Source organism: Pinus tabuliformis, chromosome 2_2 (genome assembly GCF_031772625.1).
Source record: "Pinus tabuliformis cultivar Carrire ecotype Pingquan chromosome 2_2, CPIR1, whole genome shotgun sequence".
NCBI lineage: Eukaryota > Viridiplantae > Streptophyta > Pinopsida > Pinales > Pinaceae > Pinus > Pinus tabuliformis.
The window spans coordinates 86228379-86300467 of record NC_142300.1 but is presented as its reverse complement, the minus strand read 5'-3'; the positions used below and the strand labels follow the sequence as shown (position 1 = coordinate 86300467).

The 72089-nt window shown below is 36.6% G+C and overlaps 1 protein-coding gene across 2 annotated transcripts; it reads right to left on the bottom strand.

Moving 5' to 3' along the window:
* Positions 1 to 12671: 12671 nt before the first annotated feature.
* Positions 12672 to 40502, bottom strand: LOC149191553 (protein TPX2-like). 2 transcript variants are annotated; one of them, XR_016254279.1, is made up of 24 exons: positions 39890 to 40502; positions 37426 to 37590; positions 36738 to 36924; positions 36531 to 36639; positions 32336 to 32467; positions 31339 to 31470; positions 31097 to 31153; positions 30903 to 31000; positions 30714 to 30792; positions 30495 to 30557; positions 30306 to 30389; positions 30045 to 30142; positions 24813 to 24891; positions 24637 to 24702; positions 24462 to 24527; positions 24212 to 24289; positions 23962 to 24081; positions 23534 to 23700; positions 22732 to 22840; positions 22587 to 22646; positions 13886 to 13980; positions 13699 to 13793; positions 13358 to 13418; positions 12672 to 13265 (listed from the first exon to the last, which is right to left on the bottom strand). XR_016254279.1 is itself a non-coding variant. In XM_089404330.1 (23 exons), exons 1-22 carry the CDS (start codon positions 40074 to 40076, stop codon positions 13712 to 13714), a joined length of 2313 nt encoding a protein of 770 aa, XP_089260456.1. In that variant the 5' UTR covers positions 40077 to 40501; the 3' UTR covers positions 12672 to 13265; positions 13699 to 13711. The 2 variants fall into 2 exon arrangements, 1 of the variants encoding a protein (XP_089260456.1); XM_089404330.1 differs by lacking the exon at positions 13358 to 13418 and having other exon boundaries at positions 39890 to 40501.
* Between the last annotated feature and the right edge of the window lie 31587 nt (positions 40503 to 72089).

The window sequence follows — 72089 nt, the reverse complement described above, 5'->3', positions numbered from 1 at the left end:
TAGGCTCCAACCCTAGCAATAAGTAGGCTCCAACCTGCTCTAGGCTCCAACCTGATTGAGGCTTCAACCTCCTTCCTATGCTTCTTTGTAGACCTCTATTTCATCACATTTTCAAACTAGATCCACCATCATCACTATAATCATTTAATCATAAGTAAAACCAAAATATGAAATCAATACATACAGTCACTGCCACTATTTCTACCACTACAACAATCATTGTCTTTGTTATACAACATGAAACCATGGTTATACAACATATAACCATCAACTCAATTGTCACAAAATTCATATCAATCTTTTCTATTGGTTGCCAAATTGTCGTCCCAAACTATGCTCCAACCAGAACTACAATCTAAACACTCAGACCCTTCCTCAAAACCTATTATCTTCATGTATCAAAAGACCTACAATTTGTTCATAGGACTTCCAAATATCCACAAGAGCTTATGGCCATCAAATAAGAGTCAAAGTAGCATCAAACCCCTCTATTTGCATCATCTTTAAGCCTTGATCGCTCAGCTTCTTCTGAATTTCAATTTGGATCAATAATGACTCCAAAAAACCATTAAAAAAAAAACATAATAAACCATATATAAAATTAAATGTTCAACAAAAGGCTTATTTCTGCATGTTTTTCAATGAGGCCACTAGATTTAGGTGGTGTTCATTAGAATCTGCTAGTCGTTCAACATAATTCATGAATATAATTAAAAAAATATTATTACCAACTTGTTCCGTTGTAGGTCGAACTCATGACTACCAATACACGAGATTGACAACTTACCAAATGTGCTCCAAAATTTCATTATCATATAATCAAGACATAAACCTTACCTCAACTTTATATATAAAAACCCAAGACAATAACTATAATATTCCTCCACTATATATTACAACTCCACCATCACCAAATATAGCCAACCTACAAACCAGAACACGCTTGAACTACTACAGAGGTCCAGAGACCATTATTCCAGAACAAAAATTGCATTGTTTCATCAATGAAACAAGTGCTCGATGAAACAATGTAATTTTTGTTCTGGAATAACAGTCTCTGGTATGTAGTAGTTCATATATATATATATGATCCAACCATAGGACCATGGAATGAGGCAATAATGTGGGGGTCAATTCATTATAAAACCAGAGTTGATGCTTCTAGACCCAAATGATCGTTCAATGCCAACATTTGTCCCATGTGATCTGGACCCAAGATTCCTTGGTGTTTTGTTTATCGACATCACCATGATGTCACACTTTCCATGTGGCACACTCTGAGTGGGACATGTGTCACTCAACTTCGGCCCCATTGGATAGTTAAAAATATTATTTCTTCTTGTCATGTGGAAACCTCTAGAGGCACCACATTAGTCTGATGATTTCATTATAATCCATGTCAACTCCCAATGAAATTGTGCCATGTGTCCTCATCAGATTGGGTGGTTAACCTTTGTGCATCTTTACCTTCATCCAGACATTGACCTATTGTGAACATTGTTGATCTATTTGAAACATGTGTGGCTTTAACTAGTTTAACCAATGCACAACTTTGTGTGCTCGTAGCCATTGATATTCTTATCCAATGTGGATCTACTCCCAACTTGCACAATGTTTAACAAATTAATATTTTGGTTTTAAGCCCTATAGTTTTGCCTTGTAATTTTTCCCCAACTAATATTGATATTCAACAAGCCATAACTTCTCATTCGAGAAGAATTTTTCTTAGTAGAATATATCGTTAGAAAGGTATCGAAAAGCACTACGTAACCATGTTATTTGTTAGATATTTTTAGCATCTTAACTTCATCAAAAATTCAAATAGCTTCAAGCTCCTATATCCTCATGTAATGAGACCTTGTGAAAGGTTACGCTATCATACTATTACATAGTCCAAGCTATAATGTGTTATTAGGAATGTTATTAAATATTTACCATATATGATATCCTAAAACATTGAATGTGTAGGAAAAAGAGGATTTATTGTGCAGAACATGTTGGAGACCAGCAGGAGAAGATTTAGGAGACCAGCATCATCCCATCAACCACTTGGTTCGATGATGAGTAGTTACTACCCCTCAATGACTATGAGTACACCGAGAGACCAGATCCACATTTTAGGAGTTTTGGAGGGAAGTTTCCCTCCCTTTAAGGAGGTTTCCTCTCACTCACTTTTTTATAAATAAGAGATCCTAGTATCTCAGTAGGATTCGAATTCCAGAGGCAAGATAGTGATTATTAGTGGAGGAAACGTTTACTTGTTATTTCCATTGTCATGTTACATGTTTGAATTGTTTTGAGAATAATGAAAAGAATCATTTTGTTGAGCTTGATTGAAGGGAGTTGAGTTTCCTTGGGTTATGGCCCAACCCAACTACTCAAGCCCCTTTGTACTTACATTTATTTATGCCTTCCTTTTTCATGCACTTAATATAATTGTGTTTCTTTCTGTAAATCTAGTTTATAAGAAAATCATTGTCTCTGCAGGTTGGTGAGTGAGCTCACTTGGGAAACTCGGTTATGTAACCTATGTGGAAAAACACCAAAATTTGTTTCACTTTTATGCAATATTTAGATTCCATTCCAAATTCGACTCATCCTTTCACATGCATTTTTCTTTCTGCAATGAGTGTTTTAACAGTCATTTAATCACTTTGTTTTTGTTAGTTAAAAAAAATATTTTGTGTGCAGATGAAATATATTGGTTCATAAAGAGAATTAACATAATTTCCTAGTATGAACATCAACTCCTTCAACATTCTACCTTCCATTCCTACTCGTTTCTGCAAACTATTTGTGCACTAGAAAATACCTGATTGAGCAACAAGAAGATTGTTAGCTTTACTTTCCCCTTTGCACAAGTTAGTCTATTGAGTATATATGGGCTTGGTATGGTCTATTACACCCTTCCATAGCTCCCTACCACCCTCTCCCACCTTATTAGGGAGATACTGATGGTGTTCAAGGGTCTAAAGGTGGAAGAGATCATGTGCTTATTCAAAATCTGAGCAATCTTGTTAGTGGTACCCTGGATAAAAGAAAGTTGAACATTGGTAACCAATTCTCTAGGATCTTTCCTTAACTTTGGACCTTTGCTCGCATTTAATAAATCTCTGAGACTTTGGGGTTTATAATGACCATTATTCTCAAAAACGTTATGGAGATGGGATTTTTCATTTTCCAAGTGATCCTTATCAAAAACCCTAAAAGCACGGGTGGCCAATGTGTTGAGAACTCCCATATTTTGAGTCAGAAAATGATGGGAATTAGCACAAAAACATTGCTCCATGTGGGTTTTCTTTCGAAATACCCTATGAGAGAAGGAGTCATCATCTTTCATGGAGATAAGAACATCAAGGAAAGGAAGGCTACCATTAATTTTCGTCTCCATTGTGAACTTGATGGAGCTTGACAAATTGTTTAGATGTTGGAGGAATAAATCTAACTTCTCACGACCATGAGGCCAGATGATTCTAAGGTATTATCTACAAACCTATTCTAAAGCTTAGGCTTGAATTGAGCAGAAGCCAATGCTTTAGATTCAAAATCTTCCATGAAAAGGTTGGCTACGACAGGCCAGAGCAGAGTACCCTTGGCAACACTGCAGGTATGTTCATATAACTCACCTTCAAAGCTAAAAAAAGGTAGAGGTAAGGAATATCTCTACCAAATTGTTTGTATCTGGATCAATGATTCGATTGATCACTTCAGTGGCCTCATTGATAGGGATGTAGGTGTAAAGTAAAACAACATCGAAACTTACCAGAATATCATTTGGTTATAATTTTAAACCTTTTAACTCATTGACAAAAGAGGAGGAATCCTTAACAAAGGATTATGTAAGGCCAGCAAGTGGTTTTAGCTTCCAGGCTAAATATTTAATGAGATAAGATGGCCCACCAATGGTATTGACAATGGGTCTAAGGGGAGCCCCCTCTTTATGGATTTTTGGAAGCCCATAAATCTAGGAGTAAGAGGGATGCTCTTAATAAGCTTATGGCTTATGAAGCTCACGATGCTACTAGATTTTATATTTGAAGCCACAGCTGTCGAGACTTTTTTATAGGGTTCTTTTGTAGCTTTTTGCAGCTACCGCTATTACACAAATGGTCCAACATATTTCTTCAATAGTCATCCTTATCCATGATAATAATTGTTCCATCTTTATCCACTGTAAGAATAACAATGTCAGGGTTTATTTAGGGCCTTAAGGGCTTCAAATTTTGACTTACTGGTGTTACTCTTGGGTGGCTTAGATTTCCTAAGAACCACCACACTATCTTGTCTAATGACATCTTTCAAATTATCAGCTACATCCTTAAGGCCATACTCTATGCTACAAATAATATCTTTTACCAGGATTTTTCATAGGGCACGGGTGAAATTTAATCAATTTTCCAAAAGAAGAAAGACAAAAGAATCAAAAGAGGATTTTGAAAGATTAATTGCCCTCTTATTCTTAGAAGAGGGGGACACTAGACTATTATTATTATTATTAGAAATATTATTATTAATAGCATTATCATTAAGAAAGTTAATATTATAATTATCATTAAAATGGTTATGGGAAGGAAAAGAGTGGGGACCTGAGCACGTGGGTTAAAGGAGGATATTTTAATAATGGGGGCGGGGGAGGGGGGCAATGGAACAGGAGGAAGATGAGGGAGACAAGTATTGGGTCATGCCTGAACCAATACAAGGGCGCTTGCGAGGCAAGGGAGAAGCCTTCATTGAGGAGGAACTAGGAAAGGGGTTACAGTAAGCACAGGGGTTACAGTCAACGCGTGGGGGGTCCAACGAATGGCTTATGATGTCGGAAGCTAGGTCGAACAAGTACGTGATAGCATTGACCACCACAACAACGTGCAACTGGTTATCAGAAATTACATGAGAGTCAACTAAAGTGGCAGACTCACTAGAGTAAGAAGTCATCAAATATCCTAAGGGAGACGATGAATCAATAAAGGGGACTTCAACTACTAGATTTAGCTACAAGAGAGACATCATAAGAAGATTGATTTGGACCCATGTTATTCCACGAAGATATCCAAAATAAAAACTCCATTAGCAGAAGGTGAAGGACCAGTGTTGTTAGAAATCGAGCTCGAAGGATTAGTTAAGGAACAAGGAGGAGGGCCAATGCTCTCACGAATAGCTGGATTTTTTAACTGGGAGGTGATCCAAGATTTGAGGGAAGAGACATGTTCTCAACTAATCTATCATATTAAGCTATGTTGCATCATAATAGATCCATTTTCATCCATGAGTGAGAATAAAAGTGAAATATTTGTATCACATGGAGCCCGCGTGCAATTAATTGGACATGATATGAAGTCATTTTGAAGTATGTGGTTCAAGGTTCAAATCCCCCTGACTAGTAATATGGTTCATGTTAGGATGTGCATGGGTTCACCTAAAAGTATAGTGGTAACAGTCTTAATCGATAGTACCCAGAGAGATATAAACCTCATTTTGAGTGTCAAACTTGAGGAAAGGTTTGCACCTTCATAAATATGATTTCTCTAGATGTTTAGTGGATCCAAAGTTAGGATGAATTTACATTGGTTATTAATAATATTATTTACAAAAGTCTTAGATCTTATTTTTTATTTTATTAGAACCTTGATGATACATATTTTTAAATGTTTTATAATTTCTTTAATTTAATGTTTTAATGTTGTGTGTGTGTGTTAATTATACATGCACTCTAAGTAATAGATGAAATGGCCTTGTTCAAAGCACTTTTAATTTTCTCCAAAACCGGGTACAGACTTTTAAAAATCATAATTTAAGTTGTTTTGTGTGGAAATATGGAGTGCCTCGGGGGTTTTTACAGTATTGAATCAATTTATGCATTTACATTTTAAACAATAAAAAAATCACAATATTACTAAAAAATATTCCCAGATTTTTAGCGAAAAAACCTACGTCTTAATTATATGAATCGTTATTATTACTCCTTGCCAAGGAATAATTCTCGCAATTGAATTTCCTATTGACCATTGTTAGTTTAGCCTTGGATAATGTAAACTATCAAACATGAACCATGTCGAGTACCTGTTTTTTTGAGGTAGCAAAAAATCATCGGATTTTGAAAAGTGTTGATTCGGGATACACATTTTTCGGCATATTTTTGACACTTTTAATTTATGTATCAAGTATGAATATTTTTTAAAGTGTTAATGACTTTCATGTTGATTTTGAAAATTGTTGAGGCAAAATCAAATGCCTTTTTTAGACGACTTATTTTTTACGCTTTAAATTTTTCATTGTATTAAATGTGGATAATTTTTTTAAAATGTTGGTGATTTTCATGCGGATTTTGAAAAACACCAACATTTTTTTAAGCATATTTTTAGCACTTTAAATTTTCTTATGTCGTAAATATGCACAAAAAAAATTAAATGTTGATTATTTAATTATTTTTCAAGTTGTATTATTCCTCTTCTTATTTTTCGTCTTAAAATATTTTTTTAAAGGGTTTTCCAAACTTGTGTTTTTCATTTTCATTTACTATAAAAAAAATAAATTTTTTACAAAGTTTAAAAATAATAATAACACTAATATTTTGAGTTAGGAATTTTTATATATTCATATATCGTTAATTAATACTTCAATACACAAAAAACCATTTTTTCTAAAAATGACATTAAATAAAAGACTTTTATGAAAAAATTGAAAAAAAAAAAAAAATCATAAAAGCAAATTTTAGGAAATTTTTAAGAATTTTATATCCAAAGATGATGACATTTGAAATTTTTTTTCCCAAAAAGATTCACATTAAATTTTAGGTAAAAATAACTAAAAAAATGTTAAAAAAAATAGAACATACCATTTAAAAATAATAATAATAATAAAATTAAAAAACTTTTAAAATAAAAATAAAAATCATAAAAAAATAAAAATAAAGAACACAATTAAATTAAATTAAATTAAAATAAAAACAAAATACAATTTAATTTAATTTAATAAAACTAAAAACACAAAAAAAAAACATTAAAAGTGAATTTTAAAAAAACAAAAAAAAAAAACTTTAAATTGTCCACTTGGGGTAGCTCAATTGGCAATGGCCTAGAAATGAAGTCTCATTGAACCGAAAGTCTTGGGTTCAAATCTTGTGTTATCGTCTCGACCAGGGTGAGAAGTTGAACATGATGAAGATGTAGTCCTACCAAGCTTAAAAAAAAAAAAACATTTTGTGAAAAAGAATAAATAAATAAAATAAAATTGTTTGAGAAATGACCATTTTCACGACAATTTTTCTAGTTAATTTTAATCAAACTCTAATATAAATTTCTAAAAAATTGTTTAATCTACATAATTTGAGTGCCCCAAGGGGTTTTTCAAGGTGTTAAATCCATTTATGCATTCAAAAATGTATTTTTGAACAATAAAAAATCTTGAAATTGTATTGCGAGAATTTGGTGAATTTTGGTGAAAAATATTATTTTGTCTACAAGTTAGACTAAGCCTTATATATATATATATATAACATTTAAATAAAATTAAAATTATTTATTAAAAAATAATTACACGAGCGCCACACAAGGCCTCTCAAGCCCCTTGGGCAGTTCTAGTAAGTTCTTGAAATCAGCGAGGTCGCACCCTGACTAGCAACCCATGGGACCCCCTGAGCAAGCCTAACCGATTCTTGAAATTAGCCAAGCCCGCCCTGGCCTGCTACACCTCCAGCCCCATCTGTGTACTTTTTTTTTAAATGTTTTTTTTTTATATTTCATTTTTAATGTTTTTTTTTACTTTAAATTTTTTATTGAATTTTTATTTTCATTTTCTTAACTATTTTTATTATTTAAAAATAACAATAATATTTCATTGTTAATTTTTTAATGTTTTATCTTTTGAATGTTTAAAAAGGAATTTAATGTTTTTTTGGTTTAAATATCCAATTTATTTTTATTTATTTTATATTTAGGTGTTAAATTTTAAAATAAATTGTCTATTTGGGATAACTCAATTGACAATGGTTGTGGAAATGAAAACTCATTGAATCAGTAGTCTTGGGTTCAAATCTTGTGTTATCTCTCGATCGAGGTAAGAAATTGGATATGATGAAGATGTAGTACCAAGCTTACAAAAAAATAAAAATCATAAATTTTGTTTTTTTTTCTTTTAATATTTTCTTGTTTTTTAATTTATATTTTTATATTTCTTATTTTTTTAATGTGTTTTTTTTTGTTAAATTTTTATCTTTTAAGAGTTAATTTTGTTTTTTACATTTTTATACTTGAGTTATATGTATATATATACTTGTTATTATTTTTTCTAAATTCTTTGTTTTTTTTAGTTTTAATTTTTGTTTTGTCTTGTATTTTTTTTTGCAAAGTCTATGTTGATCCTCCACTAACAATCTAACCCTATTATATGTCAATTTGATAGTTGATTTTAAATTTTTTTGTTATAATGGATCAAGTCCACCCCCACATTGTGTCAATTTTATGATTGGTTTTTATGTTATCATTGTAATGGGTCAAGTTTGACCCCCACATTGTATCAACTTTATGATTGGTTTTTATGTTTTCATTGTAATGGGTCGAGTTTCCTACACTGCGTGTCAATTTGATGGTTTATTTTTAAAATGTTGTTACAAACATGTCAAATTGCCTTAAACCAAGATATTAAAATAGCTATATTTTTAGCATTTAAACGAAATCACTCTTTGATATAATGACTCTTTCATTCAAGTGTTCATTTTTAAAGTTTTTTTAGTCATATAATTATTTCATAATGTCATGGTTGAAATATGTTGAAAACTTAAAGTTTTCTATATTCATGGTCTTCGGTTTTAATTTCATGGTTGAAATATGTTGAAAACTTAAGGTTTTCTGTAGTCATGGTCTTCGGTTTTAATTCCATGGTTGAAAAATTATCAAAATTTTATGGTTTTTCTATGTCATGATATTTTATCTTAATGTTATGATTGAAAATAATTATAAATATTTTATCTATAACACAATGGCTGAAAATTGTTGGAATTTTAAGGTTTTTTAAAGACATGATATCTTATCTTTAATTTCATACCTGAAAATCGTTAAAATTTTAAGGTTTTTCAACGTTATGATATTTTATCCTTAACATCATTGCTAAAAAATATTAAATTACTAGAAATAAATAAATAAATAACGCCATTCCAACATCAACACTTTTTGTTTTCAAGGTGTTTTTAAAAAATATATCCAAGTAATTTGTAAATCACGCTTATCACGTCTCCAACAAAGCATTAAATGGCAATAAGATATATCCTTACATTGTCTAGCAATAAGGGTGATCATCCTACACATTTTATGGCTTCTTTGTGATCATCCAACATTGTTATGGTTGAAAATAATTATAAGTATTTTACCTTTAACACAATGGTTGAAAATTGTTGAAATTTTAAGACTTTTCAAAGACATGATATCTTGTTTTTAATTTCATGCTTGAAAATCGTTGGAATTTTAAGGTTTTTCAGATTTATGATATTTTATCCTTAATGTCATTGCTAAAAAATGTTAAATTACTAAAAATAAATAAATAAATAACTTCATTTCAATATCAACATTTTTCGTTTTCAATGTGTTTTTTCATGATATCTAAATAATTTGTAAATCATGCTTATCACGTCTCCATCAAAGCATTAATTGGCAATAAGATATATCCTTACATTGTTTAGTAATAAGATATATCATTTTATGGCTTCTTTGTGATCATCCAACATTATTATACCTTTGGTCCAATTTCTACCTTAATCTTTGCCTTAGATCCTATGAGCCACACCTTATTGTGTGTATCATGTCTCCATTCACAACCACGTGTAATAAATTGTGATGTGAAACTACTTGATATGTTCCTTGTGGGCATTTGTGTTTCGTGACCATTACAAACACAAATGATGATATTGAAAACATCTTATAATGCCTCACGATAGGTTATGAGGAGAGCAAAATACATGAGATTTTTCCATCATTTAAATAATCCATGGGAAAATGTGTGTTGTAGTATGATAAATTCAAAATCTTTTCTAATATTGAATATAAACCTAGGAGTTAAATTGAACGAGGATAAATTGGCAAATAGGGTAGACTATAGGTATATTTTGTTGATTTGTCTTGTCATGTCAGATTTACATTGACAACATGTACACCATCCTAAGATACAAAAAAGTTGTGGAACCCAATAATTGGTGAACTAGTACGGAAGATAATGAACATTAAAGCAAAGCTAAAAAGAATCAATTTAATTTTGTGAAGAATCATCAGTGGAAAGATTTGACAAATACCAAAGATATGATTAGCATAAGATCAGAATTGACTACCGTAGACTAGGAGATGTGTAACAATGATGTTGTACAATTGTAAGCAAAAGGCACAGATGCTAAGGACAAACATGTATGTAGGCATTGAGGAATAAGAATACATAAACCCCAAGAGGTCATCAGTTGAGAGATTTGATAAATACCAAAGATATGCTCAGCATAAGAAGATCAGCATTAACTACAGTGGGCTAGGAGATGTGTAACAATGATGCTATGAGAGAATGCTTCCGATAAATCACATTACAATTTTTGTTGTCGACGAGTTTCAAACCATTAAATCTGGTTCATCATCACGACTTGGATGAAAGTACTGATCCAACACAACTAATATATATATTGTAGAAATGCAAAATGGTCAGAAAAATGAACAATGAGGAAATAATAAAATGGTCAAAATAGACGTTAAGGAATTAAAATAAAATATTAAATATAGTAAAAATAAAATGTTATTTTTATTTTGACATAATTTTAAAATTATTATTTTGACCTAATACTTTAATATTAAAATCATAATTCCATAAAGAAACAAAAAAAGAAATTTCTAAATCTAATCATAAAAATATATATAACTAAGAATAAGTTCTTAATAAATTAATATAATATCAAAATTGATTTAATATTATTTCTTTGACTTGATAATAATAATTTGATATATTAGTACTATTTTCAAAAAATAATAAATAAACTATTATACTTTTGAACTAATCTTATTACCTAATCCAAAATAAATAAATATTATATTATATTATTACCTTGGTTTAGACTTATTATTTAATTATTATTATTTAAAAAATAATAATAATAATCAAGAAATCAAGGGAACAATAAAAAGGAAATAAAGAAAAGAAAACACTCAGGAATCAACCTAAAGGAAGGGAAAACGACACTAAGAAAGAAGGGAGGGCACAAACCTAGGGAAAAAGAGATGGGATCCAACAACTACTAATTTTCCACCCATCATCCTTATTCAACGTTATAGACCTATTTTCAATTTCGATAGCTTCCCTAAACTTACGGTGATGAAAGTGGTCGATCTTGGCAATAACGCGAGAATCTTCTAGACAAACATGGTGTTTAGTTTTGTCAGCATGTTCCGCCAAACCCGAGGAGTGAGCTCTACAATGTCTGATATTAGCCACATGTTCACAAATTCTTTGATTTATAGAGCGGTCAATTTCTCCAATGTAGGGGGTCCCATAGGAACATGGGATTAAATAAACACATTTCATGTCTTTTGGGTCCAACAGATCTGAGGGAGCTACGAAGAAGTGATCTTGTGCTTCCTTAAAATCCGAGCAATCTTGTTAGGGGTGCTTTGGATAAAGGGAAGCTGAACATTGGAACTAATTCTCTTTGATCTTTTTTTAATCTAGGGCCTTTTGCAAGCCTTCAAGAAAGCATTGATAACATGGAACCAACTATAACCATTATCCTGAAAAACTTTAAGGAGATGGGTTTTTCCCTCATCCAAGTGATCTTTATCAGAGACCCTCAGAGCACAATTGACCAAAGTTTTGAGGACACCAACCTTTTGACCCAGAAAATGATGGGGGTTAGCATGAAGGTATTGCTATGTGTGGGTTTTCTTCCGAAACACTCAGTGAGCGAAAGAGCCGTTTTTCTTGGAGATGAGGACGTAAAGGAACAAAAGGCTACCATTAATCTTTGTCTCCATGGTGACCTTAATGGAGTTGGAAAGATTATTAAGATGCTTAAGGAAAAAATATAACTTCTAACGACCATGAGGCCAATTGATGAATGTATCATCTACAAAACTCTTCGGGAGCTTAGGCTTGAACAAAGCAAAATCCAAGGCTTTGGATTCAAAATCTTCCATGAAAAAGTTGGCAACTAAGGGGAGAGCAGAGAATATGCAATTGAAACACAAGGCACAAATGCTAATACAAGGGGCAAGTGCAAGACATTTATGTCGGCACGGCACTGAGGACAAGCACATGGCTAAAGGCATCAAGTATAAGGCACAAATGCAAGGTACAAGTTCAGGGTAAAATGGCTTTTCTCAGCTCCACAATATCAACTAGAAATGCTGTTAACTCAATGACACTTTGCTATAATCTTTAGGTCTCTGGAAGGGGCTAGTAACTTAGTAGCAATCCTATTTACACCATCTTTTCTTCGTACTGGGATCCCGTTTGATATTGGCCTCCTGTTTTACAACAACAAAGAATCCATTTCATTAGCTGGACATACAATTTGTAAGAGCCTCCCATGTAAATATATCATTTTTATCTGTACAAAGGTATAAAAGAATCGAGGCAAGAACTCTTTCCTAGGAAAGAATCATGTAAAAATAGAATACTTAAATATGGCTTCACAAAGGGTTTAGACAATCATTATATAGAGAAAATAAACCTCAATCTTACATTGCTTTGAGTTACAGTTACAACCAACAAACATCTTGTTGATGTTCGGAATTGACGATATTTGGTGTGGTGCTGACTTGCACTGTTCTGGTGTTCACCACCCCAGATCCCAAATTCATAATGTTGAATAACAACGGAATCATTACCTTCACCACCATTGAACGGAATACCTCTTATGGTTTCCCCTGCATTTGATTGGGACCTTCAATACTACTCTGGAAAAAACCTTACTTACGGCACCCCATAATAACCAAGCCATGAGCTAATTGGAATGGACCATCATAACCATATCTATTAACAGACAGATTTTTCGTCTTATACAAGTCGTAACAATGTTGTATACCTGTTATAATAACATGCTCTTCAATCTAGACAAAGAATACACCATGCTTTTCAATCTACATAAGATTTAATTCATATGCCATTCACCAAAATTATGGGACTGAAGAAGGCTTCCCCTACATAGAATTTCACATTTGCCTTCATAACAAGGTTCAGAGTCCTTCAGATAGAGATAATTCAATTGATTCTTTCTTGTTTTTCGTGTCTATATTTTGATGGCCCGTTACCTGAGACAAAACCCAGTTCTCAATTACAACATTATAGACAATACAATACAGAACAAGGAAAATACTGAAATTAAATTTTCTGTGAAACCTACGGTTGTAAGCTGAGATCAAGTCTCTCCTTGAATATATAAGTGAGAAATGAAAACCTATCAGCTAAGAAAACAACGCAAGCTGTGTAAGAATGCATGACAAATGGGCAGAGGAAGAAAACGAATCCAAATAAGAGGAAAAGAAATGGAACAACCAAGGCCATCAACTGATCCCTTTCAGTCATTTCAAAATTCAAACTAACACATTTATTTTGCATTTATTACCAAATCTGATGAGATTTGGACGATTCACGTATTTCTAAGATAAAAATGACCAATAACAAGCCAGATGCATAGAATGCATTGCATTTCAGACAAAAAATAGAAATGACTAGAATTGTAACCTTATCTGCACACTCAATATTGATAACTGCTCGTATCTCTCCGATGGGGAAGACAAAACTTTGGAGATTTAGGTTCTGTCAATTCCTTAGATGATCTGTCATGAAACACATTGTCAATAAATGAAATAAACTAAGATCCTTGTAACAAAATAACAAAAGAGCATTCAGGCCAAATTGAACACATTACCTCTCTGGAACAAAAGGTTTGTTAAAAGATGGCAATGGCCGTGCATGAGGAATCATTTCCTGTCGCATAGCTTTAATGGCCCTCTCCTCCTCCACCTGTTCAGTCAAGAAACAATCAATGAAGCTGCATTAAAAGAACATCATACGGATCTATATGGTCTGAACTCATATTTTCATTTCAAATTTTTAATCTCAAGAGTATTAAGACTTTGCCTTGACCTGAACCATGCCCAAAAAACTCGGGTTGTCTGATAACTTCAAAAAGCATGCTGAACACACAAGCCAAATTAGCATGCCAACTTTATGAAGTCTACTCTTGACAAATAAAGGCCACACCAAAACTTTATGTTTGAAGGAAGCATGAGCTTCCCAAAAAATCCAACACCGCCTCAGCTATTGCATCATCGGATGACAGTCGCCAGCTTTTATTTAAGTGAGTGTCAATGTCAAAGGAGTGTGTTAATTTTAGGCAACGATGGTATGTTTTATGCTTTAGAGCAATTTTACTTCAATTTCTTAATTAGCTCAATATCAATATCCATTTTAGCTATCATATCAACATGATAGTAAAATGCATATAGAACATAAACATAAACAGTAGAAGACAAGCCAAAACAAAAGGACACAAGATGTGGCACCAGCGAGGGACAAATCCCAATGTGGAGAAACCCTTGATCAAATCTTCTTTGTCTTCAATAGTTCAGCAGAGAGAGATAGTACAATTTACAAATCTGATAATTTATAACAGCAGCAAAAGAGCCCTAACCAGAAAAGTCAACAGGCCAGATTTGACCCTCAGCAAATCGGTCAACTTCAGTCAACTTCAGCCTCAAAACAGTCAAATTCAGCCTAGTCAAAGTCTGATCAAACAGCCCACCTGCGGTCAGCCCTAGCTGCAGTCAACGCTGGTCAACAATCAACATTTAGCCTCGATTTCTGTGCCCAAAAATGCGGCCTGCCCAAATAGAGATAGCCCTCACAAAAACGCAGTCAAAGGAGGTCAACGCTTGGGCAAACTGTCCAGAAATTCCATCTCTTGAAATTTCGGCCTTCTAAAATTTCACTCTCCTGAAATTTCGGACGTGTGGAGAGAGAGAGGTACAGAAATCCGTACCCAATCAATGAGGAGAGAGAGAGAGAAGTGTGAAGATGAGTGTGTCCAAATGAGGCTAAGGCATCATGTATTTATAGCAAACGTTGAGGATGAATAGACGTGACCTGTTGGGCTTCTGAGCCTACATAAGCTTGTTTGCCAACCTTGACAATTTGTCCATAATCAAAATAAGTTCATAACTTCATTTGTACATGTCGGAATCGGATGATCTTTAGATCAATCCTACACCTCTCGGAGAGAGGAATCCAAGAAAAATATCAGCTGTCATAAATAAGATGACCTGTGTGGAGTTTGGCCCTAGCTGCCAATTTTAACAGAGTGCCTAATCCCCCCCATATGGAATTTCATGATCCCCAAAGGATCCCTAAGATGTTTAGAGGGTTGCCGAAAGGTAGTGTATAACTAGTAAAGCTTAGTAAACAAGATATGGAGATGGTGACTAATATTGCAGTTTCAATTAGTAGGTGATACCAAAATCATGTTATGTTTATAATATAATAACAAAATTAACAAACTGTCAAAAAACTTTTGGAGAAAACTATGTAGATGTTGTAGATGTTTACCTTGACCGACGTTTCGGATGGACACTCCACCCATCATCAAGGACTAGTAAGCAAACACATATGATAAGAGTGTTGATCAGACCTTAAATAGAGAGGTTGGTTAAGGCATTAGAGTAACGTTCAGAAAATATAACTATTAAAATAAAATAAACGGTCAAAATCAAAAGATTATTAAATTATTAAAGAATTAAGAAGCGGTCAAAAGGATTATTAAAATATTAATTGAATTAAAACGGTCAAAAATAATAATAAACGTTCAAAAAAGGAATGAAGGAAATTAATAAGAGAAGAAGGGGCAGAGGGGCGGGTTTGTTAGATAAATAGAGAAATTATATTTATTGAAATATGGTTAACAAATTTCAACCATTACACTAGTTTCTATGGCTACACGGACCATTGATGATACTTCCAAAACCACATCAAAATCAACCAGTGTAGGAAGGTCCTTAAAACCGCTTTATTTGGAATATGGTAAAGTAGCTCCTGGATGGAGAACTACTCTTAAGGGTTTTAGGGAATTTTTCCCTTAGGGTTAAGTAACATGTAACCAAATTTGATCCAGAAATTCACAAAAACACTTTCCAACAGTATGACAGCAGATGCAATAGAGCAATGTTCAACAGTACAAACAGATTTCAAGATTCAACCAAGGGTTGTTGCAAACAGTATGGTGGCCCTTAATAATCCAATAACAAAATTGTACCAATGATCCAACAATGACTAGCTATACTCAACTGATAATACTACTGCTCCTTGATAATTTACCAATAAACTACCCTATGCTAAGCTTGTTGTTTTGTTAGGAAAGACTAATAAATTCTTCTTACTGTCTGAGTCCCATTGGTTCACAATTATTGGGGTTTGCTGCCTGAACTGTGCCGATTGTATATATGCAACAGGTTGAGATTGTCCTAAAGTTAATCCGCAGTTATGGATAATACTGCCTCTGTTTGGATCGTTACCATAATACTGCCTCTGTGTTTGGATCGTTACCACGTCTTCTCTTCATCGTCCCTGCAACCATGGTCCCTATGGTTGTGGCTGTGGATGCTTACAAAAATTTGGTGCCTTACAGCAATTTGGTGCCCTAACGACAGGAAACAGTCAGCTTTCAGGGGGATTTGGTGGATTCTCTCAGAAATATACCTCCGTTGTTCTGGAAAACAAAACTGCAGGCCAATCTTGACCCACAAATATTGGACTACAATAACCACAAGAATTTTGGTGCCCTAACAACAGGAAACAGTCAGCTTTCAGGGGGGTTTGGTGGATTCTCTCAGGGATATACCTCCATTGTTCATATACCTACAGGCCAATCTTCACCCACAAATCTTTAAGAAACCGAAACTGCTTCAGTAGAATATGTTGTTTTAGAACAAGAAAGAAGGTGTCTACGTAGGGTGGCATCAGCTCCATCAAAACTAGACAAAGGGATTAGCTAGGGTGGGATCACCTCCACTGAAACTATTCAGGAAGAAGGGGTCTTAAAACCCTTGAAGCCTCAACTCAAAAAAACAGAGACATTCAATCCAAATTCATGATGATAAAATGATTTCAACTCTCCTTTATTTATAGATTTCTTCGTGGGGTTTTCTCCTCCTTAATCAAATGTGAGGGGTTCATGTGCAACCCCCAATTTTGGCTTTTGCCCCAACTACCCCAAAATTTACCCAATGTTGTCCCAAAACATTGGATATTTGGGTTTCACCCTTTATCAAAGACTATATAGCCTACGAGGTAGGATAGGCTATTCCATCATCCTGTGGGCAATTAATCCATAAGGGACATTATAGTCCCCCCTTCCTGAGAATGTTTGTCCTCAAACAACTGCATGTTCGGGTGCAGCATAGTTTTCCTTTTCATCAAACTTATCACCCATACATCTCTTACATGGATTTCATCACTCTCAGTTCTATCTATGCAATATCTGTCAGCCCCATTGCCCTCATTTCCCAAACCTACTTCTGCCTTATGTTGATTTATGCACTCCCTCATTGACAACAATGCTTGAGATGTGCCTATGTGGAAGCCCCCTTCCCCAGTTTCCAGAGCATGTGCTAGAACTTGTTCTTCATAAGTTGGCTATGTACTTCCATTGGTTATTCATAAGCTTCTCCCCATCTTTTTCCTTGTTGGCATAAGTTGAACTACTTGAGAATTTCTGTGATGCAAAAGACTGTACTTATGATCTTTCTGCTGGAATGATTGACTATACTCCAGAGCAGAAGATTCATTGTAGAGTTGAAATGCACAAGCCATTAAATTGCTGACTAGGACTGTTAGTGTTTGTTTTGGTGAGTTATTACTACTAGGACTCCTGCCACTGGTGTCTTGCTCATTATGGATTACATCATGTGAGGAAGATCCAGGATTATTAATATTCTCTATTGTATATCCGGGGTTGTTGATCCTTCCATTCTACTTTTGACATGCAGACCTGTTATATACAATGTTCCACGGGGACTCGCCCCCCACCCTAGGGGTCTAGTTTCCTCGCTCCCCCGCGCTCCGGGGACTTGGGGACGAGTAGGGGACGTTTCCCCACGCTCCCAAAATGGAGGAAACTCGGGGGGACGTGCTAGGGAAACGTTTCCCTTCCTTGAGGGGACGTTTCCCCACGCTCCCAAAAAAATGGCCTTGCTTATAGTTTATGATTTAATAGACCTAAAGTGGTACAAAGCTACTCATGTTCTGTATGGGGATAACGTCTTGTGCTGTCTTTTGGTTTCAACAAGCGTTATTTTAGAGGGTCAGTATCATGGAAATTTGCTGGACCATATAGCACGTACATGAATTTTCCCTTTCAAAACTTCTCCTTTTTTTCTCAAGTGATGGCTGGATTACAGTGGGGAGATAACTGGAGTGACAGGCAAAGAATATGAGACATTCAGTTTGTGTTTTTAATTTGCATGACATTTGACATACAAACTATGGAAGCAACACCTATGTCATGTGGGAAATAATTGGGTGGACTATAGACTAACATGCATTTACTGCAAGCATGACAAAATACTATGGGCAACAAGAAATCTCAGGAACTGTCGTTATATATGAATTTATACAGTTACAAAATTTACACAGAGCACAGTGGCTCAACTTGAATTCTCAGGTCTGAAAATTATTTTCACCCCTGAAATACACTGCTAGTTTGAAGTTTGAACTGCATGGCATTGCTCTAATAAGGTAGACAAATTATCCATGCCATCGTTGGTCACCCAAGTTGGTTCGCAGATGGTCATCCTGCAGTCAATGTCATTTGATAGTAAACTGTTAGAAACTCTTTCATGTGATCTTCTCATCTCTCCTGGAACCAAAACTCTTCTTTCAGCATATGGTGTACTATCTATATTATATATAATATAACAAACTTTCTAGCTGTTGGATCCAATACAGCTGGACAACCCATTGTAGTTCCCCCTTCTACTGCCAATGCAGTGTTCCTGATCTGTTCATTTACCTTTTCACAGAATTCAGTGGCTACCTTATCAAGCTGAAGCTCTCCCTCTGTCTGACCAAAATCTAAATTAGAATTTGACCAAGCTGAATTAGAATCTTAAATTTATTATTTTATATGATATTATAAATTTGGATAATGTCAAATGATATTCATATCAATGATCATGCTTTGCAGCTTTTCAATTCAAACCAAATTGTCATAGTGGACTCAATTAATAAATTATATTTTATATTTATAAATTTTTTAAACCCTGACGCTCCCCCACGTTTCCTAAAAAATGGTAGGGAGCTTTTGCATAGGCCGCTCCCGCGCCCCCTCGCTCCCTCGCCCCCTCATCCCGGAACCTTGGTGGAACATTGGTTATATATTCTTCCTTATATCCATTGTGGGTTTCTTTAGAAGTTTATCTATAGAATCCTTTACAAGAGCTATCCCTTGATCTATATTAGAGGATGCACCAATTTCTGGAATTAAGCTAATGTGTCTCTTCGCTGCTTGAAGGTGCATCTTTGAAACTTGACTTGCATTAGCGGCATCAAAAATCCCTTGTGATAGAGCAATGGATAGTTTCCAACTGTATTAGTCAATACTTCATGAACTGACTGATGTTCAACATGCTCGTCAATTTGTGAGAGCGGTTCCAAAAACTTTGGCTGATGAACATTCATGTCATCACCCTTCCTAAATTCTGACTATATCTCGTTCAAAACTTCTAGGATCACCCTTCCATTTTGCAACTGCAACCTAAACCTGAATATCCTTTGAACATCCAAGATTCTGGTCATTTAGTTATCTTCCTGGTATTCTTGGAGAATATTTTCTTCCTGGGGCTCTAATTAGATCCTCTAGTGGGCTTTCCCATTTGTTCACCGCAGTTTTCAAATCCCAATTGGATATATCAGAATCCAATCTTAGTAGTCTTCCACCTTTGTTGTTTTCAGACATATTTATAAGGGAAGAACCTATCGTATTTCTAGCGTTCGTTAAACTGGAAATTCCATGTCCTCCACCAATATTCTTGCTTTCTAGTCCCAGCTCCAATGGTTGATCTATTTCATCATTGACAGCATGGCCCATATTACTTCCACTAGGAGAGATGTTTTTCCACCTCATCACCTGTGTGCCTCTTACCCTCTAATGCTATCTTTCACACTTTTTAGATTTTCCTCCTCCTGAGATGTTGCGACCCTTCTGTTCAACTCTTTCAATTTAGCAATAGCCTTTTTGTTCAACTGTTTCAAACTTGTAAGAGCTTTTGCCTGTTTCTCCTTTTTTCTCTCTTCTTCTTTATGAATAGACGCCTCAATGTTACTATTTGCCTTTGGAATCAACAAAGATGTTACCCTTACTTGCATAGGTTTCTCATTAATGACCAGACTAAATACTCCAAATTGAACAAAAGGTGAAGACTCCCCTCTTTGACCAATAGTCATCTGAGGCATTGCCTGAAACATGCCAAATGGCTTGGTTTGAGATGTAGTGACCAGAAGCTGATTTATCAGTTGTTGGTTCTACTGCATGAGGAGCTATAGCTTGCCTAGTTTTTTCCCAAGCCTGCTTCTGCCAATCCTCCATTGAAACCTTCCCTGGAGATCTTGGTTAGTGACATGAACCCAACTACTCACAGGCTGGCAGGGTGAGCTAGTTCTAATACCACCATAATGTCCTCAGGGAATTTTTCCCTTCAAGTTAAGTAACATGTGACCAAATTTGATCCAAAAATTCACAAAAAACTTTCAAACAATATGAGTTGTTGAAATACATAACTAGATTTGGTCTTCATAATGACATATGTAATCATGATTTTATGTATTTAATGAAAAAGAGAATTAAAATTATTATTGTTATTGTTATTCTTGAGGCATGGGTTTCATGCTCAAGGGAGATTTATTTTTAGGTCAAGAACCCATTGAGTGCTTCTAGGGCTTGTCATTGAGTCTACAAGTCAATTGAGTCATTGCCGTGTATGAAAGACGCTTTTAGGCATGTTACATATTGTAAAGAAAAATTATTTGAGTCAAAAGACCCTCTAAGACCTCAGCATGGTGCAAAGATCAAGTCGGCCTACATGAAGGGACAAGTCGGCCTACATGAAGGGACAAGTCGGCCTAAAGATAGCAATTCGTACCCCTCAAAAGCCTATAAATAAGAAGGAACTCAACCTCATTTGGACACACTCTCAAGCAAGTTCGATCTCCTAAGATAGAAGCTGGAAAAAGGACGAAAAAGAAGAAGAGCAAGATCAAAGTTTTGGGCCTCTCTCTCTCTTGTGTTAGGGTTTCTACAGTTTCTGGGCAAGACGAACTTCTGAAGCTGCTAGGTCGAAATTTTGAAGCTGCTTCTAGGTCGAAGTTGTGAAGCTGCAAGGTCGAATCTGTGAAGCTGCTTCTAGGTCGAAGTTGTGAAGTTGCTTCTAGGTCGAAGCTATTAAATTGTCAGATCAATGTTGTGAAGTTGCTTCTAGGTCAAAGTTCTGAAGCTGCAAGATCAAAGCTATGAAGCTGCATCAAGGTCGAAGTTGTGATTCTACTAGGTCGAAGTTGCAAAAATGGTTTCAGAAAGGAACCTAGCTGGTAGGCTGAGATTGGCTATGTAATATAAATTTCACTGCTATAATAAAGACAAGGTTGGAGAATCGTTCCATTAACAATTGAGAATCGTTGGAGAATACTTGTGTATGACAATATGGTTTCTTGTTCTATATTGAGAAGTTATGATAATTCCGCTAAATAGCTGATATAGAGCATAATTAAAAGTAACATATTGTGAGGCACAGTCCAGGTGGATTAACATTGCTACTTTAGGTAGTTGAGGAACACATTGATGTTGAGTGCTCAAGGGGTCACTGTGCCCCAAAAGCGCCTTGTATCTGTGCGGAGCCCCTAGGGTCATGACACCCATAATGCTAAAGCTGGCTGAATTATCGGTTCAAGTCCTGCCAAGTGACATGACCCACTTGCAGCTGCTTAGCCAAAGAGAGACAGAATTGAATTGTGCTGATGAATCCCCTGTAATGCTAAATCTGGGAGTGTTACACTCAATCCTGATATGGAGAAACTTTTTCGAAAACTTAAACTGAGTAAATGGCATCTCAATGATGAAGCATTCAAAGCCCACATTAGTTAGACAAAGATAGAAAAGCGAAGTAGTATGAGAATGGAGTTATCACAACCAGACATATTGAATTATTGTCTTGAATCATTTACGCATTTGTAATGCTAATGTATGCATCAAGTTATTGAATCATGAATCGTTCAGATGTATCTGTAATGCTAATGTACACATCAAATTATTGTTTTGAATCATGAATTGCGCTGATGGATCCTCCATAATGCTAAATCTGGGCATGTTAGCATCAATTGTGATAAGAGGAAGCTTTTTCAAAAACAAAAAACTAAGTGGTATTTCAAATTTCAATGGTGAATCCTTCAAAGCCCATTAGTTAGACAAATATAGAATAGCAAAATAGCAAATTACTGTTTTGAATCATGTATGCATATTACAATATACTAGATAAAGAAATAATGGAAGAGCTGATTGAAAACCATACTGGGAAATGATCACTGACCTTCTTTGCAGCTTCATATTCCTCCTTAAGTTTCATATACAAATTCTGTTTCTCCAGTATCTGCACAAGAAATTTAGGCAAATTAGAATAACTGCATTTAAATGCCCTACTCTTGGGTAAATACCAAATTGAGAAGACAGTGTACCTTCTTGTCAAATTCTAGACGTTCAGCAGCTCGAGCATCGGCATGGAAGGAGAACTCCTGTACCTCTGTAAGAGGCATTCTAGGCACCTGAGGAATATGTACAGGCACACTGCATTTGCAACATTTCCATCAGTCTCCCCAAAACAAAGGCCTATTACAGTCTCACATTTTCAATAATACCATGATTTCAGAGCTTCCATAATCATTTAGAGGCAAGCTTAGAACATGTAGCATGCATAAGCCTTACTTCATTAATGCAATACACAAATATATCCCAGCCCTTAGTTGCAAGGAGCTATAACTCATAACATTCGGGAGTTGAATCAGCATCATACACATGTAAACCACTGTTATAGAACCAAAATAACATTTGTACATATCACCCTTTCAGTCATGGTCACAGACAAATGCAATATCCCAGAAAGACATGGCTGCTCAACATTCAACAGTTATACTCAGAGCTAACGTATGAACAGATCGAACAAATAGATGTTTACAATTACACTACGAAGACTCGACATTTTCCTAAACTTTAACCACCTAATGAAAAATTTGGGTGTACAGTGAAGACCTAAGTTCTAACAAAGAGAACTTGGTATACATGTTACATTCATGTGTCCTGTGGTACTTATTTATCATGCTAAATTCTCTGGCATTCAGTATTTATCCAATAAAGTGGGTATCTATCTACTGATTGAAAGTCCACAGCTCTGGAGTGCAATTATTACCATGTAAGTTCTCCTTTTAGCTCTAAAATTGAAAAATTCAAAGACATTTAAATTCTTTACACTACATCACTAACTTGGACATGTTAGGTTGAGCTCGGAATTTCCTCTTTTCAGCCTCTTCCTTCTCAGCTCTTGCCCGCTCCTCCATCATTCGTTGCAGTTCTTCCTCGTGCCTAATTAAACTCTCAAGTTGAAAAGGTTCTGGTTTAGTGCACTCCTTGGGTTCTGGTTTCTGTGGGATCTGCAATTTGTGTTCGTAAGAACTTAGGCACACGAAAAGCTGTATTTTGTAAAACATTCCGAGTTTACAGCAATATGTTGTTTACCCACAAGGTTTTTCACTACACAAGACAAGAGAACAGCATCGAAACAAATATAAAAGCTAATCTGAAACATATGCATATAAACAACCCAGAATCTTAGCGAGATAATCACCACCATTATCTGAAGTTAAAATATCACATTATAAAACCACATTAAACAGAATCCCTTGTGCACTTACTACTGGATATTCGATAGTATATGGTAACGGATTTGCCTTAGGAATCCGTGCCTCTTCCTCTTTCCTCTTCTGTTCCTGCAACTCCAACATAAATTTTCTTTCTTTTTCTGCTCCCCGTTCCTGAATAGTCATGACACCCACAACTGCCATTATAATCTGCCAGCTTTATATTATAAATACATTTAAAATTTTGCGTGATTTTATAAAAGGGGATGTTTCAATTCAAAAAAACAAGTAAGATAATACAAACCTCAGTGAGGAGATGGAAAGGCTTAGGTACTGTTGGTCGACAACCCACATCCTGGTGAGGTTCGGAATTCAACGAGAGCTAGCCAACCACACAAAGAGAGAACTGGCCTGTAAGTCAAATCTGTTCTCGAATTACTCAATCTGAGTAGGTAAGATTTTAGAATTTGACAGCTCATTCTTTCTGACATAGTAATGTTGAATTATCTAAGCATATACCATTTCTACCCAAAAGAATCATATACCGTTACTACCTTTTCAAGGAGGTCAACAGGTGGAGGAGAGTGATAACAACGCTCTTCCGTTGCAAAGTGGAATTCCTGATGTGTTAATTTCATTTTCGAAGTATCAAAACCATTGTATCAATATCACAACTGAAATAATAGCAGTATTAAGTAAACCAGGGACCTGGAAATAAAGTGATCATACCAAAGGTGTTGTGGCTTGGCGCTTGGAATTGCGAAATATGCCTAGATCCCCTCTACTAGAAAATATCTGTACGATGCAAATTCACATAAATAAATGATAATAAAAGGGAACTACTACTATCTACACTATTCATATCATATCAAAGACAATTTCCATTAAAAAATAGATCCCATTACCCTTTTATTTATTGGCCTGGCCTTGAACTTGGGAATCTTTTCCAGTTCTTCTTTCTCCAATTCTTCTGTGCTTTTTATCCTGAAATGTTCTCCAAGAGTTATATTTGGATCGATACTTCATGCCTATCAGAATCCTTTTATTTGAGATCTATATATTTCATAAATGGCAGTACTTGCATTGGATTTGGGCATTATGAAGTCCAAGTGAACAGTGAAACGAAAATTTTTAGCGGCAATGTGCATTCAAATGAAAACAAAGATCCAATAGATCTTATGATACTGAAAAGAAATCCAATACTCATGGGTAAAGTTGTAACAATAAAACAAAACCAGTGGACATTATATTGCATTCAAATTTCAAATGATTTTCTATATATTCCTTTTGACTTGGCTAATAGCTACTGATCTCCAGCTACACTGTCCTAGACAAAAAGAAAACTTAATCAGCTAATTAAAAAAATTAATATCAGCACATATAAATAAAGCTGCTAGTTGTGCTTGCATATCATCTACTCAACAATGCCATTGGCATGTGTCCATTGAGCCAAATGGCTATAAGTGGGGCTACAAGCCATGAAGTAAATTAAGACTAGAGTTAAGTTTGTTTATACCATAGTTGCACAGGAACCACTCCCAGCATCTCCAAAACTTATTCCCGCTGAATCAACATTTTGGGGAGCTTGGGAACAGGTATGAAATGTTCCCAATTGACTAGGAACCGTTCTAGGAACATGGTAGCTTCGAAGTCAAGGCAATGGGAGCTTGGCAATGTTTTAAATGGAGTTTCTTGTATAGGGTGCTTGTAGAAGCTCCATGTCAGAGTAGAAGCTCCATGTCTGACAGGAAGCTCCCACAGGCTTCCAAGCTTGTAGGCCCCAAATTGGTGCATCCTTAACATGTATTATCACTGTTTTGGAACCAATCTCACAACACCACTCCAAAAATCCATAAAATGATTTTAAAACCCTAATTTCTTCCTATAAAATAGCAACCCCGACATGAAGAATACACATCGTTTGGCATTTGGGATCATGCTACATCATGAGTCAGTGTGAGTGAGCAGCATTGTGAGTCTTGAGTAGTCACAATTGAGTGAGGGTTGAGGCATGGTTAAGTTTGGTTACTTGTAAATGAACAAGTGAATATACTAAAATAGTAAAGTCTAATATGATATATAGCAATTCTATCAGGGCAATAGAATGCAGCGCTGCCCTGGGTTGGCCTCCAATTTGATTGAAATAAAATTTAAATACTAAAATCTGAAACGTTGCTAGGAGGCAAAAACAGGTCAGAAATGGCTTACATTTTGATTGAAATAAACACTAGAGCCTAGGCATTGCTAGGAGGCAGAAAATTCTAGTACTGGCATTATATTATAGTTCTCAGCTCTAAGGTTAGCCCTCCCATTCACAACACTCCCATGTTCCTGAAAATCATACAACATAGCTTTGTACATGAACATTGCTAGGATGAATTTATGAGTATGTTAATGCAAAATTCTTGGCTCGTTATCATCTAAATCTCCTCGTGAAAAACATTGTGGTAACAATCCCGGGCTCTTCTGTGCCATAATAATTTTTTGTTGAGCAAGTTGACGAAATTGGGCCCATAATGTTATTCCCTCCAAGAATGAGAACAAGGCCATGCGACTAAAGTTCTAGTCTAAGAGGATTTTTTAGGATTGTACTGAAAGTGAGAAGCTCCCTTCCTCGTTGATTCTCATGTAAAATTCATGGGGGGAAGCATGAATATATAAAACTTAATGGAATTGGGAAATGTATTGCTAAGTTTGCCAGAAATAAGAATTGTATGTCACGGACTCATCTTGAACTCTCAAGCTTTGACCAACTAGAACAGAAGATGGGGTTTCCAGCATGCTCACCGTAAAGTGCTCTATAGCAGTTGTTGGAAATGGGCAATATTCTTGGCAGGCTCTCTCCTTTAAGGTGTAGCAAAGCTTATACTTTGCTAGTTGTGATATAAAATATAAATTCTTATATCATTTTCTTATCAATCAAAGACCATTAAATTGTCCATACCTTCTTGCACGCATCAAAGAGTAATTAGGTGTTCGACAACCAAAATAATTTTTTTCCGAACGTAAAAAAGAGGAGATAAAATTAATTTGGGAAGTTGTAAATTGCAATCACTATAACGTTGAAGCACCTTTGATCACCTTCAGCCCAAGCTGCAACACTGTTGACCCTCGATTTTGTTATGTTCTTATTACTAATTTACTATGCTTGAAATACCGATTAGTACCCTTAACAATCGTTGTATTCGATGTGCATGAAAATGAAATTTGTTGTACCCATTTTGTAATGTTTTAATAGGAGTGGATTAGTAAATTAGATAGCTGGCCTAGCCAACGTTCTTAAGCAAGAAACTTTGCTTAAAAGTTAGCATCTCTAAGAAGCACAATTTCGGATATGGTTTTGATAAGTTTTATTTCCACCAAGTTTTAGTGGACAAATTTGATATTAATTGGGACCAATGTTCGCGTGGCTTCAGCCTTAGACGGATTTGGCGGAGGAACAACCAGAAATTACACATTTGCTCTTTGGTTTAAGAGAAGTTATAGCTACGGAGGGTGGCACCACTGAAATTCCCGACTAACAGTTACTCGTTCGGTAGCTCTTAGAGGGAGTTTTATGATTTTGGGAAATGAAATTCGTTTTATCAAGGATTCGTGTCAACTTTTAGATTGAGTAGTTTCGGATACTTTAGGAGCGTTGCCAACTTGTAATCACAACACAAGATTCCTAGTGTGCGACCGTAAAAAATGACCGCTGACAATTCCTTGTGCGCCTTTATTTGACCTTGATTTGTTTAATACAATGACTGGAAACTGTAGGGCGTCCACTGAGTTCTGTTTATTTAATTTCAAATTGTTCCACCCTAAACCCTTGACATTGGGTGAGACTTGATCGGAAACGCCAATACAGGAAACGGATCCCAAAGTGGGAAATCCACCAATTCCAAAAGGGCATAAACCTGGAGATTCTAATCCAAATCAACGGTTCCACATTTCCATCGCGATTCTAGTGCCGGTGCAGAACTATCGTGATTCTGATATCTTTGCTTCTCGCAGGGCAAAATTTTGCATACCCTATTCATAGTTCACAGCTAAATCGATCAAGTCTCACCCAATGTATATTATATGTTTCATATGAAAATTATGTCTCCAAATCTCATTTGTTATTCTTAGTATTATGACCATATAGCTAACACTATCTATGACACGTTTGAATTAATGGTTTCATATGTTTAGATACAACCATAGTAGCAAGTTTCGTGCAATCTAAAATTCCGAGTTTTCGTGCAATGTACAAGCCCTTAATATACGAGTTACATAATCTCAAATACAATTAGCAGAGATTATACCAATTGAAGGAATTGAAATAAGCGCTTTTCCTTGTTTCTCGCACTTCACTTGGCACATCCTTTTAAATATTCACGAGCAAATAAACATGCATTTCACAAACCAAAGATGGCATACCAAACAAGCGTCTATCCTAAAATTTAGACTCGGCTAGCAAACAATTACACCAGAGGGTGAAGAGCACCTAGCATTCATTTCCTTCTCATGCAAGTCAAAGGACACACGATTCACTAATATGTGACTTTACAACTAACCATGTGTATTCTCATCCAATAATTATAATATAGGAGTATGAAATCTCCAGGAAGGGAACTCCTAGGATGAACCCAAAGAAAGAAGGTGTGTTCCAATGTAGCTTTTGACGATAGGATGCAATTAAAGAAACAAAATAATTAAATTAACAAGAGACAAGGATGAAACCCCAAGAAAGAAAGTTCATTCCAATAGCAGCATAGGATGCAATTAAATTAAATAAACAAGTGCCTCTCAACAATACAGAGAGGGTCTCATGGGCAGACCAGAGGGTAAAGGGCCTCCCTGAGTCGCCACAGACCTAGAAGTTGAGGTGTATCTACTCTCTTGGTGCACTTGTCTGTGAGAACCAGGAAGGAGGAGGTGATCATCTTGGAAGTGTCCAATGATCATGGTGACCTAAGCATAGGCAATTGAAGCCAAAAAACCTCCCTCATATATAAAGCCAAGCATCACTTCCGGATATCTAAAGAAGACAAGGATTTTTGGGAAACCCTAAAAAGTTAGTGGTATCGAATTGGATCTCATAATAGAATGGGCATCAGAAAATGAAATGGTCCTATGTCTCGATCTCCTGTAGGTTGGCAGAGTCAACAAACCCCATCTACTCATGGAATAGGTGATCGACTACCACCCTAAGTTGATGAGAACCAACTTGAAACTAGCCAAGAGGGGACTTGAGAGCTTGCATCTAGTGGCAAAGTGTATATGAAGTCTGGCAATTAGGCCATCTCTCATCTCCATGAAATGCTCTACATAGAAGGCCATCCTGGGTTTGAGGTCACCGCATGGATCTATCTAGGTAACCTAAATGTATTGTCTGTAAATGTCCTCTCTAATGATCCTGTTCAGCTACTAATTGTTCGACAAGAAATGCCAAAGCACATCTATTCATGACTATGGTAAATAGGAAATCCAATGCATCCTCCAAACAAGCAATTAGCACCATGTACGCAATCATGTGCGTACCTGTACAAGTTGTTTAACATCAATTGTATTGGCACAAATCGAAATACCAACATGAACAAGAGTCACAGGATACACCTCCAAAAAACAATGACTAACTATAATTACAAGAGAAATGGCCCAACAATGGTTGTCGAATATCCATAGCACCCAGTATCAATTTGACCCAAAATATTAACATGAAATTTCTAACTAATTCACTGCCCTGTCGATAAATGATAAGACCACTTGATAGATATATGCATTACATTGATCAAATCATAAATGTGTCGATATGATAGACTTTTGATGGTTTTAATCTTCTATTTTTTTAACATTTCAATTTCCCAAATTCTTCATTTTATGCGCATTTTTCTCCAGCTAAATATTTCTCTTACATAAGTTCCTTTTTATTGAATTGTACATGTCAAATTTTCAAATTATTTTTACAATGCTTCAACTATTTGTATACCAAAAATGTTGTCTTGGGATATTAACAACTGAAACATCATCCAAATTACTCTCCAAGTTGAATCAACATGGGCAAAGTACAATCAATCAGCTATATAAATCCTCAGGGAAACAAATGTAAAAGACAGAAATTTTCTTGCTCCAAAATTTAGAAATTAAGTATATGATTTTATGCAACTTACTTTGGTGTGCGTGCCCGTAAAGCAGTTTCTAAGTGTGGCATTTTGGGTTCTGTCAAACCACCTCCAGTAGCAGCTTTATGCGGATGTTTCTCTATAGTCTGCATTTAGAAGGATCCTTAATTAAGAATCTAGACATAATGGTCGAGCCTAAAGGCATTTCATCTACAATAACAACTTCAAAGCCTGCAAACACAATTTGGCATAAAGCCCATAAATTCCCATATTTGAAATACCAAGGGTTCAATTATTATAGTAAGTTACCACAGCCGAATCTGTAGATGATGACATTAAAGATGTAGCTGCAGATTGTTGCATAGCTCTTTCCCATGTCTTCAAATTAAATTCCTGTACGAATTGCAAACATAAAAATCTAAAGCAAAGTGATAATTATACGCTTAGCAGATTAAATGGATGACCAAATCAAACACAAGTTTGTATTAAAAATTGCACCTGAAACGCAGGCAACTGCACAGCACTTCTTTGTGGTAAAGGCAAGGATGGACCCTCCAATATCTAAAAACAAGAGAAAGTCAATAAAGCAGCACTAATAGCATTGAACTTGAATCATTGAAGTATCCACCACTAGTAAAAAAAACTACTGACTAGAATAGTCCTTCAAAACTTGGATATATTTAAATCTAGCCTGTGTCATTTATCTCATACACTAACTTTTTTGTTCAATGGGCGAGCTTTGAACTTTGGCATCTTTGCAAGCATCTCTTCTTCTAACTCAGCTGTACTCTTTACCCTGTAAAATCAAGTCAGATGTACGTTATGCAGTCTGCTTGACAAATCCATACCACTCTCTATATAAGTAATATGAGAGGTGATAATACCATTTCAATAGCAAATATTTACCTTATAGGCCGAGCTCTTTGAGCCGTCTCCAGTTCAGGCTCTTTTGGCACAGTAAGTCTCAATTTAGCCTGCTGGGGGATTCCATCTGCATTCCTCTCCTGAAACATTTGCACACTGTCACGCGAGTTCATAATATCCAAACTGCTAGTATTTTAAATAACCTTCAAATCTGAGTTGATTTAACTTATACTTACCAATGACAAAGGCTGGTTATTCAACTTCTCGGGCACTTTTGGTTGAAATCTTCTCACCTTTTCAAAAGTTACAATGAAAGAGCAAGGAATTATAAATGACTATTCAACATAAAATAGTAAAACCACAATTTCCAAAACTGTAGAAAAATACAATAGCCTATATAAATATAGGCATCTTTAAAAGACAGTGGCAAGTCAACATCAAATCAAAACAAAGGGTAAAGTAAGATCAAGCTGCTAACCTTAGAAGATGAAAAGCAATTTCTCTCCTTGGGACAATCCACACCATTTTCTTTAGCAGAACCCAATTCTTTAGAGACAGCCAACTTTGAAGGTACTTTGTGAGGTAGAAGTTGCTCTTTTACATTGATTACCTGCACAATAAAGACAAATGACGTCACCACATTATACAAAAAGCCTCTCTCTCTCTCACTCTCTCATACATGCACACACACAAAATGTGAAGCATAAACAAATGGCAGGTATATCTATTAGAATCCATGATTGCAGGATGCAAAGCAAGCATACTATCGGTGCTTTGTATGCTATTGATCAACTAGCAATCTCACAGACCCCTTCGGTCATTCCCACTGCTCCATCTCTAACCTGCCCATCTTCATTTAGTCAAAGCATAGTTCATTCACATCACAGCTCCAACCACATCAATCTAATCCTTACAGTGTGGCCTCAAATACTTCACCTTGTATGGTCATCAGGGTACATGTAAGTCAAGGCATTTCATTCCACATGTATGCCTTCACACTCACATGTGTTCACTTCACAAGCCTTTACAAAGGGGGCAAATCTTTAAACCCCCCTTAATTCCCATGCAAGGCGCATTCACTGACCCTCCTGCCTCCACACTAGCATTCATTTTGCAACCTATCTCTTTTGTTCATATTGTGGCTTCAAAGCCAACATGATCCATGGCATCATTGTTTGTGCTTGTTTCACCATTCCAATCATTTTCTAAACTTTGGAATGATCCCTAGTCAAATACAATTAGCCCAATTCCAAAACATCTCTCGGGCACTTTTGGTTGAAATCTTCTCACCTTTTCAAAAGTTACGATGAAAGAGCAAGGAATTATAAATGACTATTCAACATAAAATAGTAAAACCACAATTTCCAGAACTGTAGAAAAATACAATAGCTTATATAAATATAGGGATCTTTAAAAGACAGTGGCAAGTCAACATCAAATCAAAACAAAGGGTAGATTAAGATCTAGCTGCTAACCTTAGAAGACGAAAAGCAATTTCTCTCCTTGGGACAATCCACACCTTTTTCTTTAGCAGAACCCAATTCTTTAGAGACAGCCAACTTTGAAGGTACTTTGTGAGGTAGAAGTTGCTCTTTTACATTGATTACCTGCACAATAAAGACAAATGATGTCACCACATTATACAAAAAGCCTCTCTCTCTCACTCTCTCATACACGCACACACAAAATCCATGATTGCAGGCTGCAAAGCAAGCATACTATCGGTGCTTTGTATGCTATTGATTAACTAGAAATCTCACAAACCCCTTCGGTCATTCCCACCACTCCATCTCTATCATGCCCATCTTCATCTTCCAGCCCTCATTTAGTCAAAGCATAGTTCATTCACATCACAGATCCAACCACATCAATCTAGTCCTTACAGTGTGGCCTCAAATACTTCACCTTGTATGGTCATCAGCGTACATGTAAGACAAGGCATTTCATTCCACATGTATGCCTTCACACTCCCATATGTTCACTTCACAAGCCTTTACAAAGGGGGCAATCTTTAAGCCCCCCTTATTTCCCATGCAAGGCACATTCATTGACCCTCTTGCCTCCGCACTAGCATTCATTTTGCAACCTATCTCTTTTGTTCATATTGTGGCTTCAAAGCCAACATGACCAATGGCATCATTGTTTGTGCTTGTTTCACCATTCCAATCATTGTCTAAACTTTGGAATGATCCCTAGTCAAATACAATTAGCCCAATTCCAAAACATCTCTTGGGTTTTCAAGTATTGCACCTCCCCACACTTGTACAACCCATATGTAGCTTCATATCATTTTTCTCACCAATGTATCTATAGTTAGTCTTTGTACATTCATGCCTTTGTATAGTCAAGGTGTTGCCTCATCCATTGTCCCAACCCCTTAACTATTAAACAAGGGCCCAAGGAGTACATAGTCATTTACTCATTCGAGACACCTCTACATCTATCGCATCTCTTTGAACTCTTTACCATCTCTATAAAGCGCCAAAATTTGCCTCTAGTTGTTGATCCAACACCCTATACCCTACTAGGATAGATCAATCTCTAGCCCCAAATCGATTAATCATCAAGAGGGTTCAAAAACACTCAAATGCAAACTTTCAACACTCCAGGGTTAAGATGGATCTACACTAACTTATTTGTTATGTTATAGTAATGAATTAAAGGAAATAACATGCCATCTCTTTCCTTTTTTTCTCTCTTTTTTTGACATAATGGTAATTAAATAATGTATACACGAAAATGATTTTTTCATATTTTATATATTGGCATTATATTGATGTGACATTGAGATTTCTCTTGCCCCAAACTACAAGAGCACCGTGATTCTCTCAATGTATTGAGGACACTGTAGAAAAAATCCTCCTTATGAGGCCTTGAAATTCAATTTATCCTTGTTACACATGCACATCAAGCAAATACTCTCAAAACCCTAAATGTTATTAGAGTCAAAACTTCAAGGGTTATACAAGCACACAAAACTCTAAAAACAAGAGGGCCATGAGAAGAAATAACCTATGAAACATCCCAAAAATATTCCTCCCATAAAAATGCACATTCTTTAACCTAGCCAACATTAAAAGACAGAAGGAGGAAAGCAAACAAAATGGTTCTTCCCTTGTTTGTCCACCCAACAAAAACCTCAAATCTACAAAAATATTAGGCATGACCACAACAAATAAAATGCACTACAAAACTAAACCTCCATATCCAATATCGCACCAATGCAAACAAACAAAAGGTTGTTGTTATGATTTCCCTATGAATCAACCACCTCAAACTTGTAAGAGGCCTTCTTCCTTAGACTATCTAGTTTTCCTCCTTCGCCTCAATCCAATTTCCTAACCCCTATACTAAAGAGGATCATCTCCATTTTCTATATTAAAATCCACATTGACTAGTACAATATTAAAAAAAAAGGCATTATCAAAACTAAATCTTGGCTTATGCATACCCACTTGGGGATGTCATAGTTTCAATGCCTTTTAATTGACCCCCTTCACAAAGTTGCCATCCTCAATGCCACACCTACAACTCTTAATGCCTCACTCAAGGCCTACAATGACTCATTCGTTGTTAGGTGTCTAACATTTTCCTATCTAATTGCCCTCTCAATGCTTAAGCCAATCTAACAAGAGCAAGAACCCTACTCTAATCTCCAATTATGACCGGCCACTATCAGCTTGAGTTTGGTAGATTCATACGAATCGAGTCTCTAGTGATTTCCCCCAATATAGCATTCACAAGCTCATCAATAATTTACATGATGCACTTGTCCTACATATCTAACCATTAATATCTATCTAGGATATTGAGTCAACGCAAAAACAAATGTCACATGAGTATGGTAGGTTTTACCTTCATTAGCCCCTTAGCGAACCTCTCTTCATCAACACACATCTTGACAATTATCCTCTCTCTCTCACCTTCATCCCGCCTACCTCCTTTGCTTTGTCACCAAGATCCTCAAGTGAATGCACCACATCAATCTCTCTCTCAATGTCCTTGAATGGGTCCTTTCAACATCTTGATTTTCAATAAAGTCTACTAATCAACTTCCTATGGCCCTTTTCGTTTGTGATCAAGAGACAAGTCAATCTCACTAGCAACACCCATTCTATAGCTCTTGTATACTGCAACTTGTGTTGCAGCTGCATTTGTGTCACATGCTCAAATACGCACATCAACAACCATGTACCACGAGCTACAATCCATCATTGTGCATAAGATATGATGATTTACTTTGCCCAATTATACCTCATGCATTGCACACAAGTTTCCACACTAGGTCATCAACTGATAGGTATAGTACCAATGTTGTAATTGTTCACAACTCTAAATATGATCTTGATAATTGTTATCCACCAATGTGTATGGTTAACCCTCGGAGAAAATTTTTCTCATATGATGGAATTTGCTAGCTAGCAATCCTACCACGATCCATAGATAGCCAATCTTAGATGCCTCTCATCCACTCTTCGACCAATGCATTCATTTATCATAGATGCAATGATGAAGGTGGGTCATTTATTGTGTGGTGCATTAACCATTTAGGTATTCAAGTGGTTTCATTTTACGTTCAAAGGCATTCAAGTATGGATCACAGGTTGAATTGGATGATAGACCGCTACTGGTTGTATAATTATTCCCTTGCTTCAACTTTTGGTGGTTATCACTTGCCTGTAGTCCAGTCTGACCTTCCTTAGGACCTTTATTTCACTGTAATACACTCTTGTTTACGCTTTGTTTAGCCCTAATTTTATACTTCTTTATGAAAGATTCTAAGGCTTTTTCTTATTGCTTCTATATAATATTGGTTTGCTGCAATTGCTAGTATAAATCCTAGTTTATGATAGCAAAGCATAGTTTCTTGATTGTATGTGTTTGGACACCTCATTTGAGCCTCTATTGGTTGACCTAAGCCTCTAGATTGAGACATAGGAAACCTTGAACTCAATTCCTTGGAATGATACCTTAATCCACCTAAAACCCTAATCATTCCATATTTATTCCAAAGTGAAATCTCGTTGTAGAACCCTTAAGCGGCATTTAGCCTAAGTTAAATTGGGTTGCTTAATCCCAAAGATTTACTAGGAAAGCCTTCCTTGTGGTGGATTGTGTCCATCACAAAAGCAAAGGGAGTGCTTCACAATAAGGTGCTAGATTTTGCAATAACAATAATCAACTCTGAATTCTCATTAATAAAGTAAATTTGTACATCAATATATGCACAACATGAAGCTTTACAACACAACTATGAATCCACTACAACCAACTACTAATCACCAACCCAATTCGAGTTCAGCATGAGATCTGAAGTGCTCCATTTTCTTTCATACATTTCGTTTTGCAAATGCAAATTCTATTCCATATATTGTGATTCATTATTTCTACTCAAGCTTGCATACATCAATGGATCTCATCATCATGCAAACTAAGGGGTCTCAATTAACATTTTTGTTTTGCTTTGCATTGGAAATTTTAGAAAACTGATTCAGTTCTAGAAAGCTATTATACTTTTTCCTGTAACAGTAGAAATTTCATAATATAACAAACAAGGGTTGATAACTTGGTCCAAAACAGTGGGCTAAAACATCTACCAGATTTTTCCAGACTATTTAATCAGAATGAATGATAAGAAGGTAAAATCAATTGGTTGAAATCATAGCCCACCGGGTGCAAGCGGCCTCCTTCAAGTTTTTGTCTTTTCACTGCTTGGTGGTCTTGGGCAGCACTCTTTTGAGCTGCTTTTTCTTTCCTCAATGATATCTCCTTGATGCACCTGATCATCAGACACTCCAATATTTAACCGTATCCTCTAAAACAATCTCAAAATTATATTAACCAAAAGAAACTCGTTAGCAAATGAAATTATATTACCTTGCTTTAGCTTGCTTAGTATTCTTAACTTCTTTTGTCCCACATACACTCAAATCATGCCGCTTTGCCAGGTGGCTTGCTGTAGGTTTTGTTAAAGTTGACTTACTTGAGAAAGGTGGAACTCTTTTAACAGTCAGCTGTGTTGCATTTACATTAACTTGCCCTTTAGGAGTACAGAGCTCCATGTCTAAGCTCCACAGTACAGATACACAAGAATCAACAACACAAATATCAATAGTATTATAGGACAGCAAATCGACAAAGGGAACAAACAATCAATGAAAACTTATTAATGTTGCCAGAAGACCCGTGTTTTAAGCTGGAGCAAAGCTGAATCTAGAACACATTGCACATAGATATCCAGCTTCCTTCAGAAAATCAAATAAAGTAACAGGGAATAAATATTGTCGGGAATGAAGCTTCATATACCCTGATAAGTGGGAGATTTCCAAGACATCATTCTCCTGAATCAGTGACATAGTCACAACTGCAAACAGTAACTTTGCCATAGAAAACTATATAGGAAGAGTTTGAGCCACTTCTTCCAGTTAAAGGGATAGAATATCTAAAATGTGGATCAACACATTAATTACTGGCATTTATCTTACAGACAGAAATTAGCATTAGAGAGAGAAGCAAATATGATTACGAACTTACAGTTAACAAAATAAAACAAGTTAAATCTTACCATCACTCATGTCTCCGCCTTCATTGGAGCTGGGAACATCATTATTCATTGCACTGTCAACCAAGTCCGTGACAGGGCAGCCCATTTCAACATGTTGGTCTTCCTGAATATTGCATTTCGTTTCATCTTGAGATGATTCTCTTTCCTTAATTTTTGCCACATATGCTGCATAGAAAAGGATAAGTGAATCAACTTAAAAATATAACGCCAGCTAAATTCGAATCACTCAGAGATAGCAAAAAGTGACACTGAGAAACATATGTTCAACCGTTATCCAGAAATAATATTCTTGCATCTGCTATTTTTATCAAAGCTTATATCTATGGGACCGAAGGAGTGCCTAGGATTCTAAGATCTAAAAAGCAATCCATCTAGTCAATACGAGATCCTTCCACAACTGGAACCGAATTTAGCCATCTGCAGAAGAGCAAATGATGCTTTCATAACCAAGGAAGGAAGCTGAATTTCTCTGAATTATCATTTACTCTTTATCATCATCCATTTCAATCTTGTTCGTCTATTGGACTGTTTAAAGTAATTCTTTCAATTATAAAAATATTGCTATCATCAGACTTCTTAAATACTATTTTGAGTTTCTCTGTTCATTTTAATATATTTGATTCCTCTAGCGTACTGACTAATTTTATCTTTTCTTAGCAGCATTTCCAGGTTCTAACACTATTTCATGTTTTAAGCTTCAACTAGCGGATCCACTTTCACCAGCAGAAGTCCAGAATACATATAGAATAGGAAGTTGAGCAATTTTATGTCTTATTGCCAACCTTCTGCATGAAAGCATACAACATGCATAGTGCATGCTGGATGAGACACCGATGCAAACAAAGCTAACTCCAAGGTAAGATGAATCAGCTTTAACAGACAAAACCATCAAATCATGTTAATGCTGGAGAGAGGAATAGTGCAAAGACATCAATTTCAGAACTTGCACGTTATTGCCTGCTTTAGGATTGGCAAAGATTTCAGACATATATTGAGCCTTATGAAGCAGTTTTGCTATGCATAGAGTTTTAATGTGAATTCAACACCCAAGCACAAACACAAAATAGCCTATGGCAGTTTGCAATAACAATTTGCAGTGGAAGTCAGAGCCATCGATATTAACTCTAGATATCAACACTCCAATCAGTATTTGAATTTAATGATTCCTAATTTTAACATCATCAATCCCAAAAGAGATAGATTTCACTAGTAGAGGGAGCTTTTAAGTTTGTGAAGACGTCCAAAACACCATAGGTACAGTGTTTGAGAGGGAATATTCTTACACAAAGTGGAGGGAAAACAAAGTTTTCAACCGATGTTTTTTTTATGTTGAATAGGGAAGCCTTGACACGACTTTGAGAAAACCTATATCCTATGGTCATAATATGACTCAAATGGTAAACAATCAGAACTTGCTATGAAATAGAACAAAGATAGATTCTGGATTTTTATGCTTGATAAAGAATGAGAGTATTGATATGGAAATGGATCCCACAAATTTTTCAAGCCATGTTTTCTTATATTGAATATGGAATCCTTTCCACAAGTTTGAGAGCTTATGTCTGAGAAAACTTAACTCCTATGGTCATAATCTGGCTCAAATGGTAAACAATCAGAACATGCTGTGAAATAGAACAATGACAGACTCTGGATTTTTAATACTTGATAAGGAATGAGAGTATCGATGTCGATAAAGATTCCACAATATGCCACAGTAGCAAGATAGCTTGCAACATCACATAAATAACGACCACAAACCAGAGAGTGCCCATGCCAGCAATGTGAGTATCATAGTGAGTTAGGATGCTATCACATCACATCAACATGCGATTTGCACCCCAAAGCTACACTCTGGATTAGAAAAGCTTTTTGTGCAGGTGATCCAGATAGGTAAATTTATGGTGAGGCACAAAGACAATCATTGGCTTGCACACACTGCCCAAACCTATGAAGGACAGCAGTGTAACCATGAATTTCCATGTTGTTGATGTTTCCACCCCTGCCCATGATGGTTCCTGACTGTCTCTGCAAGCCCATGATGGCATTTCTGTCTAGTACTTAAGGTTCGCCATGCTTTGTAAACCATCTGTCTCATAATGATTATGGATGTAGGATTGATTATGCATGCAGGATTAATCATAATATAGGCAGGATTAGAAGATGAGTATTAATATGGAACAGAATCCCAACATAGGGATATGGCCACTGTAATAAGACAGCTTGCAACATCACAGAGATAACAACCGCAAGCCAAAAGGCATGAGGATGCTGTACCATCAACCGAGGGATTGATAACTCCTCATTTTTATTTGAAGGATTGGCTCTGTGATTCGCATCTATTTGTATGACCTGATCAGATTTGTCCTTATAGGTCATGTTGACCTTCCGAGTAAAACACTGTTCTGATTTAAAATATGACATGGATATTTGAAATAAAAAACAATGAAAGTAGTTTGCTACTCACGCGATGCTGCATAGGTGCTTGCAGTTTCAAACCATCCTTCGGCTTGTCGGGCTTCCTCCTCTGTCTCGCCCTGAATAAAATCGAAAAAATGAGGAGCGGAGAATTCATAGTCCGGGTCGATTTGGAAATCTGGAAACCACTCTTCCATCGCAGCATCCTCTGTATCTGACACCTCCATTTCAATCATGACCCTGAAAACCCAGAAAGAAAGCTTAAACCTCTGCGGTCTAAAACCCTGACGACCATGACCATGGAGAAGAGCTCTGAGAGAGAGATATTCTATGAATCATATCGGACGGATTCCAGGTGGCAATGAATTCAAGACATGGACTCAAATGAGATGGATGATTTGAGGTGAAATCGGGACCAAAATGGAAAAAGAAAACTGCAAAATACTCGCTCAGATTGCACAGGCGCTTCTGTTAGGATCGATACCAATGGAATATATACCCCGACAATTGTATAACCAGGTAGATAGCTGCTATTTTGGGATGTCGTTCAGAGTAATTATCTGCTCTTTCCCTCACAGTCGCCAAGACATTCGCAACTGGGCGTGGACGGTCCGTATCTTATCTCGACTCTCCGGGGAGTTTTCTACACCGTCCGATTCCAATAGTTGCGATATGTTTATACCATTTTGAAAAGAATACATACTAACGTTATTCTGCTCACGCCTCCGTAACACCGTTAATGCAATTTTTGAATTCGGCGTGGGAAACCGACGGCAGATTGACGGGCTTTGGGCGTTGGTTGTTTGAAATTTAATGTGATTTTTAAAAATATTTATAATAAAAATAAAAAAATGAATAACGATTGACTAAGATCCTTATATACGAATAAATTAGAAACCTCTTTTATATTACTATTTTCTTTTATATTTTATTGGGTTTTTATTTTAACGGCTCATTTCGCCACTAGGTCGAAGAGAAATAGGTGGCGGAATTTGAAAATTAACTTTCTCTAAGAGCATTGGTGTGAAGGCCGGTTTGTCTTATTTTATAGTTTAATTATTTAGGTTTGAATAATTAAATTATAAAATAGTTAAATTGAATAAGGGTTAAGTTTTGAAAAATAATATATGAGTAAAGAGTTAAAGTGTCATTTGAGTTTAGTTTGGGTAGAAAAGTTGTTATTCTATCTCTATTTAAGTTAAGTTTCGTGAGTTGATATGTTGATGTTATGGAATAGAGTAACTTTGTTGTGTTCTTAAGTGCGTTTATATTGAGCGATGGCCTACTACTAACAACCTCTCCCTTTCTTCCCCAGGCACTACCCAATGCCCCAAAATTTGCTTGGGGGTTGTTTAGTTTTGGTATTTGGAAATTTGGAAAAATTAAGCATTATTTAATTTTTTTGTTATAATTTTGGAGGAAAGTAGAAGGTTTTCTAGTCATAAGAGTCTTTCCAAGATGTTGTTTGATAAGCATTTCTCGTTATTATTTCACACGCATGTACCCATGTAATCTATCCTACAAGGAAGCATACTCATTTCAGAATCGAACAACAATTGTGTCATTAGGAACACCACTCTCTTATCGCTATCCCGATTAGCATAAGGTTCATGGCATAATGGGACTTATGTGATATCATTGATCAATGCTTGCAACTAATTTGGGTAAATGTACAAAGATAAAATATTTTATAGTCATAAAAGGAATTCCAAGATGTCAAAAGATAGGCATATCCAACTATCATTTCTCATACATGAGAAACATATTCAATTATTGTTTTTCACTCTTGCACCCATATATCACACAGTGTGTTTGGGTGGAACCCTAGCATGGCGAAACCCTAGTATGGCAAAGCCTGGTTCTCTGCGTCGGAACTCGGATTTCGTAGTTTGCTCAGTGATGAGGTGGATGCTAGCGATTTTCCTATGGCAGGAATTTCCTTTCCTCTGAAGGTTTGCAACTGATTTTCTCTTTGATCATTGAAGTCTAGGTTTATCCGATTTTTGCGGGTGTTGTCGAGCCTTTAGTCTTTCTTTATTCTATGTCGGGACGTGGGGGAGAGTTTCTTTTTGTATTTATGATCAAGGGGGCTCTTCTTTCTAATTTTTATGGGGTCAGTTGATGTGTTGGCGCTTTAGGTTCTAGCTAGATGTTGTTAAAATTTGGTTGATGTCGAGGCTCATCAGTTTTTCTATAGTTTAGGCAGTGATATCATACCCCTCAGAATACCTAGACTTTGGTACTTGAGGGGAACCCAATAATGCCTCCCCAATTTTCCGCAAATCCTTTGAATTTCAGCGAAATCTCTCCCGCTTAATGGATGAGTTCTCTTTTCCAGCCTCGCAACCGCCTTCCCCTCTGGCTTTGTTTGGTCACCCATCTACTCATCATGCTTCCCTGGCCTAAGTGAGTTGGGCTCCCGGTGACTCAATTGGGTTCGTCGTTGGTGATTTCAACATCTTCGTTTCAGTGATCCTCAGAAACCTTTCTCTGAGGAAGGGGAGCTAAACTATCATGGATCGAGGGTTCTTTCTTCCATTCCTCTGGTGGTTGACCCTTTTGTAGCAACGCTTCCTCCTTTGGAGGCTTCTCGGCCTGAGTCATCCCTGGTGGAATACCCATCTCGATAGGATGAGCAAACATCTCCCTCACAAAAGACTACTCGCTCAGGGGCCCATGGTAAAACAACTAGGGTTCGTACGAAGCAAAAGGCCTTAAAAGTTGCGGAGTTTAGACCTTCTTTAACTCTCGGTCTTGATGTTAATTTGAATAGAGTATCGATTCTGGTCTAGAGAACTTTGGTTGGCATAATGTTTTATATATCTTTTACTAGGGAAAGTATTCAAACTTGGCCGTAGTCAACATGGAAACATATACCACGCTATGCTCCAAAGATTATTCTCCTTGTGAATGATTGGTTGGTTTTTCATTTCTTGCGAGAAGAAGACCTTGTCAAAATATTGTTCAAGCCCTGGGTTTTTGGAAAAGGCTTTCTCTGGACCCAGAGATGGCATGTAAGTTTCAAATTGGCTCTCGAAAACCCTCGGCTTAAGTACTTATGGGTCAAACTTCTGGGTTTTCCTCTTTAGCTTTGGACGAGAAATATCATAATCAACATAGCTAATGCACTGGGGAAATTTATCTACTTTGATAATAATTCTCTTATGGAATTTGACAAGCAAGTTGCCTGGGTACTTATGGAGTTGGATATGAAGAATAGTCTTCCTAAGGAAATGATTATCAATTGTGGTGAGAGACAACATGTGCAATGATTGGATTATTGGAAACTTTCTTTGTGGTGCCTTAACTATCATAAAAAAGGTCATATTCAAAAGGACTATAGTCGTCCTCGCAAGGTGAAGGTGGCAGCACATCATCACTGAGCTATTCTTGATATGGTATATTATCTTCCTACTCAGAAAGGAACATCTACCTCGCCTAGCTCAGTGGAGGCCCCCTTAATCTTTGGGGGTAGTTTCTTTGGGTCTACACAAATATAGCAACTCTAAATCCCCTGGGACAAGACATGTTTCTCCAAGTTACTACTTTATTTCTACCTATTCGACGAAGATCTTTTCAGATGCAAATGCCTCGTCAAATGCTCCTCCACATGAATCTCAAACCAAGGACACTTTCTCTTCCCAGGTAGCCCCTGTCCAAGACTCTTTAATTTTTTTCGTACTCCAAAAGATATATTTATGTTAGATGAACTCGATCATAGTTCTATTAACCATGATGTTTTCCTTAATTCAAAGACTAGTCTACCTCAAAACTCTCTTGTTGCCCTCGAACTTAGGCATATTTCCAGTCTGTCTCAAACCAAATCTTCTGATTGGGGTCCTCCTTCCTTCAAGCCTTCTAATTCCTCTCAACCACCACAGCTAGCAGCTAGCTCTTCCCCTTCCAACTCTGTCTCACTAGGCCTGATACCTTCTCCAATTCTTCAGGACAACCTTAATCTTAACTCCCTAAGCGGAGGTCGGTCCTCTTCAATAGGTTTCCTCAATGTGTCCTCTTTTCCTCTCTTCCCTATTCGTCCAAAGATTCCTCTATCCATGTCGCGGGTTCTACATCAAGCTTCATATTTTCTTCTCATCAGGATTTCAGAGAAAGCTTAAATCCCATTCCTCTCCTGATCCTCAATTCTTTTGTTGCCGCTTCTTCCTTGTCAAAGTTTCCTACTCTCTTTGATGCCTTCAATACTATCAAGAAAAAGAAAAAATATAACAAGAAATTAATGGCTAGAGAAGGCCCCTCTCATGGGACTTCTAATGCCTCTTCCTCTCGAGCCTTGGAGCACCGTTTCTCGTAGCTGGAAGTCGGGAATTATAATGTTATCACTGAACATTGTGGGCATTAGGGGGATCTGAAAATTCCTCTCCCTCATAAGACTAGTTGAGACTTGTCACCCTTCTGTGTTGTTATTTCAGGAAACAATGGTTCCAGGTATGAAAGCTTCAGTCTTCCTGGCTAAATTTTTCCCTGGTTAGTGCGTTTGCGCATCAAATGCTGAAGGAAAATCTAGAGGGTTGGCCACAATTTAGGATCCTTCCATGGACTCCTTCTTAGCTTTTCAATCTAATGTTGATCTTATTTTGGAATGAAATTAAGAGGATTTTCCAAGCCTATGATTATGGTTAATTTTTATGGTCTTTACATCGAAAGAAAGTATTTTTGGAATGCATTCCATAGTAGTGGGCTTCTGGGTTGATTCTAGCAGGAGACCTTAATTTGACTACGTCTGCCAATGAAGTATGGGTCGGTAAAGCCAGACAAGATCCTCTCGCAATGTACTTTACTTCCCTTTTCCACAATGATGGACTAGTTGACATTTGTATGTCCCCATTAGCCCCTTCTTAGAGAAATGACAGAGTGGGCAATGAAGGAATAGCGAAACGTTTAGACCGCTTCCTAATGGTTAAAAATCTTACCTCATGTTTCAGCAATTACAAATCTTGGACTGTCTCAGATGACATATTGGATCATTCACCTATCTTTTTGGAGGTTGAAGCCCATAATTTCTTTTCTCCCTCTCCTTTTAAGTTAACCATGTATGGCTCAAAGATCAGTCTTTTGATAAGCTTGTTAGGGAATCATGGCCTGCCCTAGAGGAACCTTATACTGATTCAGACATGGACCATTTCTCTTTTAAGCTAAATATGCTAAAGAAAATTTTATTAGATGGGAGAAGAATAAAAAGAAAGAGTTTAATGTTGAACTAAGAGCTATAGAATAGGAGATTTAAGTCATTCCTTTATCTCATAAATGTTTCCTTAAGAAATTAAAGAACACCTGGGCTACTTACAATCAAGAAGACTTCATATCTTAAAGAGAAATGAAGAGACTATGTGAATAAAAAGCAGGGTCAATTGTATCTTTAAAGGTGATGGTAATTCAAATTTTTCCATGAATATGCCTCTTATAAAAAACATCCAATTCTATTTGGTATGTTGCAAGTCCATATTGTTCAATCATTTGGATAAAGAGGATATTAAAAGGGTCGCAATCTCACATTTCTCCAACCTTTTTAAGTAGAGGTCTGTAAATAACCTCATGGAACAAATTCCGGTTATTAATCTCTTCCCTATATTTTTCATTGATGAGGAGGTTGATTTTATTGGCAGACAAGTCACTTTGGAGGAGTTAGGTGGTATCTTGAAATCCTGTGCAAAAGAAAAAATCTAGGGGCCCGATGGATGGACCGCCGAATTATTTATACATTTTTTTTATTTGCTGGGAAATGATATCTTGAAGGTGGTTGATGAGTTAAGAGTTAAATATAGAATCAACAGTTCTATCAATGCTACATTTCTTGCCTTAATTCCCAAAGCCTCTAAATCCCTTCACTTTGATCAATTTCGACCCATCTCTCTGTGTAATCTAATCTATAAAATTATTTCCAAAAAAATAGCTAAGCGAATTAAAGTCAATTTGGCATTTGTAATCTCTAAGGAATAGTTCAATTTTCTGCTTGGAAGACAAATTCATGAAGCCATTGGTTTAGCTCAGGAATGTCTCCATTCAATCAAGATCAGGAAGACAAAAGCCCTCATTTTCAAACTTGATTTGATGAAATCTTAGTATAAGGTTAACTAGGATTTCCTAAGAATGCTTTTGATCCAAATAGGTTTGGGGACAAAAGTTTCCAATTGGATAATGGCATGTGTCTCATCCACTTCCTTTGTCACCTTAATTAATTGAGCCCCTTCTCAATTCTTCCCTTGCTTTAGAGGGTTTTGTCAAGGATGCCCCTTATCTCCCCTTCTTTTCCTTTTGGTTATGGAAGGTCTCAACATATTAATCACTTAGGAAAAAAGAGAAGGAAGAATTAAAGGTATTAAAGTGACTACTGATTTAGTTTTATCTCACATTTTATTTGTTGACGATGTGCTCATCTTAGGGGATGGCTCTCTAAATGAATGGAATGCTTCCAAAAACATTATTTCCACCTTCTATATGGCGACTGACATGGAGGTTAGTCTTGAAAAACCATGTTTTCTCCACAATGGAATAGAGGATTCGGTCCTAACTGGTTTAAAAGATATGTGCCCCTGTAGGAGAGAGGTTATGGACACCGAGTTCAAATACCTTGGTTTCTAGCTCAAGCCAAACAACTATAAGAAAGAGGGATGGCTATGGCTAATTAAAAAAGTGGAGAAAAAGATTGGTTGTTGGTGCTACAGGTAGTTGTCTCTTGGGGGTCAATTGGTACTAGCAAAATCAGTCATTGAGAGCATTCTCGTCTTCTAGATGATCCTGGTTAGGATTCTTTCTTTCATTTTAAACAAAGTCAGATAATGTATGTTTCATTTCATCTAGTCAGGGAAGGCGGGGAAAGACAAAATCCATATTGCAAGTTGGGAAACCCTCTCTAGGCCTAAAAGCCTAGGGGGTTGGGGTCTCAAAAATCTTTTCTGGTTTGGGAAATCTCTTGTTGCAAAATAATTGTAGGGAGTCCTGGTAAACAATGGTCTTTGGAGTTCAATGATCAAGGAAAAATATCTCAAAAGGCAGTCCTTGATTGATTGGGTTTGTAAAATGGCTGCAAATTACTCTATCACTACTATTACTGGATGCATTGTTTGGAAAGGACTCGTGGCCACCTTTCCTTGGATTTTTAAGTGACTTTTGTGGAAGGTGGGCAACGGTTACCAAATCTGGTTGGGTAAAGATTCTTTTCTTGGTGGTCTTCCCTATTGTTTCTTTTCTGAGCCTTTGGTTAACTCCCTCGATTCTAAAGGTTTGTTTGCTCTAGGGCAAGTTTGGCAACTCTTTTTCTTTTGATTACTCCAAAGGTCATTCGCTTTCAACATCTGAGTTATCTCTGCAAAATAATATTGCTCTGGAACGGGACCGTTTTGTTACCAATCTATCATTTAATGGTTTAATTCTATCCAATGAAAAGGACAAACTTGTTTGGGCCTGGGACAACTCTTCCTGCAAGGTGACTATAAAATCAATTTATATGGAAATTGCCACTTCTTCTTGTCAGGTGGAAGACTTTTGGTGGCATTCGTTAATCTGGAAATGTAACCTTCCTGCAAAACTTAAAACTTTCTTATGGTTAGTATTGAAGAACATCATTTTAACTTGGGGAAATTTGCAGAAAAAGGGATTTCATGGCCCCAATATTTGTAACTTATGCAATGGAGAAGGGGAAAGTATAGACCATCTTTTTCTCAGGCGTGGGATAGCTAAATCTCTATGGTCCAATGTTCTAGATGTTACTGGAATCAAAAGTTCATAGCAATACAATTCCTTTAGTGAATGTCTCATGTCCTGGCATAACAACAAGAGATCGCCCTTCTCTCTTCCCATTTTTATTGCCTGGAAAATATGGGGACTAAGGAATAATCTCATTTTTGAAAACAAGCAACCTAATTTGATTCATGCCACCTCCAAAGTGTTAGCCTTCTTGAAACAATATCCTACTAAGTTAAAGGCTTACCACAGAAGAAAAGCGATCAACCCAAGTTTCAATCTCCAGTACCTTGTTTCCTTCTTTGACGATGTAGCCCAAAAAGAAAAATGTGCAGGTGGATATATTATCATGCTAGACAGAAAGCATTTTATCAAATCAAGTTTGGGATTCGACCAGGGTACTAATACAAAGGTAGAGTTGTTGGTTGCATGGGGTCTGATGCACTTAGCAACTTCTTTAAACATTTATTTTTTAACAATTGGTGGTGATTCAAAAATCAGTAAAGATTGACTCTCTAGAAAGATCAACTTGCAGCTTTTGAATTTGGCTTACTGGAAGTCCAAAATAAAGAACTTGATCAGTGGTTTTCACAACACTTCCTTCTTTCACATTTACAGAGAATTCAACCTTCAAGCCGACACGATGTCAAAAAAAGGTCTCTTGCTCCAACCGGGGACTTTCCACTTAGAAGAATGGCTTGATGGAGTAAGGATCCATGATGGTCTATATCAATTGTTCTAGTTTTTTCTCAATCGTTGTCTTATGGGTTCCTTATCCTTGTTTACATGGCATCGCAGGCTCTATGTCTCATTTTTGTGAAGTTTTTTGTTGTAATTCCTTAAGAAAATGTTTAGCTCAGTTCTAATGTAATTAAGACATATCAAAGTCTGATTTTAGTTATGAAACCAATGTTGGTTGCCTGGTCAGATGTTGTAATCACCCCTATCGGGGCTGTCAGTGCTTCTTAGTCGCTCCGAGGATCATATATAACTATATTTTTTGGCTTAGTTGAGCTCTCAAGAGAGCACACGGTTTGGAAATATCTTTGATTCTAAATCGAATAGCAAGATATTTTTTTTTTCTCAGTAAAATTAAACTATTTCTATTGAGTAAAATATAGTACAATCCAGAGTGACAAGAAACCGGGCGACCGGAAATGATGAAACTATCAACCTCGGTCCCGGAGAAGGGGTGAACCGATCACGGAGCTACAACAATTAACTTGAGAGAAAAAACTGACAATTACCCCACAGGGGCAGAATTCTCAACACGATGTTTTTTCCCTTTCTTTTTATTGACTTTTATCCAACCATCCTGGGGAGTATGAGCTAAAACAACTTGAAGGCTGGAGTTCTCCAACAGGGGGATATCCTTATCTGATTTAGAAGAGGAGGTCTCATGGACGCGTTTCTGGGCGACTGCTGTGACAGTGGTGTGCGCAGGAGTATCAGTGGACGGATCCATCGTCTGAGGCGCTTGGTCCGGTTCTGCATCGCTCTCCTCATCTTCCGAGCTTGAGGAATCAGAACTCACTACTGGCGGTGGAGGACAAGGGGTCCATCGTTTGGGTTTGGTCTTTGCAAAGTTGCCCTTTTTCGATTTTGCAGGCAGCAATGGGCAAGAATTCTGCAGGTGCCCTGTTAGGTGACAGTGGCGACAGCGGAAGGTAGTATTTTCGTAATCCAGATTCTGGGTCCAGACAAAGTCATTGATCTTGAGAATGATTTGGTCTGGAAGTCCTTTGCTTAAATCCAGCTCCACACATATTCTGGCATATGTGTGGAGACCTTTGGTTTCCCGCCAGAAATCTCCACTGATGAAACTGCCCAAGGTGTTGCCTATGGCTCTATATACAATAGTATGCCATAAGTGGGCAGGTAAATTTGGAAGCCTGATCCATACAGGTGTCCTGGTAATGACAGCAGTTGCTGGATCAAAATTTGGGAACCAAGGGGTCAAGAAGAGCCCTGCCGTTCCCATGAACCAAGGGCCTTCTTCTAAAGCCTTTTTATAATGCTTACTGTTATCAAATAGAACAATGAAGTAACCTTTTGAACAGAAACTGATCTTACAATGATGAGTCTAGTTTGCATGGATCCATGCATAGAGATCCTGAGATCGTGGCCATAGTCCGTTAAATCTGCAAATGATGGCTCTTTCCGCAAATTCTTGAAGTTGGGTTGCAAGATCATCATGGGTGATTTCAACAGAGGGGACTTCGTCTATCTTATCAACCAAAAATGGCTTAGATTTATGGACCTCCGGGGGTTTAGGGTTCTCAGAGTGTACTGCTTCTTTGTATGAGAAAGGAGGAGCAGAGGATGATTGTCCCGCTGCACCTCCTCTCAGACGAAGGGTAACCACCAAAGAGTTGTTCCTGGAAATGCTATAAGAAGAGAGGGGAAGAAGGTCTTCAAGTTGCTTGCCTTGAAAGAGGAGTCTCTGAAGGCTTGAAGGGATCCCAATTCGCCGTTCTAGCTCCAGTTTGAGATCCACCACCAGATCTGAAGAACTGACCCAATGCAGGATGGTTCTGCCTGTAGGCTGAGAAATTTGGATCTGAAAGGAGTCTAAGAAGAGCCTAGACCCAGTGTCAGGGCTTCTTGTGCTTCCGGGAGCAGATCTGCCATGGCGACTTTCCATCTGGGGTGTCAGACCTGCAGGAACTTGGCCAATCTGTCTAATGTGAGCCCAATCTGAAGGAGACTTTTTGTTATCTGGAATCCAGAGTAGGGTTTGGTGCGGACTGTTCTGCTTATTGGGCATCATGGCGGATCTGAGTGTCTGACCACCTTCCGTGGTCCAGATACCCGATCCAGCTCTATAAATCGGCCCTGCAGACGCCTCTTGTACTAGATCTGGTATAGAGGGAGGATAAATAAAGAATGGAGTTACCCTTACCGCAGATACGTTGCCTTGAGGTCAACTTGCTTCGGCTTCGTCCACGATCAATATTTCCTCCCACCTCACATCTGCCCCAAGGGTCTGGAAACTCTGATCTGGGCTATGGTTCTGGCCGATCTCCTTAACGTCTGTAGTCCTGTGCATGCAGGAGGCAAAGACGGTTTTTCCAAGGTCGATGGGGTGCGCGGCTTTGGGCCTGATCCAGGTGAGACCAACAGTAATGAACTCGCCTTGCCCATGGCCAGATCGGGCGTCATAGCCATCAGATGACAGAACCTTGCCCTGGACAGGTTGCGTACAGTCAATCAGACTCTGCTGAGGGTTTTCTTGGGTCCCAAGGTCCTTTGCTGGGTCGCTCTGGAAGATCGACTTGTCCGGGGTCGTGCCTATGGGATCCGGCAAGGAGGCACAGTCAGTACCTGCGCCTGTGTGCCCCTTCCTCGTGTCGCTTCGAACCAGGGTTTCCGCCATCGCCGTCCGCTCCATTCGTCTGCTCCAAATTGAATAGCAAGATATTATCTTCCAATTAGAAAAAAAATGTATCCTACAAATGAGAGTTTTAATCTAAAATAAAATCTTAATCATGAAATATGAAATTGTTATGAATATTAAAAAGACAACAATTACAAGTGTAAGATTTGTAAATTTGTGAACATTATTTAAACAACAACCAAAAATTAAAAGGACTCATAAAAATCACATCAATTTCTTGCCAATGTTACTAGTGAAATGAAAAAGATATCATCACATCAACTTGGGACATACACCTCAAAATTTACTAAACTTCTTCAACATTTTTATATTTTATTCTTTTAAATAAAAAATTCTCATATTTTTAATTAAATATATATATATATATATATATATATATATAAAAAAATACAATATCAAAATGTTAAGTAAAACTCTCATCGATTTATTATCAAACCACAATGCAATCGAGACAAATTTTTCATAAAAATATGAAAATACAATTCTATTTAAATTTAACATTTTTATTTTTCAAGAAAGATGAATATGTCATTAAATTTCTCTTTTTATATTTTATCTTAATAAAATTAGAAATTAATCATTATATATATATATATATATATATATATATATTTTTAGGGAAGTAGTTTAATTGACAATAGTCATGACGTGAAGTATTATATAGGATATGAAATTTAAGGTTTAAATATCTTTTAATTACTTGTGAGCTATATAAGGGGCATTTATAGTAGTGGTCAAAATTGTGTGGTTCACTGAGAGGCTATAATGTTAGTGGTTAAAATTGACCCCGTATCATCGTGTATGAACCCAAAAAAAAAAATCTTAATATAACTTTCTTATTACAATATTAACATCCTTTAAAATGCAACAAATATTAATAGTATTTAATCTTCTTTTTTTTAATTAGGGGAGGCAGGAGCAGGAGGGGTTATCTATTGCCCCGGTGAAAAAATAGAGATTTAATATGCTTGGGGCTCGGGGAGTGCTACAAAGAACCAAGCAGAGTATTTGGCATTATGGCAGGGGCTATAATTGGCCATTTTGAGGAAAATTCGACACTTGATAGTATTTGGGGACTCCACGATTGATCTGAAAATGAGATCTTAGATTAATATTAAGGTATTACAGACTCATGTGCAGGATTTGCCTATATTACTTAGTGCAACGGATCGAAAAGATTGTAAATAATATAGACAATGAGCAGTTAGAGAAACACAATAGACACACACACATAACACAACAAATAATCAAGGACCAACCAGGATCCATCATCAGGACAGTGGATTCTCTGGTAATTTCAAAAGATATAAACCACAGATGTCTTAAATCCAAATAATCAAGGAGTTCACCCAAAACTCTTAGGCTACGTCTCCTGGTCCAGCTTTCAATGGTGACCTCCATATTATGTCATCAAGAGCAGAGTTTTTACAAATGTGAGCTCAAATTGAGTCTCAACACAATAGAAACAAACAACAGGGTTTTGCTTGAATCCCTCAAGCCTTTCTGAGTACACAGACTCTCCCTCTTGCTCTCTATCTATGTTTTCTCTCTGTCTCAGCACTGTCTGCCTCTGTCTCTGTCATTCATGGCTTTTAAGCCAATCGGCGCTTGTCTGTTCGTTTTCCCTTTTGGGCTCTCTGGCTCCCGACCTCTGTCCTTTCAAATCCCCTCTGAGCATTAAACAATCATTGTTAAATGTCTCCAGGTATGGTGGCCACCTGTTATGAAACGGAAAGGACCACTGGTTCGTTGAAATCCCCAAAAATATCGTTTCTTTGTTTACACATAGAAATACACAGAAAACGTTGTAAAATCCGCCAAACTGCCTTTTATCGGACTTCAAACATCATCAATTCTGCCTTAAACTCCATTGGGTTCACCTTTATATTGCTATCGCAAGTCGCTAGTCGTGGTTTCCTTCGTATTTGGGTTTATAGCGAAAAACCCCCAAATGCACAGAAAACCCAACAAAATGGCTTCATATCAGACTTCAAATGTTATCGTATCGCATTCATAAACACTTTCGGGTCCGGCCATATCGCATTCATAAACCCTTTCAGGTCTGGCCATATTGCATGTTGCATATCCCTTTTGAATTTCGATTGTCGATTGCACCGATCGGCCTTATCGTCTATCGGTGCATCACTATCACATGGTCGCTGGCCTCTCGTCATAACCCCTTACACAATTGCGATGCGATATATCGCAATCGCATATCGCCAATCCTTCAAACCATGGGCAAGTCCTTCTGTATGTATATTAGCGATGCGATAGCGCGGGTAAATCTGGGCCTTTGATCTGCGCGCTTGATCAACGACTCTCATTTAATAGCGCTAGTCGCTATTGCGATTCCCATAAGGCCTCCTTCGATTGACTCTGCTTGCTGCATCCGATTGCGATACGTCGATTATATCTGGACCGTTGATCGGCTAGATCCGATGGTTCTTGTTCAACATTGCTTTAGCGTTCGATAGCCTCTGTTTTCACCATTTCTTCATAAGTTTCCTGTGCGATAATGTTTTCCGCCTTTTGTGAAGGTTTTTCCCATGCGATAGAGTTTAAGTTTTCGAAGAATTAGAGGGTTTTTAGGATCATTTTTGGATCACACCTTCCCACTGAAAAGCTTTTGGACCACCAAAAGTTGGTTTTTAAGCATCGATCAAGCGGGGATACAACTTCTTCACTTGCCCAATTTATATCCATCGTGCACTGCTTGGTTTTGAACCTTTGAGTCTGATTCTCAAGTACTCAACATCCCCTTTGTGTGTAGTTCTCACCTTCCTGTCCAGAACTGTGTCTTCCTACAACTCATTGAGATATTCAGGCAACAGATCATCAATATAAGGCAACTAACTTTGCTCTTTGGGATCTTTAACCATTGAAGGATCATATAGTCTCAAGTTCTCTGCATTAACGACTGAATAGATATGCATGTAAGCTGGCAAATCAAGGCGAAAATTGTTTTCACCAATTTTCTCAAGTATCTTGAAAGGCCCATACCTTATTGGTTTCAGCTTCTTGCCTTCACCTTGTATTTTGTCTTCGCTGATGTACAACCAGACTTGATCATCAACTTGGAAACTATGCTCAATTCAATGCTTGTCATGCCTTGCCTTGTATTTGGCCTGGCTTCTTTCCAGCTGTTCCTGCACTGCCTGGTGAATTTCCTGGATCTATTCAATGAACTTGGTTGCTTTGTCCACATCACTGTGTCCATCAACTGCTATGTCTTTACAAAGACAAAATCTAAGGGAGACTTTGGTATAAAACCAATACAAGTCTCAAAAGGAGATCTCTGAGTAGAAGAGTGCTTGGCACGGTTGTAAGCATGTTGCACATAACACAAATGTTCATCCCAAAGCTTGGGATGCTTGCTGCAATAGCCTTTGAGCAACCGGGTCACTGTCTTGTTGACCACCTCTATTTGACCATTTGTTTGTGGATGAAATGTTGTGCTCTTCTTCAATCTAGTGTCCATCAACTCCCATAGACTTGACCAAAACTTCCCAACAAATCGGGAATCTTGATCATATACAATAGAAGTGGGTAACCCAAAATGAACCCATAGCTATAACCTGCTTGTTACAAGGTATCAAAAGACACATTTTGTTGAACCTATCCACAATAACATATAAATTGTTGGGTCCCTATAATACTACTGATTACCCCATTACTATTGTAGTTATACCCCTTATTAATATTGTTGTGCCCCTATTTCCCCCATATTGTTATTATTGTACCCCATAGAATCCCTCTATTGTTATTTTTGTGGCTTTATATTATTATTGTTAGGTCAGTTGGGTTATATTGTGACTCCTTAGACTCCTATATATAGAAAGGAGGTTTTGTCATTTGTATCATCCGAGAATTGTTCATTTATGTAATGTAAAGGAGGTTGCCCCCTCGAAGAGGCTGAATTCTAAGGCGTTGATCTATCTTTTCTATATTTTCTTGAGCTGGTTTCAAAACATTTGGTATCAGAGCTTTGGATTCTAGGGTTTCACTGCTCCAAATAGGTCATCGTGGAATTTTCGCTATAACTTTTTTTTCTGCGACGTTTCAAAAGCTAAAAAAAAACCCATTTGAGAAGACATCGTGCTAAATCTTGGGTCCGAATTTCAGAGCTTTTGCACTATATTTGCGGAGATATGATCTAAGGAAGTTGGTCTTCTTGCAGACTCCTGAATTACATTCCAAACAGGTGACCTGGGGAAAATCATCATAAATTTTTCCCTGAGCATTGGATTGAAATTTCGTAAGAAGGTGTAGAAAGATGACGGATTTTAGTTTCTTTTATATATTTTTCAGATCCAAAGGACGAAATAGTGACTCGTGGCACGTCGTACAAGTTCGCTCTACTGAACTAGTCTACAATCAGGTCACTGTGGGAGATTTCGCATAACTCTTCCTTGGAGAATCCAAATTGGATCAAACTGGTGGCATTGGAAAGAGGACACAGAGGGCTACCACAGGTTGAAATTTCAGAACTAGATGATCTGAAAGTATAGAGATACATCAGAGGCAATATCGAGCTCCTACAAAGTGAAAAAAAAAAGTGTGTAGATTCTTTTAAATTTTTGCTTAAGTGTGGTTTGAAAATTTATTTTGAAGGAATTCAAAGGGCTAGTAGAGCATTATTATCGGTAACTGATGCCCCGAGGAAAGAAAATGCAAACACCTAGTAAGGAACCTGAAAGCTCTAGCATGACTCATGAAGAAGAAGAAGAAATGCTATATGATATATCAAAATTACAAGAACAAGTGCAACAAGTGTCACTTGCACAAAAAGCAACAGAATCTAAGATGGATGGTTTAAGGAAAGATGTAGAAGCTAAGATGGATGGTTTAAAGAAAGGTGTAGAAGCTAAGATGGATTGTTTAAAGAAAGGTGTAGAAGCTAAGGTGGATGGCATGGAAGCTAAGGTGAATGGCATGGACGCTAAAATTGATGGCATGGATGATAAGATGGAAGAATTGAAGATAAATATGAATAAGTTGCTACAAGAAATGATCACTAATGGTGAAAGGGTACTAAAGGAAACTCATGATGAGAACAAAAGAAATGTTAATCATGATTCCATAGACTCTAATGTTGGATCGAAGACTCACCATATTCCAAAAATCGATATGAGGAAGTTTGATGGCAAGGATCCCACCACATGGATATTACAGATTGAGCAATTCTTCGATCTCAATAATGTGCAAAACACACAAAAGGTACGTATGGCAACTTTATATTTGGAACCAAATTAGTTTGTATGGTATCAATGGCTTTGCTCTCGTAAACAATTTATCACTTGGGCAATTTTTACGGAAGAATTGATAGCACATTATGAGGATACAAAAAGCAACACTTTTTTTAGCCAATTGATAAGTCTCAAACAAAAGGGTTCAATAATGGAGCACATTGAGGAGTTCCAAAAATTGAACATAAGGGTAAAAGATATTCCAGAGGAGCATAGGATTGATGTGTTCATAGGGTATTTAAAGGATAATATCCAACATGATGTTCGCCTTTGGGAACCTGATTCATTAGAGAAGGCATTCAGGTTAGCAAGAAAAATGGAAAGCAAAATTATGGCAACCAGGAAGCATACCACTCACAACTATAAAGACGGAAGTGTTGTTGCCCCTAGTCTTCCACAACCTATAAGGTTGACACCTCAACAATTGGAAGAAAAAAGAGCAAAAGGGCTTTGTTACAATTGTGATAGAAAATACACTAGAGGTCATAAGTGTGCTGAGAAGAAATTATTCTACATAGATTGTGAAGAGGAAGAAGAAAAGGAGCAAGAAAGGTCAAAAGAAGAGGATATACTCCAGGAACAAAGCCTAGATGAAGAACAAATAAATCCGACCATATCTTGTAATGCATTGGCGGGAATTACCACTCCTCAAACCATCAAGATAGAAGGACAAATCAAGAAGAAAAAGGTAATAGTGTTGATTGATTCAGGAAGCACCCACAATTTTATTCATTGTAAGGTAGCAAAAGAATTGAATTGTTTCCTATATCAAGCACCAGAGTGTCAAGTGATGATTGCAAATGGAGGAACAATAAATTGCTTTGGAAAGTGCCATAATATCAAGCTATCCATGGGAGAATATGTATTGACTAGCACAATGCTTTCCATTCCAATGGGAGGTGCTGATGTTGTACTAGGATTCCAATGGCTACAATCCTTGGGTACAATAGCTTTTAATTTTCAAGAACTCTTCATCAAATTTTCTACGGAAGGAAAGGAAGTTGAATTAAGGGGTATTGCAGGGAAACCAGGAAAGATAATAAGCTCTAATGGTATGACAAAGCTTCTAAAAAAGGAACAAAGAGGTTTAATTGCACAATTATGTTCGCTAGATGTTTCCACATCGAAATCATCTATTTCTCCAGATCTCCAAAAAGTCATGGACAATCATTCCAAGGTATTTGAGACTCCCAAAGGTCTCCCACCTATGAGTGATCATGATCATGCTATTTATCTGATTCCAGGAAGTGTTCCTCCAAACATCAGGCCGTACAGATATCCCTATGTCCAAAAGAGTGAAATTGAATGTATGGTTGCAGAAATGCTAGAGGCTGGTATAATTCAACCAAGTCAAAGTTCTTTCTCTGCTCCAGTAGTATTGGTGCAAAAGAAGGATGGATCATGGCGCATGTGTCTGGATTATAGGGAGCTCAACAAGCTCATTATTTAAGATAAGTTCCCCATTCCTGTCATTGATGAATTACTGGATGAATTGCATGGATAAATTTACTTCACCAAGTTGGATCTTCGTTCAAGATATCATCAAATCAGAATGAAGACTGAAGACATTCCGAAAACAGCATTTAGAAGTCATGAGGGTCATTATGAATTTTTGGTCATGCCTTTTGGCCTTACCAATGCACCTTCAACATTTCAAGGTTTGATGAATTCAATTTTCAAACCATTCCTTAGAAAATTTGTGTTAGTATTTTTTGATGATATACTAATCTACAGCAAGTCTTGGAAGGATCATGTTGAACATGTTGACAGGGTGCTACTACTATTGGAGGAGAAACAATTATATGCAAAAAGATCCAAATGTTTCTTTGGAGTCCAGGAGGTGGAATATCTGGGTCATATTGTATCTCATGAAGGAGTTAAGGTAGACCCTAGCAAAATTAAAGCCATTAAGGAATGGAAAATCCCCACATCCATAAAGCATCTGCGAGGATTTCTTGGGTTGACAAGGTATTATAGCAAGTTTGTTAAGAATTATGGGAGAATAGCAGCACCTCTAACAACATTATTGAAGAAAGATGCATTTTCATGGACTCCGGAAGCAACAAAGGCCTTTGAACATCTTAAAGAGGCAATGTGCCAAGCACCAGTCTTAGCTACACTAGACTTCACAAAAACCTTTATTGTGGAATGTAATGCTTCAGGAAATGGAATTGGTGCTGTTCTATTGCAAGATGAAAGACCCATTGCTTTTGAAAGTCGTCCAATCAAGGGAAAGTTTTTAAGCAAAGCTATTTATGAGAAGGAAATGTTGGCAATACTCCATGCACTTAAGAAATGGCGACCCTACCTAATGGGAAGACACTTCAAGGTAAAAACAGATCATGATAGCCTTAAATACTTTTTAGAACAAAGATTATCCTCTGAAGAGCAACAAAAGTGGGTCACAAAGATGTTGGGTTATGACTTTGAAATCACCTACAAAAAAGGGAAGCAAAATGTGGTGGCAGATGCACTCTCAAGAAAGGATGAGGATGTGGAAGCATTGTTGTGCGCCATTTCTATTATCCAACCAGATTGGATAAACGAAGCAAGGGAGGAATGGAAGAATGACGAAGAAGTGTGGGCACTTATTCGAAAGTTACAACAAGATTCCAGTACGTCTGATACATTTAGCTGGAAAAATGATTTGTTATGGTACAAAGATCGCTTATACCTCTGTAAGAATTCCCAACTAAAACAAAAGATTCTTATGGAATTGCACACTTCTCCCCTAGGAGGGCACTCAGGATTTTTAAAAACTTACCACAGGGTTAAGAAGGAATTTTTTTGGGATGACATTAAATCAGATATTCAAAAGTTTGTGGCGGAATGTTTGGTTTGCCAACAAAATAAAGTTGAAACAATTAAGACACCGGGTCTATTACAACCTTTATCCATTCCAAGCCAACGTTGGGAGGAGGTTTCAATGGATTTTATCACAGGTTTACCCAAGTCTGAGGGAAAGAGTGTCATCATGGTGGTAGTTGAAAGACTTACCAAGTATGCACACTTTTGTGCATTATCACATCCATTTAAGGCCAGTACAGTTTCTACTGCATTTATGGAAACAATTCAAAAGCTACATGGAAACCCAAAGATTATTGTAAGTGACAGAGATCCCATTTTCACTGGAAATTTTTGGACAGAATTATTTTCTTGTCTTGGTACTCAATTAGCTGCTCATCTTATCATCCTCAATCTGATGGGCAAACTGAGATAGTAAAGAAATGTTTGGAAGGATATCTTCGTTGCTCTATATCTGATAAACAGACACAATGGGTCAAATGGTTGCCTCTCGCTGAATGGTGGTATAACACTTCCTTCCATACAACAACAAAAATGACCCTATTTATGGCACTTTATGGGTATCAACCACCATCCATCACATCATATTTAAGAGAAAATTCTAAGGTTCAGGCAGTGGAACATCACATCGAACATCAACAACAAGTCCTCCAACTCTTAAAGGATAACCTCGTGTTGGCACATAATAGAATGAAACAACACGCAGATCAACATCGCAGTGAAAGAAGTTTTGATGTAGGTGATTGGGTATTCCTACGACTACAACCATATAAGAAAATGTCCCTCAAGCAAGCTAAGAAGGATAATAAATTATCACCAAACTATTATGGTCCGTACAAGGTGTCGCAAAAGATTGGTACTATGGCATACAAATTGGAGCTTCCTGTAGCTTCTCGATTGCACCCAGTTTTCCATGTTTCATGTTTAAAGAAGGTTACAGGCGACAAGCTCCCAATTCAAACAATATTGCCAAAACTTGATGAGGAAGGAAAAATTATATTGGAACCGGAAGAAGTCACAAAAACAAGAACTCGACAGCTACGAAATCGATCAATTTCGGAGTATCTTATCAAGTGGAAGAACTTATCTGCTGAAGATTCCACATGGGAGGATGAGAATTTTTAAACAGAAGTATCCAGAACTACTCAAGCGTTGAGGACAACACTTTTTTGAAGGAGAGGGGCATGTTGGGTCTCTATAATACTAGTGATTACCCCATTACAATTGTAGTTATACCCCTTATTAATATTGTTGTGCCCATATTGCCCCCATATTGTTATTACTGTGCCCCATAGAATCCCTCTATTGTTATTTTTGTGGTTTTATATTATTATTGTTAGGTCGGCTGGGTTATATTGTGACTCCTTAGACTCTTATATATAGAAAGGAGGTTTTGTCATTTGTATCATCCATGAATTGTTCATTTATGTAATGTAAAGGAGGTTGCCCCCTCGAAGAGGCTGAATTCTAAGGCGTTGATCTATCTTTCTTGAGCTGGTTTCATAACACAAATAATCATGACCTTTTCTAGATTTTGGCAATCCCCCAACAAAGTCCATGGAAACACTTTCCCAAGGACGAGAAGGAACTGGAAGTGGGGTGTACAAGCCTAATTTTATATTACTGGGCTTGCTTTTAGCACACATAATACACCCTTTAATATATCTAGAAATTGTTTCATGCATTCTTGGCCAATAACAGAACCTTTGCAATTGTGCAACTGTTTTACTTACACCAAAATGACCTGATATGAGAGAAGTATGTGCTTCTCGGATTATGTTAACTCTTTCAGTTTGTGGAATGCATAACTTTCCCAAATGATATAAGAGTTGGTCCTTAACATAATAATCCAATACTTCTACTTGCTTGCCATGACTTAAAGTTTCATATACCTCTTTAAATCTACATCTTGAGCATATTGTTCAATGTAACTTTCATGCATTACTGAGTTATGCTTAAGCATAATATATGCATTTATGATTGGTCTTGATAGCATATCTACAACCTTATTGTATATGCCCTTCTTATATATGATGACAAGATGAAATTGTTGTAGAAAACCCATCCACCTATAATGTCTTGATTGTTGCAATTTAGTTTGTGAGTGCAAATATTGAAGTGGTTGATGATCTGTATGTATGATTGTTTCTTTGCCCATTAGGTAATGTTTCCACTTTTTCACACTTTGTACTAATGCACATAATTCTTTATCATATGTGGGATAATTAACTACTGCAGAAGTAAATGTCTCAGAATGATAGCATATGGGTTTACGTGTTGCATCAACACTACTCCCATGGCATAGTCACTGGCATCTGCTTCAATCTCAAATGGTCGTTGAAGATCTGGCAGTGCTAGTACTGGTGTTGTACTAATTTTTTCTTTTAAGGTGTCAAAGGCTTTCTGTTGTTTGCCTCCCACTGAAACACCTTGTTCAGTCCTGTTAAAGCATGTAAGGGAGCTGCAATCAAACAAAAGTTAGCAATAAACTTTCTCCAATATTGTGCTGCTCCTAGGAAACTCCTAACTTCCATAGCGGATTTGGGTTTAGGCCAGTTCACAATGACTTCAACCTTAGAGGGATCTATCTTCAATTCACCACCCCCTACAATATGACCCAAATAATTTAAAGATGTTTTGCCAAATTCACATTTTGATAACTTCACATAGAGATTTTCTCTTTTCAAAGCATCTAAAGTCTGCTTTACATGCTTCAAATGGTCTTCCCATGTTTTACTGGAAACAAGAATGTCATCTAAATATACAATTACAAAATCATCAATAAAAGGCCTGAGTACATCATTCATAACTCTCATGAAAGTGGCAAGAGCATTAGTTAAGCCAAAAGGCATAACCAGCCATTCATACAGCCCTTGCTTTGTCTTGAAAGCAGTCTTCCATGCATCTTGTTCTGCAACTCTAACCTGATGATAGCCACTACGCAAGTCTAACTTGGAAAAGTAAACTGCTTCTTTCAACTAATCTAATATATCATCAATGCGAGGAAGAGGATAACAATTCTTGATCGTTATTTTATTTAGTGCTCTATAATCAATGCACATCCTCCACGAACCATCTTTCTTTCTCACCAGTACAATTGGAGATCCACATGGTGATGTGCTTGGTCTTATGAACCCTTTATCGAGCATCTCTTGTACCTGCTTCTTGATCTCTGCATTCTCTAAAGCGGATAAACTATGTTATCACTAAACAAATTTCAAAGGAAAAGGGTAAGGTAAGAAAGATTTGGTCTTGGTTATTGTCATGCTCCTTTCATGCATAAGAAGCACTTGGCAAACTCAGGGTCAGCATACATAAAAGTTCTTTGAAGGCTCAAGCAAGGCAAGCAAGTTTCAAGGTAGATGAGAAGGACATTTCAAGATAAAGAAGCTCAAGATAGTCAAATTTGGCATGTAAGCTGTGTTTTTGAAATTACACAGCAGTTTCGTAGCACGCTACGAAACTGCTGTAAGTGATGCCTAATGCACAACAGTTTCGTAGTGCGCTACGAAACTGCTGTAGCTACATATTGTGATTTGATGGACCATTTTTGTAAGAAAAAGGGAAATATTATTTGAAGAGGAGGGTCTGAAAGGGAGCATTCACGAAGTATAAGTGTCTAGCAAAGGAAAAACAAGGAAAGGAAAGACTTTTATGAACTCCAAAGTTTTATGTTATGAAAAGAGCAGTCGACTTCCAAGGGGATTAACAAGTAGTTAAAAACTCATCTCTGAAAAGTGAAAGAGGTTTTCATTCCTAAGATTCTGAAGTACAAAAACCTCTTCCACTTTCTTCAAATCCATTATTATTTGAGAGAAATGAATGATCAAACTTGCGCTACGAAACTGCTGTAGGTGCAGTTTTTCACAAGCATATTTTTACACCTGTTTTTCAAAGACTCATTTTGGGCGGTAGGAAAGATGTTTCAAAAAACCAAGAGAGGTTTTTTTTCAGCATGGATTGGTTCAAAAAAGCCTCCTTCAGTTTTTCGAAATACATTTTTTATGAGAAGTTATGAGCTCTGTCCCAAGACCTATTTTTCAGCCAGAACAGAGCAAGGGACAGTCTCCTAGTTTCTAGGAACAACAAAAGGATGAGTCATCAAGGGCCAGCTGGAAGGTTATGAGCACCATCAAATTCGAATTCATGGAGTTTTAGGTGTCAAATAATGTTTTAAATGTTTAGATAATGTTGTTGTAATCATAATAAGGAGTTACACTCCTAGTTGTATTAGGTCTCTAGGACTCCTAGTTAGTTGTCCTTTGTATTAAATAGTTAGTTTTAAGTGTCAATAGGTGTCAAATTAGGAGGAATTCGAATTCCCCTCATGCTAGAGGAAGGAATCTACATGAACTCTATATATGGGAGAAGAAATAATGTATTAGGGGTTGGAAAATTTTATGGAAAAGCTTGTATTTGGCCTATGTAAGACTCATTTTCAGTAATACATGCTTGACTTTACTTCTCAGGATTCATGAAGGATTTTTTATGTTCAGAATATGTGATGTTGTCCTTTTCTTAATTCTTACAGTGGTATGGATGTATAATCACTCAGAATTCACTGAATGTGCTCTGACTTCCTGTATACATTTGTAAACTGTGTGGTCCCATATGAGTTTATGTTCTGAATGTTTAAATGCTGAATGCCCTGACTTCCATGTAGGGTTGAGTTCATTGTTATATTGAGGCGTTGTTGACTCCATAAGCCCAATGGATAGTTTTGTTTAATGTGTTTCCACCATTCATATTTTTCACAGTTGTTCTATAAGAGTTAGCCATCTTATCTTTAATCAAAATCATTAATCCATCAAGAGAGAGCCCTCTCAAGTTGAGGAGGCTAAGCCTCAGCCTAAAGTAGGTTGAAATAGTTACTTAGAGTCAACCTGACCAGCAACCTATCAGGATATGATTTTGAGATAACAACCTATACATTTCGATGTTAGGTAATGGAGCATCTTGCTGCAAATGAATATCATGTACTATTTCCCTTTTGGGTGGCAGACCTTTAGGTTCTTGAAATAGGATATCATATTCTGAAACAACTTTAACTAAATCAGCTTTCTGTTTAGCATCACAGCCTTCAAATACATTGGTTTTATCAGGGTTCTTTTCCTTTACAACCATTAGTAAAAATTGCTTGCATGAATTTACAATTCTTTTCATCTACCTTGAGTTTATGAGAGAATAGTTATTTTTGAGTTTATGAGCTCTTATAGTATATTCTATTCCATCTTTAGTGAGTTGATACTTATTTTCAGCTCTATAGAAAATGGCTTTTCTATCATACAAGTAAGGACTTCCTAAAACAATACCACATATATCCAAGGGAACTATATCTAACTCAACCTCATCTACAAATGTTGACCCAATAACAAACCTAAGTTTACATTGTCTCGTCACTTGTAGCTTTGCTTTATCACATACCCAACCTAATGGATATGGCTTCTTGTGAGGTGTTGTTGGTAATCCCAACTTCTTTACAATTGTTTCAAAAATCAAGTTTACTTGTGATCCACTATCAAATAAAGTATCAATCTTTTGGTAATTGGAAATAACTCTAATATGAAAAAGTTCATGTCTTTTCTTCTCATTATCTTCATTATCAATAGATTGTGCAAAATTACTTGTAGATGCTTCAAAATTTTTACCTTTTATACCTGTGGCTGTGACTGTTGTTTCATCCCTTGAGTCTGACCCTAAGTCTTTTTGAATAGCAGCAGCAGTGTTCTACTTCTTACCACCGAACTTCTTAGGTTTCAGCTCCGGATGTAAAGACTAGCAGTGTGCATCATCGTGTCCATCCTTCTTGCAATGAGTGCAGGGAGGGTTTGTCCTTCTGTACAACGTTTGTCTTCCTCTCCTTCCATTTCAGCTTCTTCTTTTCCTTTTTCTTGCTTGCATAGGGTTTTGATGATCCCCCAACCTCTGGGTTCACATTCTTGCCTCTAACTTCTAGATGTGTAGCCTGAACTGATACATCATCTAATCTAGTGGGATTAAACATGAGAATGGTGTCTTCAAATAGCTATGTAGACCACCTATATACTTCAACAAAGTTTTAGGTGAGTTTAAAGATATGCCTAGAGTTAAAACTCTTTTTCTAAATTCCTGGCTATAACTTTGTACACTTTGGCCCTTTAATTGGTGAAGAGTTTACCAACTCATCATTGCTTGCTGCATATAAGCTAGAGGATAGAATTGTTTTTTGATGGCAGAAACAAATTCATTCCAGGTAGAAAGAATTTTACCATGTCTCTTCAGATCAGCTTGTGTCTTGCCTTCCCACCACACTAGTGCAGTTCCTCCAAGGTGAAGGCTAGCCAGCTAAATCTTTCTCTTTTCTGAATCAATGTTCTGCACCCTGCAATATACATCAATCTGTCTAATCTAGTTATCTAGCTTTTTTGCATTTAGTTCTCCATCATAAATTGGCAAATCAAATTTCACATCTAATTTAATCAAAGAAGTTTTCTTCCTTTTCTTATAAGTGCTAGGAGATGAGGAGGATGAAGGTGATGGTGGAGGAGATGATGGAGGAGGATTTTCCCCTTTCCCTTTGCCCTCTAGAGGGGCATCTAGAGAAGGTTCCTCTGCTCCTTTGTCTTGTTTGGGTGTTGAAGTGCTTTCACCTCGACCCTTCTTGAATTCTCGATACATCTCTTCCACCATGGCTCGCATGGCCATAAAACTGTCCATGAATTGAGATTCTGATTCCAATGGGGTTTGTTCTACCATTCTCCTCCTAGGATAGACTCTTCCAATCTCTAGATTAGCCTCAACAAGTTCTCCTTCTCCTAGTTTGAGCTTTGACCTAGTTAGCATTCAAAAATCCAGCACAAGCTTGTCTAACCTTAACAAAACCAAAAACCAAAAGCTCTGATACCACTTGATCTGAAAATGAGATCTTAGATTAATATTAAGGTATTACAGACTCATGTGCAGGATTTGCCTATATTACTTAGTGCAATGGATCGAAAAGATTGTGAATAATATAGACAATGAGCAGTTAGAGAAACATAATAGACACACACACATAACACAGTAAATAATCAAGGAGTTCACCCAAAACTCTTGGGCTACGTCTCTTGGTCCAGCTTTCAGTGGTGACCTCTCTATTATGTCTTCAAGAGAAGATTTTTTACAAATGTGAGCTCAAATTGATTCTCAACACAACAAAAACAAACAACAGGGTTTTGCTTGAATCCCTCAAGCCTTTCTGAGTACACAGACTCTCCCTCTTGCTCTCTATCTATGTTTTCTCTGTCTCAGCACTACCTGCCTCTATGCTTGTCATTCATGGCTTTTAAGCCAATCGGCACTTGTCTGTTCGTTTTCCCTTTCGGGCTCTCTGGCTCCCGGCCTCTGTCCGCTCAAATCCCCTCTAAGCATTAAACAATCATTGTTAAACGTCTCCAAGTATGGTGGCCACCTGTTATGAAACGGAAAGGACCACTGACGTGTTGAAATCCCCAAAAATATTGTTTCTCTGTTTACGCATAGAAATACACAGAAAACGTTGTAAAATCCGCCAAACTGCCCTTTATCGAACTTCAAACATTATCGATTCCGCCTTAAACTCCATCGGGTCCGCCTTTATATCGCTATCGCAAGTCGCTAGTCGTGGTTCCCTTCGTATTTGGGTTTATAGCGAAAAACCCCCAAATACACAGAAAACCCGACAAAATGGATTCATATCGGACTTCAAATATTATCGTATCACATTCATAAACCCTTTCGGGTCCGGCCATATTGCATGTTGCATATCCCTTTTGACTTCTGATCACTGATTGTGCCGATCGGCCTTATCGGCTATCGGCGCATCGCTATCGCATGGTCGTTGGCCTCTTGGCATCACCCCTTACACAGTTGCAATGCGATGTTGCAATGTGATATATCGTAATCGCATATCGCCAATCCTTCAAACCACAGGTAAGTCCTTCTGTATGTATATTAGCGATGTGATAGCGCAAGTAAATCTGGGCCGTTGATTTGCGCGCTTGATCAACGGCTCTCGTTTAATCGCGATTCCCATAAGGCCTCCTTCGATTGACTCTGCTTGCTGCCTCTAATTGTGATACGCCGATTAGATCTGGACCGTTGATCGGCCAGATCCGACGTTTCCTGTGCAACATTGCTTTAGCCTTCGATAGGCTTTGTTTTCACCATTTCTTCATAATTTTCCCGTGCGATAGTGTTTTCCGCCTTTTGTGAAGGTTTTTCCCATGCGATAGAGTTTAAGTATTCGAAGACTTAGATGGTTTTTAGGATCCTTTTTGGATCAACGTTCATCATCCAACAAGTGGTTAAAGTCAAAGAGAACTCCATCAATGTTCAAATTCCAATTTTACAAAGGATAAAATTGTAAATTGGGAAATTTGGTTCAGTAGAGTTTAATCATGTCAAGAAGCATTTGAATTCCATGGAAGATGCATTAGCGAATAAAGGAGTTGCCATGGAACAAGGGATGTTGACATGGGACCATAGCAATGTTACCTTTAAACCTTTACCATGAAAATAGTAATTAAATTTCATAAAAATGGTGCAACAATCAGAATAAGTGTACTTGGTGGATTGATTAGGTGTTGGGAGGCCCTATGGTCTCATGTCAAACCTTGTCCTAAATCAACAATCCTTCATAATCAACACATTAAAGACCGACGACATTGCTTAAATGCCAAGGTTCAGTCTACCTCCGCCCCCCAAACACTTGGTTGAGGTTTATACTTGTACATGAACCTTGGGATAATTAGTGGATTGGTGTCAATCCCAGCAAATGGAAGTGGGATAAGTAGTATAATTCCTCCATCGACACGGTGAGGCAAGCACGCTTGAGTAGTAGAGCTTTATTGGCGTTGGTTAAGAGCTGTCATGATGATTAATCAAGTAGGGAATGTATGGCCAATATAATGAATAAGGCATGGTATCATATTAAAGGTCGTGAGTGGTCACATTGGTTGACAAGAACGGGTAGGCTAGGAGGAAGCTTATATAAGACAAGCAAGATTGTTATTCTAAATGTTGAGGTTTGTGATTGGAATCGAGCTACTGTAGGTGTTGAAATTGCTCGAGGCACTAGATAGAACATGGAGGGAGAATTACAGATCTCGACTGCTAGGGAGAATGAGGAGATTACTTGTCAGACAGATAATATTTCTATGACTATGGAGCACATTATATATTTGCTTAATCAACAAGGAGAAATGGTGACCATGGAGAATCGGGTTTGGATGCAACTTCTCAGCGAAAAAATTGATTTGTTGCATAGCAAGATTGATAGGTTACGCGAAAAACTAGACATAATGGACAACCATTTGAGAAAATTAGAATCCAAAACCGACAGGTGAGTGGAGGAACACAACATTGGAAAGGATGCAAGGGAGGAGGTGGGACTGATGCAAGAGGGAGCAAAGGCATCTGCAGGATTGAACTTTGATCACGGGTCATCAATTGGAGGCTAGTTTAATTGTCTTTTTGAATTATATAATGTAAATATGTTTTAGTTTTAGGAGTATTTTTGGAGGTCCTTAGACGACACTAATATAATTATATAGTTAATGGAAAGTGTAGCAGAAATCAAGGCTTTTTTTGAACCCGTATGAATTCAGTGTTAGAGATATCAATTGAATATGAAACCAAATATAATTTTATAATCAATTTAATGTTAATATAAAAAGTCTACCTATTTCATTAAAATATATATAATAATTTAGAAATGGTAATTATGATTTAAATTCAAAAATATATATATATATATATATATATATATATATATATATATAAAACTTATTTAATAAAATATAAACTACTATAATTATTTAATAATAACTTAAAAATTGCAGTTATAATTTGAATTATATTCAAATTCAAGTAAATATATTTTTCCTATTTTAAAGAAAATATTAAACATTATAATTATTTATTTTCACATTTGAATATTTCGAAGTAAACATATTCCTCTATTATATAGAAATTATTAAAAATTATGATTATGAAAATAAACATATTCTTCAATTATATAGAATTGATTAAATATTATAATTATAAATTTTCATAATTATGTAGAAAAACTATAACATACTAATTATTTTTTAAAATGTTTTTTAATATTAATATAATTTTTATTCTAATTAAAAAACGTTTTTTAATATTAATATAACTTTTATTCTATTTTTTTAATTTAAATTTGATTTTTTTGTTTTAATATTAATAAAATAATTTAATGAGTTTTAAAATTACTTAATATTGGTTAATTAATTTTTTTTAATAAGTTTTAAATTTACTTAATATTTATTAATTATTTTTTATTTTATTTTTATGAATGGGTATAATTTCTATTAAAATTTTCTGGAATACAAGATAGAATGTGATACATATTGGATCTATAAATATTTTTAAGTCCTTAAAAAACTTCACAGATGTTTGTTACATTTTATACCTAGTCTAAATATATCTATTCTAAACATGTTCTCTTTATACAATCTCCAAAAAACACTTAAGATTGCTACATACTTGCAAAAACATACAAAATTACTTTAGGCTTGGACCTTGCGACATGTTCTTATTTGCATAAATGACCTGGTATTCATCGACTTCCTTCTCAGGCTGATGTGGTGAAGCCTGACCCGTGTTGGTGCTCACATTGGCTTCGTCACCATCATGCACTTTTGAATTGTTCTGTCTCTATGCCATTTATTCTGGAACATTGATGCATTCCTCAGTTGTAGGACCATTTGCTGCTAGAGCCATCTTGTCCATTCGAAAAGTCAACATATCTTCTGCCAGTTGAAGCCTGTCTATTTTCGTTCCCAGAAGCCCCAATTTTTGGGTTATTAACTCATAGTGCGCACACGTCTTTGAAAGGATCATTCCCGTCAGTGTTATGGATAAAGATGTTGTGTAATCTAACATACCGTCTTGCTACTTCACTGCGCAGTTCGCTTTGCTGGTGTTTTTACTGTTATCCATGATGACCACCCTGCATGAGTTATTCCCTTTGCTCTAAGAGTATTTGCTACAATTCGTTGATTTTGGCTTCACAAGGACGTTGTTTGGCTCTATATATCTTCTATAGCCCACTCTCCTCCAATTATGGTTTCTAACTACTCCATTATTGTTGTAGTAATCCCCATACAATGTTCGGACAATGAGATCCAACGCCATTATGGGAAGGGTGCTTTCTATACAGATTGAGGTGACAATGAAGTGCACACACTTGTTTCCAGCTTCTTGGATAGAGCAATAATTAACTCACACACCTTACTTTCCTCCTTGAGATTATTTTCAGGCCTCCACTTATCCATTCTCTAGCATTGCATGACGACCATATATCGTATGGATATACTATTGCGTCCTTCAGTGATGAGAGCCCGCCTCCACTACACTAGGAGGTTTAATATTGATGTGACCAGAGTGGTAATGGCATTGTCTAGGTGGAATGATTGCTTGTTCCACCATTTTCTATACTAACCTATTTTTGGCTCCTTAGTACCATGAAGTCTTCCATGGAATTGGTTTGTCTATATAAATCCTCATCATCTACTTTTATTACTCCTTGTTCCAAGGGAACTCCTTGATTAGCTAAAGAATCCACCATTATCTTATGGTTTCTCCTTATATGAAATAGCTCTACCTTTGTAGAATTGAGGCTTCTGTGATCCATATCAAGTTAACGAGAGATTTTTCGACGAAAATCACATGAAATATCATTTGTCGATGCGTTTCGAACCAACCAGTGTGGTTCATCGTCAGGACAAGTTGAAGAAACAGATCCAGCTTTGCATGTTAAATAGTTTGAGCAGAGCCTCCAACGACTAATTTTGACTTTGGCCCAGGGTCATAATTTTTTTTTTAATAATTTAATGGAAGTTAGTTATATTAGGTGACCATTCCCTTAATATATATATATATATATATATATATATATATATAAATATATAAAATACTTTTAATTGGTGTTTAAGTTAATAGTTAGTTAAAAAGGTATTATTTAATAAATACATAAAAATTATAAGTTATCTAATAATTTAAAAGAAGCTTTATTCTATGTAGGATTGGGGTCAAAGTTTGTGTGGAACTTACTTGTACTTTGCTCACCCAGTTTATTACAATTCTTGAATCGCCTAAGACCATCAAATAACAAATTCCTTTGGTGAATTTCAATTCCAATCCTTGCCACAATGCTAAGTATTTAGCGTGGTTGCTAGTTGAGTCCACTAGACCCTAGGCAAATTTGAATCCATATATACAATAAATAAAAAAACTAGTCTAAATAACACAAATCAAGATTTCACCTCATTTTTTTCTGCTGGTACCGAAAATTCCAAAAAATTACACTAATAACAACTCCTTAACTCATATGCCATTTATAAAATAAAACTATCTCATCTTTAAAAAAATTATAGTAATAACTCAAAAAAATTATAATAATGCCTCATCCCTTTATCACACAAATATACACAAAATTACCTCATCCTCATACTACATAAATATAAACCAACCTCTTCTAATATACAAATTTATATATATATATATATATATATATATAACTCACTAAATATTATAATGATTAAGTATTACATTTAAATATAATATTATTAATATAATTCTCCCCATTATTATATTATTCTATTCGACACACATCCCCTTTTTTTTATTATCTATATAATATATTTATTCACATGGTCATAAATCTCATATTATAATTACATAGGATTTTAAAGGTAGGTAATAAGTCCGTTGAATTAAACCATGTGAAGGATGTGATGTCCCATTATTTATTTATTTATATTTAAATTATGTAATTGATTTGATCTCATTATTCATTATGGTTGTGCATAAATTGACAAACACTCTAGGAACGCAAGTTAATGGTGAACGACAAAAACAATATGACCGCAATTTCGCTGCACTTCATTATTGCTTATTCCTAACTTTGATGACATGTCACTTGATTTGGTGCTAAATTAAAGTGGAAGTCAAAAGTGCAATCGATCATTACAAAGTATTTGCATATGAAATATACAACTCTTCGTCGTTATTTAACACATTCAAATAATGTTATATTCCTGTACATATAAAGACGTTAAGTGGTTTCCTACTCG

Excerpts from the sequence above, each read along its gene's own strand:
- LOC149191553 (XM_089404330.1), bottom strand. The coding sequence starts at position 40,076 with ATGATTGAAATGGAGGTGTCAGATACAGAGGATGCTGCGATGGAAGAG. Across the intron at positions 24,703-24,812 it reads CCAGGCCAATAAATAAAAGG|ATATTTTCTAGTAGAGGGGA; the intron begins GTAATGGGATCT and ends TGCATCGTACAG. Across the intron at positions 13,981-22,586 it reads AATATGAAGCTGCAAAGAAG|GTGGAGGAGGAGAGGGCCAT; the intron begins GTCAGTGATCAT and ends TTGACTGAACAG.